This window comes from Dendrobates tinctorius, unplaced genomic scaffold, assembly GCF_039654945.1.
Source record: "Dendrobates tinctorius isolate UK_male_01 unplaced genomic scaffold, ASM3965494v1 ptg000040l, whole genome shotgun sequence".
In the NCBI taxonomy this organism is placed as follows: Eukaryota; Metazoa; Chordata; class Amphibia; order Anura; family Dendrobatidae; genus Dendrobates; species Dendrobates tinctorius.
Window position 1 is genome coordinate 27,768,824 of NW_027361708.1, and position 72,089 is coordinate 27,840,912.

A 72,089-nucleotide genomic window follows, 5' to 3' on the forward strand; every position below is an offset into this window, starting at 1 on the left:
TTCATTATAGAAACTTAAAAAAGTACTAAAATAATGAGAAGCGGTTTGAAGTTTTTTTGACATCTATTTTAAAGGTAACCTGTCGGTCTGTCATCTGTCAGTCAATGCCAAGGCGTACTTATTTTGCCGCCTTCAGCTCTGCGGGCAGCAACTGTTGCCGCAACGGCGGGCTTATATGACTGAAATCAGGTGACTTCCAGAAGAAATAAAATTCATTTTCTCCTGGCTGCTGCACTTTCAGTACAAGGACGGACAGCTATGTAATGCTATAAGCCTGCAGATTAACCCTATATTTGCAGGTTAATAGTGTTATTGGACATGACAGGTTCCTTTTAAGCTTTGGTTGAAATTGTATAGAGGATGGAGAATAGAGATAAAGATATGATCCATTATAGGGTTTTGTAGGATAAACTATGTGATACAATATACTGCAATAATGTGCATTAAAATATACATATTATTTCTGTGTTTTATGACTTCAGTACAGAGGAGAGATCCAATTAGGACTCATTTGTAATGTATATTATACAGAATCTCCATTATTTACAATAATAACCAGTTTAGGTTGAAAAACAAATCACAACATTTTGTATGGAATAAATAGTTTGGGACAAGAGTATTGCAGGTAGACAAGTCTAAGGCCGGGGTCACACTGGCAAGGAATACGGCCGAGTGAGAGGTGCTAAAAGCACGCATTAGACACGGACCAATGATTCTCTATGGGGTCACTCGCACCAGCCGTATATTTCTCATCCGTATTCTACGGTCCATGCCAATCGCAGCATGCTGCGATTGTCAGCGTACTACTACCGTAGTACGCCAATGCAAGTCTATGGGTGCGCAAAAAATACGCATTACACACGGACCACACATGTGACTTGCGAGAAATACGCACCAGGTGTCTTTTAGCAAAGCCGGCAATTCAGTGCGCGATACAGTAAACTCACACTGACAGGTTTAATAAAGAAACGAAAGAATAGATATAGACACATAGAATACATATATGTATATATATATATATATATATATATATATATACATTCTATGTGTCGATATCTATTCTTTGGTTTGTGTTATAAAACCTGTCATAGGGCTCCATTATATGTCCATTTTGCAAGCCTGCGAGAAAATCTCACCATACGGATGCCATACGGATTACATACGGGTGCTTACATGCGCAAAATACGCAACCGCACCTTGATTACGGATGACATACGGAGCACTGTTTAGGGGACATTCATCCTTATTACGCATGTAAAATACTGACCGTATTTTGCGTCGGTTAGTGTGACCCCAGCCTTAGGAAGCTAGATTGAAGGCTGATTTTCACTGTCTGAAAATGATTCAGAGTCTAACAATAATGATCTATTAATCACGATAATTATGTCACGTGAATGGGTTGAGCAACATATCGATGCATCCAAAAATGCTTGTTTATTATGTATGAAATAATTAAGCAGGTGAAAATAATCTCGCTCATCTATCAAAATTTGTGTAATGTAAATGGAGATTGTTCACTTGCTCAAAAATGGGCAAAAAGGAATAGTAATTAAAATTGTGAATAAATATTGTTTTTAACGATTGGCAAATCTTGTTCCCAGGCAAATGAAGGCATTAACAATGACTTTGTGTTCATGCCATATTATTCACCATTATTATTGGAAATGCTACTGTTCATATAAAACCGTAAAATTGATTATCGAACATTTTATCACTTATGGAATCTGATTGTTGTAGAATCCTACACCTCAGATCATCTGTCTGTGTGAATAGTCCATAGTTCTCAAAGTTATGATGTGAAGATTGCTATTCAACCATTTATTTAAGATTCTAGTCCAGTATAAGCACCTGTCGGATATCAGTTATGTGAGTTACAATCGCATCGTATAAATGATTATCTGCACACGTAAAAGATCCATGAAAAAAAATCACATAATCTGAAATTGTGAAATACATAAATTTGTTCCAATGCTAAAGTATATACTTTAATCTGATTATTTCCCTTAACAAATAAAAATATGTGTCACGCTGCTGCTATGCAGGTAGATGCAAGCTCAGATGGCAATAGAGTGGAGAGAGGACTGCACACAGCAAGAGGAGAAATGCAGCGCAGCAGTGAGGCAACCACCAGGTGGCAGCGGAATCATCAAACAGGCTGGGTTGATATTAGTCTGTAGCGCAATACCAAAGGAATAAACGTAAATAAGCAAAATGGGTCAGGAGCAGACATGCCAAAGACAAGAGACAAGCAGCAGGTCAGATTCCAAGCCAAGTCAAATACCAAGGAGTCAAAACATGAAAGGGGAACACAGAGTCGGGACGGGAAGAGGGGAAAAAACAGACACGGGTACAGTCAGCAAAAGCAGCAAGGCAAATCAGGGCAAGCAGAGCCAGCTACACATGCCGCAGGCAAAACCTATACCTGACACTGCCTGCAGGATGCAGTGGGGAGAAATAGCTGGCCAGAAGCCAGAACAAGGCAGTGAAAAGTTAACCTTTGACATGATCAGACCAGGAAAGAGAGACAGGATACAAAACGCAACCTGGGTCATGACAGTATGGAAATTTTCAATTTCCTAATCTCATGCACATAGAATATTAGCAGCTAATATGGTGTAGTTAATGATAATTATGTAATGCTTAGAAATGAATTAGATACAGAGGAAACATTAAGTTTAGGAGCAAAGATATGTTTTGTCATCATACTGTATGTGTAAAACTTGTTTATTTCTTTTTTTCAAGTTTATATACTTATCTACACTTCATGTATGTACTGGACCATTTGTAGGAATACTCTGTTTTCTTTATATATGTATGTTTTTCATTTTTTATCTTTACATTAATAAAATATGTTACACTTTATGAGATCCCCTTGCACTCTTGCTCCTTGTGTTGGTTGTGCTATTTATCCTAGAGTGTGTCTCTGGAAAGTTTTTCTTTATCATTTTTTTGTAAATGAACTTTTTTATATATAGATGATACATTGACCATTTTTGTTTTACATGTTATATAAACAATAACATTACACATTTTTTATATTTGTTTTTGCGTGGTTATTCTGTTTTAACGCTGAGTTCACACGTAGCTTTTTTTCGCGTTTCTGCAGCTGTTTAAACACGCAATTTTGCTGCAAAAACGGGAAAAATTAGCATCCCATGCATTCCTATGGGATTCCGCAATGCTGTGCTAATGCTGTGTTTTTTTCCGCGGCGGAATCACTTCGCGGTAAAAAAACGCAGCATGCTCATTAATTTAGCGGAATTGCGGCAATCTCGCACCCATAGGAATGCATTGTTCTGCTTACTTTCCACATGTGGCTGTGCACACCATGCGAAAAGTAAGCAGAACATTTGCGGATGGTACCCACGGTCCGGAGGAGAGGAGACCGTCCTCCGGGCTGTGGGTACCATATCCCTGTAAAAAATAGAATTAAAATAAAAAATATTGTTATTCTTACCTTCCGGCATCCCACGCAGCCTTCCTGCCATTCTCCACACTCCCAGTGCACAGCGTCATCGTGAATGACCGTGAGATGTCACGATCCCGCGAGAATGGACGCCATCGCGATCATTCTCGCAAAAGATTACTTTTAATATTTATTTTTTATTATTTTTTACATCTTATCTTTTACTACTGATGCTGCATAGGCAGCATCAGTAGTAAAAAGTTGGTCACACTCGTCAAACACTATGTTTGACGAGTGTGACCAACCTGTCAATCAGTTCTCCAAGCGATGCTACAGATCGCTTGGAAAGCGCTAGCATTCTGCAAGCTAATTACACTTGCAAAACGCTAATTTTTCTGTGGGAAAATTGCGGGAATTTAAAATGCTATTTTCCCACGGAATGGAATCCGGAATTCTTGTGGTAATTTCCGCGATAGTTCCGCTACGCGTGAACGTAGCCTCATAGTTTCCATATTTGAAACATCCACTAGCTATTTATATGAGTAATTTATTATTATTTGTAAGTTTATATTCAAGTAAAGAAGTGTAAGACAATAATTGACATTTGTTATTTATCTTAAGAAAAAAGCATATTCAGAGTGCAGAAGCAGAACATTAATTAGAAAAAGAAAATTATTTACGGTGGGTATCAAATACACAAGAGCAAAGGTTGTTCATGAACATGTTTATAATGAACTGGGTGTTTTAAAATCATGGGCAAATTAACAAACTATAGAGACTTGATAAAACAATAGGAGGACTAATTGGAAAATTGTTATGGAGATCACATAGTCTCATTAGATGCAAACTAATTTGTTTGGCACAAAGTAACTTTCTTATCTTTCTTTTTTGATGAAATTTTTTTAAAAAACCTTCAATACATTTTCTTCTTTTTAGATGCTAAACAAGATAGCAGAACAAAAGATGTTTATAAAAGCTAAGGAGCATTTTTCAGTATAAAATTATATAATTAGCATGAATATTAACTAAACTTTAAAGTGGAGTGATTATTTTGATTTGGTGTGTAATGTAATGCTACCCTACCAGCTCAATAAACTCTTGAATTAATCATTTTCTGTTCAAAGGTGTACTTATACATCTCTAAACTGACTAATTGTTGGCACATGTAGTTTTTAATTCTGCCAAATGATTTCAGGCATATAAGACATTATATTTAGTACTAATTTTTATAGACATTGTCAGAGGATGGTGCTCATAGGATTCTCTGAGGGGCGTGTCTTTAGGCTCCTCTGCATTAATAGGCAATGAGCAACCCCCCTTAATAAAGACAATAAAAATTTGCAGACTAAAAATACTCATATCTCTGGAACTGTTCTATGGATTATAAAATAATAATAGTAATAATAATAGAATACTCAGAGAAATGACATGAATAAAGTATGAGCAAAAGCTAGCCACATTTGACCTCGTGATGGATTTTCTTCATCTTGTGAATGATCATATTGCATGGAGCTACAGTAACCTTACCTGGCAATATGATTCTCCAGGTCAGTACAGTTACGCAGATAGCAAATATGTTTTTGTTTTTTTTAATTAAGTAGTGAAAAAATTCTGAAATTTGTAAAAAAAAAAAACAAGTTTGCTTTTTTCATTATTTTCTGAGACCAGTAACGTTTTCATTTTTTGGGATATGGGACTGTGTTTTAGGGACTATTTTTTGCACCCTGAGCAAATATTTTTATGGATACCATTTTGAGGACAATGCCATGTTTTGATCACCTCTTATTTCATTTTATTGCAATGTTGTGGTGGTCAAAAAAACATAGCTTTTTGTGTTTCAATGTTTTTTGTTACGCCATTGGCTGATTGGATTAGTTTTTTCATCGGAATTTTACAAATTTTGCGATAATAAACATGTGTATTTTTATGTTTTTTATTGTTTTATTTTTAGAGGGGAAAAAGGGAGTGATTTTAACTTTTGTATTATTTTTTAATTTTTTATATTTTAAAGCTTTCTTTTGTAACTTTTTACTGTGTCTGTTAGTCTCCATAAGGGACTTGAAGCTGCAATCATCCGATCGCTTACATCAGCATAGCTATGTACAGTGAAGAAAATAAATATTTGATACATTGCCGATTTTCACGTTTTCCCTCCTACAGTAAATGAGGAGGTCTGTAATTTTTATCGTAGATACACTTGAACTTTGAGACATAATCTAAAAATGAAAAACAGAAAATCACATTGTATCATTTTTAAATAAATAAACTGCATTTTATTACATAAAATAAGTATTTGATCACCTACCAACCAGCAACAGACCTGTTAGTTTTTCTTTAAGAAGCCTTCCTACACAGCAATCATGAACTGTATTGATTGCACCTGTTTGAACTCGCTATCTGTATATAAGACACTTGTCCACACACTCAATCACACTCTAACCTCTCCCCCATGGAAAAAAATAAAGAGCTGTCTAAGGACACCAAGGACAAAATTGGTGATCTGCACAAGGCTGGGATGAGCTATATGAAAATAGGTAATTAGTATGATGAGAACCCAACAATTGTTGAAGCAATTATTAAAAAATGTAAGAAACACAAGATTACTGTCAATCTTCCTCGGTCTGGCGCTCCATGTAGGATCTCATGTGGTAAGGATGATTCTGAGGAAAATCAGAAATCAGCCCAGAACGACAGGTGAGGACCTGATCAATGGCATGAAAAGAGCTGAAACCACAGTCTCAGGCACTACCATTAGTAACATACTACGCCACGCCATCATGGATTAAAATCCTGCAGGATACACAAGGTCATCCTGCTCATGCCAACACATGTCCATGCACATTTGAAGTTCACTACTGACCATCTGGATGATCCATAGGAGGAGGAGGCATGGGAGAAGGTTGTGTGGTCAGATGAGACCAAAATAGAACTACACTTGCTGTTTTTGGAGGAAGAAGAAGGTTGAGTACAACCCAAGAACACCATCCCAACCATGAGGCATGGTGGGGGAAACAGCATACTTTTTGGGTGCATTTCTGCATAGGCGACAGGGTGACTGCACCGTATTGAAGGGAGGGTAGATAGGGTCATATATCATGAGATTTTGTCTAACAACTTCCTTCCTTCAGTAAGGGCAGTGATGATGGGTCATGGCTGGGACCTCCAGCATGACAAGGACCAGAATCACACAGCCATGGCAACTAAGAAGTGGCTCCGTAAGAAGGGGGCAGGTCATTATGAATACTTAATCAGAGCACCGCATGAAGACCCCCCACAGACGTGTACCCGAAGTACGAGCATATAATTAACTCGAAACTAAAAATAAAGATTACACAACAACCACAATACAGATTTAATCAACCAAGGTATCATTTTAATCAATATGACGGCACTGACCTGACAGTGTATGTTGGTTACTCTGCACAATTCTGCTGACAGGTTCTCTTTAAAGAGCTTGAAGGTATTTGATACAGTGCAAGGAAACCTCAACCTGTTGCATACATCTTTTTAGAGCAATTGGTGTGCTTGGAATTTGAATCAATTTTTTAAATTCAGCAAAGCTGATGAATTTGCATAGATTTGTTCATCTCCATTATTTACATTACTTTATGATTCAATCCTTTTAAAATAGAAGAAAAAAATATTTTGTAAGTAGTTTCCGTGTATGCCACACTCATCAAACAATTGCTATGTCTTTCAGATGTTCTTTGGATGAATCATCTCATTATACATTTAAATATGACCTTTACAGGGTAGTTTTTTAATACAACAATTATAGGACACGTAACATCATAAAAGGTACAAATACAGCATTACATGATTGTATAATAACCTCAAGAGTCTCAAGTCCTAAATTATTTATAGTTTTTCCTATGCTGTCTGTATTAGAGGTTGAAAAATACATTCACGCTACAAGTCCATGAAAATATTAATCCTTCATAATTAGTTTAACTTTGATTTGATATCAATACATGCATGGTGACATATATTGATGTGAAGTCTCTTTTCTATTAATGATATTTCTAATATGATTCATCCTTTTTGTCATAGCATGTACTTTGAGCACTTTTACACATGACAGGTAATCCTACATTATAAATGCAGGAGTTATAGTAGAAATGACAGGGTCAAGAGTGAAGATGACCAATTAATATCACAGAATACTTCAAAAGACTTTGACATTTCTTGAAGGGTATGTAACTTTTTCAGCAATTAGAAGACTGAACCTAGTAAGAGCACAATAAAAAGCCAGGTGGCACCAATGCTCATAGTAATGGTTTTTTTAAGTTAAGATCTACTAAATGTTAATAGGTGATACTGAAATTTTATCATTATAGGGAGAGAAAGTTTAACTGCAAATACAGTACAATTGTATTTTTAATAGCCGATCCATATAGTATAAATAATGGAGTTATGTCAAAGATGTTAAGGGCTCAGTGGGTTTGGTGGGTTCTTTAAGCTGTAGGTCTGGGTGGGCAGACTGGAGTCGATAATGCAGTGGGTCTTGACAGATGGCCTATGAATTAGGAGGACAAGGAGAGCAGGGTATATAGGATAGTAGACAAACAAGCAAAGTGGGTAGGACTAGATAAAGCTGAACATGTTGTACAGATATGCAATTGAACAGTAACTGTATAGGAAAGAGATATCTTCCAGCAAGGAAGCAGTTAATCATAGGAATGCAGACATGTTTATTTAATCTGATATTTTCCAACAAAGATGCAGTTAATCATAGGAAAAACAAAGGAGAACATGCACGCTGGAATTTTCTTGAAGGATATTGATGCATGCAAACTAAGACTTGAAACATTGAAATGGTTAGCCATGGGATAGCAATGAATCTTGGGGAAACTTGAGACTTGCTTGAAGAGATGTGTCACCTTGATTGCAGAGACCAGAAGTAAACAGCCCAGAGAACTGTTGCAAGAAGTTTGAAACTTTCTTGCTGAGTGATAAATGTGATCAACGCCTAATAAGTTGGCCAGATCTTGGAAATAATGCTCATTGTAACACTGAAGTCAGGAGTAGCAGTAGAAATTATACACACAAGAAATGATACACTCCTTGCTGGAGATTAGCCAAATTAAGTAGAAATGAAATAATCTTCTGACAAACTTGAAGAAACTGAGGACAATGCATCTGGTCACTGCCTAAGCTGCCTCAAATGGTCTAGGGTAATAATGTCAGTGGTGTTTGCTTGGTTACCAGAGAAGTCCAGCATGGATGGCTGCAAAGATAGATGGCCATAGGAGAAGAGAACGTGACCCAATGCTGTAGCTAGAATTTGAGAGTAAGACAATACCTTAATGTCTCTTGTTTTAATTTCTGCATTTGTGTTTATATTCTTATTTTTACAGAATATGTGAAAATAATTGGAAGATAATTGGATTTAAAAACAAAGTCTAAAAAAGCATAAATGTTTCTTCCTAGAGATGGTTGAATCTTTTGAAATTTGAATTTGCCAGACTTGATAATTTTTTTCCCAAAAATCTGATTTCTCCTTCCTAATATCCTTGCCATAGTCAAAGGAGGACAGTTGTGGATTACTTTTGGTGGTGCTATTGCAGAGATGGCTGTGCTTCTGCAAGTGGCTGCCACAATGTTAGCTGCGCTATGTTTTTTTTTACACTACCAAACCCATTGCCACTTTTTCTTTTACTGTATGTTCTGCAACACTAAAAATAAAAATAGTTTTTGGCTGTTTTTAATCCAATTATTTAACATGTTCAAAAAGCAAAATGGGGCAGAAAGTCGCAGTATTTGTATTTCAGGTACATTTGTCAAATTAGGCTGGTAAAACAGGTGTTCAAAAACAGACATGCACAGCTAAATGTCTCCATTGTTTACATCGTTCCTATTTTTTTTTAACAAATTTCAACGTTTCCACACAGGAAAGATGTATATCTTTGTACCGTGTTAGCCAGTAGATAGAAAAATATTCAGGATTGAGAGTCCTCAGTAGTTGATACCTTTTAATGGCTAACTGAAAAGATGGTAATACATTGCAAGCTTTCGAGACTACTCAGGTCTCTTCATCAGGCTAGACTAATACAAAATCTGAACGTTTCCACAGATTTTCTTCTTTAGGGAGGAAGATGACTAGAATTTTAATGCCACCTATTGGATGTATCAGGTAGCAATCCATTGTCGACCATTTAATGAGCCTTGTTACATGACTGAGGAAAAAAGCCTTAAGTCATGTGGCAAGGCTTGTTAAAAGGTCGACATTGACGTTTAGGATTGCTACTTCCTAAAGGTGGCAATAGAGTTCTAGTCCTCTTCCTCTCTGAAGAGACAATTTGCATATTACCCAGAGAAGCATTGCTGCTTAAAAGTCTCCTCATCTCGGCATGCTTAACATGTCAGTCTCTGCAAGGAGAAACGTTACTCCTTGGAACCTTTTCACCAAAATGATAAAATATAAATTTCTAGGTAGGCACATGTCCAAAAAGCCAGCACTTGAAGGAAAGCACTGTATTGATGTGACATATACAGATGTAAAATTTGACTGTTAAAACAGGTATATTAAAAAAAAACATTTTGCAACATGCATGCACACTTTGTGAGTTAAGTTTGGAAGAAATGTGAGGGTATATTTTATACCACACACAGGGGATACTGGTGTAGGCGCAGAAAACAAGCTTCTAATAAGGAGGATATAACAGTATTACCTGACAGCACGGGTAGATCAGTGGTGAAAGCTACTAACCAATGAATCCAAGGTCTACAGGGAATCACGTAGGTGGGGTCTTAGAATGCGCACAAATATTGTAGGCAACTACATACTCCCGAATATTCTGGTATGGTACAAACCACCAAAAACGATGAGTAAGAAGCCCTGGGTGGTTTTATTACCAGGATGTCTAGCCAAGACTGAATCATGATGCCCACTTAAAAGTTTAAGGTGGAGATTACCTGGAATAAACTGTTTACCTGAAGGACAGACAGCAGCAGCAGTGTTCTCCTAAGCTACAATGACCTCCCTCTCCAGATCAGAACATAAAGTTGCAATATCTACCCCTTTCTGTAACATAGGAACCAGTTCACAATTATCTCCTACCCCAGGAAAACAATGACAAAAAGCATCCGTCTTAGGCCTCTTTCACACATCAGGTTTTCGCCTTCAGGCGCGATCCGGCGCTTTTGACAGAAACCGGATCCGGCGAAATGCAATGCCGGATCCGGTTTCCCCCCCATTGACTTGCATTTGCGCCGGATCGCGCCGGATGGCCATGCGTTTCATCCGGTTTTCGCCAGATCCGGCAATGTGTCGCAATGTGTCGCGATCCGGCGTCTGGAAAAAACGTCTACTGTAACGTTTTTTGTCTCCGGCGAAAAAGCCGTACCCGCCGGATCCGGCGCGTCCGGCTTTTTCACACAATGAAAGCCTATGAGCGCCGCAATGCGCCGGATCCGGCGAAAGCCGGATCCGGTGGCCGGATCCGGTTTTTTTGGTCTGAGCATGCTCAGTAGCTCTGCCCACAGGAGATATATAAAAGCAAGACAATGGGACCCTCAGCCACACCCAACATGCCACCCAAGCCAAGAACCAGGAGCAGGAGAAGGCAGCAGACATCTGCAGCAGCAGCACCATCAGCACCACCCCAAATGGAGCAGCATGCTGAACGGGAGGGGAGTCCAGAAGCAGATGAGAGATGGTAATTATCAAATCCCCCATTCCTCCAAACTAGGGCCATGGAATATCAAGATATTCATTGGCCCTTTGTTTCTCTTTATTCAACAGCCGCCAAAGAGATGCAGCAGCAGCAGCAGCAGCAGCAGAAATGGCATCACTGGCAGCAGCAATACCCACAGCCATGGAGTCTGGCCATCAACAGGACAGCACATCTTCTTCTGGGAGCCCTCCCTCGCATCGTCAGCGTTTGACGGTAAGTTTTTATTTCCAAAATCCATCATCTCTGTAATATATGTCTATTCATTGCCTTTTATTTCAAAACAGGAATCACAAGATGAAGAGGAGCTCCCAGAAGAAGGAGGAAGGGGTGGACAGACGCTTGGAGTGGGCTCACAATTCGTAAGTTTTTTGCATCAAACGCAGAAACACAACATCACACTACACACAACACATAGAAAACAATGTTCTGCAGACCACACACAGCAAACAAATGCCTACATCCAAACTCATAACATTTTTTGTTTTCTTCTCTAGTCTTCCCAATCTGGTGCTCGGCCAAGAGGTCCTCGCAGTGCCTCCCAGGGTCGTCGGCGACAGCAACGCGGCGGTCACCAGCGTGTAAGTATAAATATTTTTGCTTTGTTTTTTTGCACTTTTTATTTCATTTCTTTTGTGGAGGCTAATTATGTTATTTTTGTCTTTTTCTTTAACAGCCTTCACAGCGTGCTCCCGACTCTGACGGTGAGGATGGAGGGATTGATGTGGACCGCCTCATCGATCTCGTCAGAGAAAGGGAGCCGCTCTGGAATATGGCTGACCGCCACCACGCTGACCTGATCATTACCCGACGACTCTGGGAGGAAATCTGTTCTCTCCTTGTGGGCCGCTGGGAGGACCTCGAAGCTCGGGACCAGATTAAAGAGCGTAAGTATATACAGTAACGGTTGCTTGATGTAAACCAGTGTTTCCCGAACTCCAGTCCTCGTGGTCCCCACGGATCATGTGTTCAGGATTTCTATTTACTATTGAAATCCTGAAAACATGACCCCTGGGGACCATGAGGACTGGAGTTTGTGAAACACTGATGTTGTATACTAACCACTCCTTTCTCGTTTCAGGGAACAGAATTGTGAATCGGTGGCGGTCTGTGAGGGATCGTTTCAAGAAGGAGTTCAATAAAGAGATGCGGGCCCCGAGTGGATCTGGAGGACGCAGGAGCAAGTACAAGTACGCACAAGCCCTGTCGTTCCTCCGGGAAACAATGCTCACCAGAAGGTAAATATTACACACCACATGTGAAAAAAATGTTAGATGTAACTTTTTTTTTTCAGCCAGGGCCATACCATGTCAGTATTTTAATTGTTTTTTTTTCTCTTTATTCCACAGCACGGTGAGCAGCACTCGGGAGCCTGCACGATTGGACCCTTCTGAGGCGATCCCTGAGGAGACCGGCACCGAGGGACACTTCGACCTCCCCGGTACATCTGCACCTTCCCTGCCTTCCCACACATTCGACCCATCTGTCCCATCCACCAGCACAGGAGCATCGTGGCCGCCTACATTACATGAAGCTGCTGGTGAGGAGATCGCTTTCCCTTTACCCCACCCTTCTGCCCCTGCCACCTCTAGTACCTGCGGGTACTGGGCGGCAGCGGCAGAGGGGTCAGGAAAAGAGTTATGCGCAAGAGTTATTGCATCTGAATGCATCTTTCCAGAACTGTCTAAAAGTCTTGTCAGAGCAAATCTCCGCAGGCTTTCAGCAGATCAACTCCAGCATTCTGGAGGTGAAGACACTTCTGCAAACCATGCATTCAGAAGCAAGATCTTCGCCCAACCACACCTTTTTCAGGTCTGTTGTGGAGCGCATGGCAACACTATCTCCTACCCAGCAGATGCATGTAATACATTCGTGCCACGGTGCTCTACAGCAGGTTACCTCCCAACCTCCACCTCCCACCACTGTAGTTCCTCCACCTGCACCCCCTCCAGCCACTTTCCATCCTCCCCCTCCTATTACATCTGCACCCCCTCCAGCCACTTTTCATCCTCCCCCTCCTACTACATACCAGCAACCTGCCCAGTACCAGCAACCTCCCCAGTACCAGCAACCTCCCCAGTACCAGTCATCTCCCCACTTCCAGCAACCTGCCCCGTACCAAACTCCTTCCCCGTACCAAACTCCTTCCCCGTACCAAACTCCTTCCCCATACAACTTTCCATCAACATCATCTGCTCCTACAGTCCCTGCCCAACCCTCCACTCCACCACCCACCACCTCTTCTGCTTCCCACATGTCCACCCATTCTGTAGCTTTTTCCACACCTTCACCTCTAACTGTTCCTTCCCCACCAAGATCCCAGTCCTCTCTCCACACACCCAGTGTCGAAGTGTCCCGCAGCCCCTCCAGCAGTATTTCCACCCCACAGTACACAGAATTGTAATGTGTGTTTTTTGTAATAAAAATGCCCATTGGGTTTAAAACCTTTCTAAAAAAGTTTTTTTGCACTTTAAAAACATTTTACAAAAAAAAAAAAAATTTAAATAAAAGTTAAATTATCGTTTCACAATGGTTGTCTGTCATTTCTTTCTGCGGCGAACTATGTTTTAAAAAAAGGTTAAATACAGGGTATTTCAAAGGTAAAAAGGTATTCAAAACCAGGTATAACTGTGGGTAAATTTTAGCTTTTTGCCACAGTTGTGTTCCTGGTTGTGTTTGAAGCAAAGTATTTCACTTAAAAAGTTGTGTTTATTGTTGGTGATTTCCTACCAATGTACACAACTTTTGTTAAAAGGTGAAATACTTTGCATAAAACACAACCAGGTACACACCTGTGGCCTAAAGGTAAAAATAGTAAGACCATGACAAGATAGCCAACTTTGGTTGGCAAAGGTATATACTGTTGGTCCAGAAGGTACACAAGTTTAGGGCAAAAATCTCTCACACTCTGTCATCCCAGTGTACTCTGCCTTGAGGTGACATAAAGTATAGTGGAAAATTGTCCCTGAAACCGTCACAGAACTTCTAGTGGTAATATTTCCAATGACAACATCCATCTTCGCCAGTAACTTGCTCTTCTCTCCAACCTGCACTTTCTTCTCTACAACCTGTCAAAGAAGGGCTGTAGGAACATGCTATATCTAGTTTTCCAGTAGCCAATCCCGTTCGGAAGGCCACAAGGGTCAATTTTAAAAACCGGATCCGGCGTAATCCGTCGAAAAACGGGTAGAAAAACGGATGAACCGGATGAGACGGATCCGGTTTTGTCTGTCAAGAACAAGACGGATCCGGCAGAAAACCGGATCCGGCACTTCAGGTTTTACAAAACATTTGCCGGATCCGGCATTCCGGCACGACGCCGGATCGCGCCTGACGCCGAAAACCTGATGTGTGAAAGTAGCCTTAATGTTCTTATATCCCGGCCTATACTTCACAAAAAACTTGAATTTGGTGAAGAACAATGACCATCTTGCATGCCTAGGTATCAAGCGCAGATTACAAATATAAAAGATTTTTATCTTTCAATATATTTTTATTAAACAATTAAAACAGTTTTCGTAGCATCTGAGAATATTATATGATAAACTTTTGGAAGAGACAAATAAAGAAGTGACCAATCCCCTTCTTCTTCGCAAATATTATGTTAGCATTTATATGATAAACCAACTATATTCATGCCTTAATATACAACTTGCTCATGTTTCGTCGATGAAAAGGGGAGAAGAGATTAGAATCATTGACAAACATAATAAACGAAAGTAGAAAGAAGAGAGGGAAAGCAGGAAACAAAAAAAAGAAAAAAAGAGGAAATAGTATATCAGAGGCTCAACACCCCCCACAGTTCTTGCTAAAGATTTTGAGAATGTGTATCTTGTGTTAACCATATCTGGAAGTATTGTGACTCTTCAAATTGAATCCATGGATGCCACATTGCAAGCCATCCAGTACTTAACCTGTCGTTGAACGCCCTAATCTTCTCCATTTGCTGCAGAACATTCATCACCTCCACCCAATCTATCCATTTTGGCGAGATCGGGGATCTCCAGAGCCTAGGTATAATTTGACGCATCGCTATCATAAAATATGGGAATGAATCTTTCTTGATTTTGGACATGAAACTCGGGAAAATGGACAGTAAAGCTATCTCCGGAGATGCCTTGATCTGGGTTTTAGTAATATGGCTATATAACAAAAATATTTTGTTCCATAGAGATCTGATCCCCTGGTAGCTCCACCATATATGTAGCATCGACCCAGTTGCATTGCTGCATCTCCAACACAAATCTGAGACTGTCGGATAGATCCTATGTAGTTTAACGGGCGTTGTATACCATTGTGTCAATATTTTATAGATCAGTTCCTGGACTCTCAAAAAAATGCCCACAGGACCAGGGAAGAAATATCAAAAGTGCAATCATATAATCCCTTTAAAAATATGAAACTTTAATAAATTGAGGTAAAAAAACACCCCCCAGTGCAATAACGCAATTAACAAACTCTATACAATAATAGCCTACGATAGCCCTACAATAGCATGCTATCCCTTCCTGATAGTGGAGGTTGGCACCCTAAAAGATACGATTTGGCGCCCCCACTCCACGGCAGCTGTCCCAGACTCGCCCTAAATGACCCTTATAAACTACAGGTGGGAAAACAATAAGCAAATAAAAGAGATGAAAGATAGTGCTTAATATAATACACAGGCTATTAATGTACAATACATAAAAGTCAGGCTATTACATGTAAACATAGAGAAACCTCTTGTATAACCAATAGATAGTAGCAAGTCTTGTCTTCCATAAGTTACCAGTAGATAGTGGCAATCTTGTCTTTTTGGGTGTTAATAGACTACAGAAAACATAGATTCCTTATGCATTATCAAATAAAGCCAAAAAAAAACACTCTGCAGTAAAATCAGACAAGCACAGACAAGAGGTAAAGAATAGCGTGGTTCAATAAAGGAACATCAGAATTATATCCATATTGGTTCCCATAGAAGGCAATGGATGATACCTATTGCCAAAACAAAAAAAAAATTATAGAAACAGCTGGGGGTTAACCCAAACTTAGCTTCCAGCCTCGATGTGTTTCCCCATCCACACGGTTCATCAGGAGGCACAATAAGGAACCAGCCAATTCATGGATGTGAGGTGTCCAGATAGAGAGTCAAGAGTTTCTTAATTGTGTTATTGTACTAGGGGGGTGTTTTTTACCTCAATTTATTAAAGTTTCATATTTTTAAAGGGATTATATGATTGCACAGTTCCTGGACTCTGCAAGACACCGAAAACCTATGTGTAAGAGCAAATGATTTAGTCCTCGCTTCAGCTGTGATTTCTTTATTCAAGTCTCTCTGCCACTGGATCGTACACTTGAGAGACCTGTCCCCAATCCCCCAGACACTATTAGGCCATATATCAATGATATAGCATGTGCTGGTGCCTGTGGCTGAAAACATAACTGTTCAAAAGAGGTGGACATGTGGAGCAACACCCCCAGAGCCAGGGACCTAATGTAACTGAAGTTGAACGTATTGTAGCCAATATCCTGGAGCTCGTCCCCTGTCTCCTAAGATGTCTTCCAAGGACTTGATACCAATCTGACTAGTCACATCCTTAATATGCGGTATAGATCCATGAATGATAGGAGGGATTATAGAAGCTAATCCCTGTTACACAGTGGGGGAAATATAAAGGATATTTATGATCGGTGACTACCTTGACCAGATGTACTGCCCCCTTTAAAAAAAGTCACCACTCTTCAAAAGCCCACATTATTGCCAAGATTTTCCTATTACCAATGTCATAGTTTTGCTCAGACGATTATTCTTTGGAAAGTGTGCACACGGATGTCATTTACTTGTATTTGCACCTGTGACAATACAGCCCCATCCCCATCATCCTCTACAATGAATAGCTGAGTGATGTTAGGCTGTATATGAATTGGCACATAATCAAAGCATTTCTTTATGTATCAAATGCCTCACAGGCTGGACTGGACAATTTGGAAAAGTCTGGCTGGCCCTTTCCTGGTCATTTCCATCAGAAGTTTGGCCACTACCGAAAAGTTTTGGATGAAGTTATGGTAGTAATTGGCAAAACCTATTAACCTTCGTAAAGTTTTTAAGTCTTCAGGATGATTCTGATCCAGCACTATCAATACTTTCTACCGATCCATGCGAAAATCAGTTTACGATAAGTAATAACCAAGAAAAGGTATCTCCTGAACCGAGAACATACATTTCTCTGGTTTGACAAATAATGTATTGTCTTTGAGTAGCTGTAAGACCTGCCTGACATGTACTTGATGTGACTCGAGGTCAAGCGAGTGAAAAAATCAAAATGTCATCAAGATAGACTACCACAAATCTAACAGCCAGGTGACCTAAAATGTAACTTTCAAAGTACTGAAAGACGGCGGGAGCATTAGTCAACCCAAATGGTATCACAAGGTTTTCATAGTGTCCCTCAGATGTGTTAAAGGCTGTCTTCCACTCATCTCCCTCCTTAATTTGAATGATATTATATGCCCCCTGAGGTCCAGTTTAAAAAAACATTTTGCCCCAACGATCGGGTTAAAGAGGTTCGGAATGAGATGCAGAGGATATGGAACCTGGACCGTGATCCAATTTAGTTTGTGGAAATCTAAGAAGGGGCACAAGCCCCCATCCTTTTTCTTAACACAGAATAACCCACTACAACGGGAGATAAGGAAGGTCTGATTTGAACCTTTGCCAGACTTTTTGTGATATTGTCTTTCATGGCCTGCCTCTCAGGACCAGAAAAATTATATAACCTGCTCTTAGGCAGCATAGCACAAGCAAAAAGATTAACAGCGTAATCATAAGGATGATGAGGAGTCAGGCAGGTATTTTGGCAGAGACTGGGTATCCACTCTTGCCAACCATGTGCCCAAGCAGTGTCCTTGACATTACTCGGTACCCCTTACCACCACCTGAATCTGCAATTCTGCTAATGGATAGTGCAGCATAAGCCAAGGTAGTCCAAGAACCACAGGTGAGGGTAAGCCCTCTAACACATGATAATCAATTAATTCTCAGTGCATGGCCCCTACCTGCAGATGTATCACTTGAACCACCTGAGTAAAATACCCCTGGCTCAAAGGTGCAGAGTCAATGGCAATTATGGGTTTTGGTCTAGACAGTTTTTGTAGCTTGAGACCCTGGTCCTGGATTTACTTGGATTCAATCAGATTAAACCCTACACCACTGTAAAAAAAGGCTGAAATAACCACTTTAATTACGCTGAACTGTGGGAGGACTGAGGACTAATAAAATGAGTCATACCCCCAATTTCATGGGTTCCTCAGTTGACTCAGCCCTAGGTTCCCTTGGGGTATCTCTTTATGTCTTTGTTGAAGATAGCAGTCCATACATATAGCTAGAGACATGGCTGCCTCCAGAGAAACTGGGGTCTCATAAAGGGCAAAGGCATCCTATACTCTCACATAAGGTCCCTGACAGAACAGACTACAGAGCGAGGGATCATTCCACTTTGTATCCGTGGGTCACCTACAGAGCTCAGAGCAATACTCCTTCGCTGGCCGGTCTCCCTGCTGAAGCTGATATAGTTTAGATTCGTAGCAGTTTAGAAGCTTTGTCGAACATATTCCATGAACATCGGGACATATTTCCATTTTGAATCGAACTTTGAAAGGTTCACTCATCTCTTCTCAGAAACACTATGTTTGATGTACCCATATTTTTCGCTTTATAAGACACACCTGATTATAAGACGCATCCCCAAATTTAGTGACGAAAAAGAGAATTTTTTTATGTTAAATGGAGGTGTGTCTTATAATGCCAGTGTCCATCTTTCAAATCATATACATGTCCCTCATCATGGTATCTATATAACCCCCATCCTGGCACACTGCCCCCTTGTGCTGGCACATAGCCCCCCATCTCATCCTGGATATGGCCCCCCTGGTCACTATATGCTCCCCTGTTGGCACTCACATGGCCCCCTCTCTCTATATGTCCCCCTGCTGGCACGTACATGGCCCCCCTCTCTCAATATACTCCCTTGCTGGCATGCGCACAGCCCCCCATCCCTATATTCCCCCTGCTGGCATTCACATGGCCCCCCTGTCCCTATATAGCCCCTGCTGGCATGCACAAGGCCCCCCTGTCCCTATATTCCCCCTGCTGGCATTCACATGGCCCTTCGTCCCTATATTCCCCCCTGCTGTCAATCACATGATAAAATAACAAACACTTAACTCACCTTCCTGCTTCCAGCATCCCCGTGGCTCTTTCTGTGTCTATGCTGACATCCTCCTCCTGCAAGGGCACGTGTCAGCAGCTGCTCATTCTAGCAGTTCCTTGTAGCTTCAGGATCTTCTGTCACGTGACCAATAGGACCTGCGGTCACGTGACTCCCGCACCCTCGCAGGAGGAGGATGTCAGCACAGACACAGGAAGAGCCACGGGATGCTGGAAGCAGGAGTCATCATCGGAAGGTGAATATAGTGATGCGGCAGGGGGGAGTGAAGGCTCATGTAATATGCACTGCTCCCCTGTCTACCAACTAGGCGTGGCTTCAGTACCGAGGTGATGGACAGCAGGTGCAGTGAATATTACATGAGCCTAATGAGTGGGAGCACGTGACCACCCACTGTCTCTGCAGCCTGCAGCCAGCTCACCCCAGCCCCCTGACATCACGCCAGAGCGCCCTCCCCTACTCTGTAGCACAGCAGCACACAGATTCGGATTATAAGACGCACCCCCCAATTTCCCCCAAATTTTGGGGGATCAAAAGTGCATCTTATAATCCGAAAAATACGGTATCCTTTGGAAACTAATGATAAGTGGATCTTTTGAAAATTCAAATTTCCTGGCTTCTCTGAATTTTCCTCTAAAATTTTGTGATGAATAAAATTGCTCAATTCTTCCACACTACAGAAGAGCGAGACGACCATGCTAATAATAAGATCTTATACGCTACAGGAGGAAGAGAGGGGCACATTCTGATCATAAGAGCTTACACTCTACAGGAGAAAGAGACATAACCAGTTATACTGGAGATGGAAAATTACTCTGCCATTCAAACTGTGCTTCTCTGGAAACCACTGATCTGTCATAGCCCAGGTGCTGGCCATCACTCCACAAGGTTTCATAATCTGCTAGATGTCATAGCTGCAAGGCATTATAGGGAAGCCCAAATGGCTGTACAAAAAACAATAGCCTGCTCTTTGATGCCTTTTGAGTGAGGACAATGGTGCAGAATGTTTTTTTTTTTGCAAACTGTAAGTTGTATCTCAAAGAGTTTGAATTTGCATAAAACCATGAATTTCAGGAAATTCGACTCAAACTCTATCCTCTGTGGATCAATCCCATTATCTGTAGCTGGAAAATGTTTTTCTTACTCCTAGTTGTTGAGGAGTGTGACCCACATATTAGAATCTATTCCATAATGCATATATAGTTACATAAGAGGTGCACCAACTAAGAAAGGTATTAATTTGAAAGACTTTTCTCATGGGATTGGAACATTTTCCTGCATGATTTGATATGCTATAACAGCAGTTGCATAATTTTGGGCTAAATTTGAAACTCCACCAAATGAGTGGGAAGAAAGATGGAATTTGTAAGATGTCTACTTTTCTTGATCTAAGACTACTTGTTTTGTCTATTTGCTATGCATTCACGGTAAGTGATCCAATGTTTCTTTAAGACAATTCCAGAGATGAGTGGATAGATGCATGTGGGATTAATTTTGAATTGAATTTCCTGAAATCCAAGGATCAAAGGAAATTGAAACAATCTGTGTTTCGATTCAGCAAGAACAGCAAAAAACAACGGCCCATAATGCCTTGGAGCAATACGATCACAAGGTGTAGCTAAACCTGTCAGGGAGGCTATAACAGGCAGTATAAAGCATAGAAGCCAGCCAGTGAGAATCATAAACCAGGCATTGATCGCTGCTGATTTTCACTCACTTGTGGCTGATGCTCATTATTACATTGGTTATACCATCTGGCTGCCTGACTGTCTATTGTCTGTCTTCAACATTGTTTTACTGTCGGTGGCCCATGCTTAGATAGGCATATGTATAAAGTTATATGTGGAGCCTCAGCATATATATGAAGAAATATATTAAAAAATATATCCAGATGGTCCCACCTATAGTGCCCGATGTTGATCCTTGTATGGAGCTGATAAAAGTCCAAGTCCTGTTGATAGATAATGAATAGAGATGAGCGAATATTTCAATATTCGGCTCAGATTACAGCCACCTAATTTGTAATATTCGCCAATTAATTAATCGAATATTCGCCAGACATAACCGAACGCCATTCACCTCATTGGTAGAAAAAAACAAACGCAGGCATAACACCTTAGAACGGCCACAAATGCTGCCAAACCACATCAAATTAGGGGCAGAAACCAGGAAAGTGGCCTCAATTCACCCACAGTACAAATTATAGCATGGCACTGCAGCTATCAGCCAGGCATGAGGAATCGGGGTCTGGGACAGCATTTACAGCTTTGTATTGAACATCACAGTAAGACGAGGTGGGTGAAGGATCGGTGTAGGCCCCCTTTGCTGGGAGTCCTGATACCGCATGCAACACTTCTACCTGCTTTCATGCTGAGCCACACTCAGGTGGCACAAATATCAGTTTTGTAAACTACCATTGTCAGAAAAATGTTAAGGAGTCCAAGGAAATGGAGGCCTGACGGTCTCGGAGGCCTACTGCTACAGGCAACACACATGAAGGAGACCCAACCATGAGTGTTCACCTTTCCAAAAATTATTGGCCGACACCACCAAAGTGGCATCAATTTCACCACAGTAGAAATAGTGTAATAGGACTGACAGTTCTTCCATTACACCTAATCCAGCAGATGGACACCCTACAAGGAGTGTTCACATTTAAAGAGAATGAGGGCCTTACACCACATAACTGGCATCAATTTCACAACAGTAGAAATAGTATAATAGGGACTGACAGTTCTTCCACTACACCCAGTCCAGCAGATGGACACCCAACAAGGAGTGTTCACATTTCCAAATATTATTGGCAGACACCACCAAAGTGGCATCAATTTCCCCACAGTAGAAATTTTATAATAGGGACCGAAAGGTTTTTCACTACACTCAATCCAGCAAATGGACACCTTACAAGGAGTGGTCACATTTGAAAAAATGAGTGCCTTACACCACAGAAGTGGCTTCAATTTCACCACAGTAGAAATAGTATAATAGGGACCAACAGGTCTTCCACTACACCCAATCCAGAAGATTGACATCTAACCAGGAGTGTTCACATTTTAAAAAATGAGGGCATGGCACCACTGAATTGGAATAAGTGTCACGAGAATAGAAATAGTATAATTGGGATAATTCTATTACAGCTAAAACCTCCAAGGAATGTGAGGTGAGCTCAGGCCACTCAGCCATTTGGAAGACAAAAATGAGAAAGGGTCCAAACCCTCCCTGATAATATTGATATTTATTTATAGATACTCCTGCACCATCCTCTCCATTAATTCACCACGTGTAAGATTTGGACTCTGTTGTGCTGGTGCACGAATTGGTCTAAAAAAAGTGTCAAAGGAATCACAGAAATTGCTTCTTCCACTTCCACCACTGCTGCTGCTAATGTTTTGGTGTTGATGAATTGACGGGCCGGAGGTTGGAAGTCTGCAACTGTGATGCGAACTGCGTGCTTCACTGCTGTCTTGGGGAAAAGCTCTCTTAAGGTTGCATAAAAGTGTTTCAATACTCCTGAATTCTCAGGTCCCTTTCTAGGGCAGGAATCATCTGGCAAAATTGGGTTTTATAACATGGATCTAATAAGGTGGCAACCCAGTAGTCAGCATTATTCCTAATCATAAATATATGGGGATCATGTTGCAGATAGTGCAGCAAGAAGGCACTCATATGTTGGATTCTACCATGAGGTCCAAGCCCATGCTGTGTTGGTGGCTGAGTAACAATGAGACTCGTTTCCTCTGTCCCCTCCCACCAACCATGAACAACAGAGAGGGGAGGATCATCCTCTTCATTCGACACTTCCTTGCCCATCACCTCTTTCTCCTCCATTTGTTCCTCGGATCTTGCACCTTTGATAACAATTTGCCTGTTATCACCATCCCCCCTCAATCGCAGTAATCGACCCTCCTTTTGACAACTGCCTGTGTGACGACATTCTTGAACTTAGAGACAATGTTATTCCTTCTGCAGCCTCCTCTACTTCCTCCTCTTTTTCTGGGACCATCATATCCTCCCGCAGGCTATTCAAAGTCTACTCCAGCATATAGATGACTGGACAAGTGATGCTGATGTCGGCGTCGTCAGCGCTAACCATCTTAGTAGCCATTATAAAACTGTGCAGAAGGATGCAGAGGTCCTTAATCTGTACCCACTCTGTAAACATGATATGCACAACGTCCATACTGCTTTGGCCCAGGCTATACGACATTACATACTGTGTCACATTTCATTGCTGCTGCCACAGTTGCTGCACCATGTGCAGAGTGGAATTCCACCGTGTCCGCACATCGCATATCAACCTGTTAACTGGCATGGACAAAGACCTCTGTATCAATGCAAGTCAATAAGCAGAGGGGTGCTAACGAAGGAAATGAGCACACAGCTTTTGTGCTTTCTGGAGCAGCTCACACAGGCCAGGTTAGTGGATGAGAAAATTCTGTACCACCATGTTGAGGACGCGAGCTATGCAAGGCATGTGTGTGAGCTTGCCTCGCCATAGGGCCGCCATCAGGTTCGCACCATTATCGGACATGGCCTTCCCTGGATACAGGTTCAGTGGAGACAATCATTTATCAAATTGAGCCTGGAAAGCTGTCCACAACTCTTCAGCTGTATGACTGCCGTTTTCAAGGCATATCAATTTTAAGACTGCCTGATACTAGTGAGCCCTGGCTGCGCAGTACAGAGGTGGTAGTGGTTCACTCTGCACTGTTGGAATGCATGTCTCATGAAGGCTGAGGTTGAGGGCACAGGTGGAGGCCCTAGTGGAGATAGAGAAGGCAGAAGCAGTGGAGGAAGTGTTAAATATAGAGGTTTGTCCTGCAAACCTTGGGGATTCCAAGACTTGTGGAGCAGCACTTGTCCTCATAGCTACCAGAGTCACCCTGTGATGCGAGTCACTAAAGTAATTATTAGTACCAGAAGTGGAGAGAAAGACTACAATAACAGATGGTAATAATATATACGACTTACTGGATAAGTAAAGGGAGGTCAAACATTCCGAGGTCAGGTCCAGGAAACGTCAGTACAACAAGGGGTAATCAGAGACGCTATCCAGTTAACAAGTCGGGGTCAGGAAAACCAGAAAGACAAGACAGTTTACAGGGAGTAGGCACAAGAGAAGTCAGGACACTGGCAGAGTCTAAAGGCCCCTTTACATTTAGCGATGCACCAGCGATCCCGACAACGATACGACCCCGGTCAGGATCGCTGGTGCATCGCTAAATGGTCGCTAGTGAGCTGCCACACAGGCAGATCTCACAGCGATGCAGCAGCGATACAGCGGTCGTTACTTACCTTTCAGACGCAGCGATCCTGATGTCCTCCCGCCCGTGTCCACACATTGCTCGTCGGCGCCAGCAGGAAGCCCAGCAGGGAGCGGCCGACGAGAAATAGAGCTGTGAGATCTTGCGCGATCAACGACAGACAGCGGGGGAGCCGGTCGGAGGTAAGTATCACGCATAGCGATATCGCTAGCGATATCGCTGCTGCGTCACCAAATCGGTGATGCTTTAGCGATATTGCTAGCGATATCGCTATGTGTAAAACCCCCTTAAGTCCGGGAAGGGAATAAGGTCAGACTTGGTCAGGCTCAAAGCACAGAGGGATCAGTCTTACACAGGCAGCAGCAAGTGTAAGATTGACATTGGATGGAGGAGCTAGCATGCTTAAGTAGAGGACTAATCAAGGGAAGTGAACACAGATGATTGCAGGACAGACCCAGCAAAACCAAAATAGACTGACAGTCTCCACACAAAAGTAACAGGATAGCAGACAAGAACAGTGTGGAGATTGTAACAGTACCTCCTCTTCAAGTGGGGGCCACTGAACCCCCAGGTTTCCCATGAAACCTCCGATGAAAGGTCAGGACCAAATGATCAGCCCTTACAGAATGAGCTAGGAACCAGGACCATTCCTCAGGTTCTTACCCCTTCCAATGTACAGATATTGAATGGAATTCCGGACCATTCGGGAATCAATGATCCTTTGTACAACATATTCCAAGCAACCTTCAATAGACACTGGAGGAAGCGGGGCTGAGGAAGTCAGAGCAGGTGGAATAAACTCCTTCAATAATGACTTGTGGAACACATTAGGAATACAGAAAGTCTGAGGGAGTTTTAATTGGAAGGCAACTGGATTGACCACCTCCAGAATTTCATACAGACCGATGAATCTAGGACTCAACTTCAGCGAGGGCATCTTCAATCTAATATTCTTAGAGGATAGCCATAAATTACCTCCCATTTTGAAGGCGGCCCCTAATGAGCATTCCGCTTTTGCCGATGTTGAGCCACCCCAGTGTTCTTTTTAACCTCCTTCCAGACACCTCCCAGCTCTTGAATGGTGACATCCACCCCAGGATACCCAGAACTTTTCCTGGGGAACTCACCAAAATAAGGAGGAAATTTGTAATTACAGAAAAACGGTGAGGTCCCTGTGGACTGATTAACCCGACTGTTAAAGGCAAACTCAGCCAGCAGAATATAAATGATGACCAATTCTCCTGCTGATCGGTGACAAAACATCTTAAAATTTGCTCCAAAGACTGATTTTTCCTCTCTGTCTGACTATTATTTTCAGGGTGATAAGCAGAGGAAAAGGGCAAATCAATCCCCAATTTTCTGCAGAAAGCCCTCCAAAATCTAGAGAGGAATTGTACATTCCTATCTGATACAATATTTAGAGTAATCCTATGCAATCATACCAGATGAATAATGAACAGTTTGGAGAGCGTTTCAGCATTGGGTAACCCAGATAATAAGTCGAAGTGAGCTTGTTTGCTGAAGCAATCAACTACCACCCAAATAGCAGTCGTCCACCCAGACAGCGGTAAATCTGAAATGAAATCTATGGTCAAATGAGTCCATGGCCTGTCTGGAATTGGCAAAAGAGCCAATTTCCCGGTCGGCCGCCAATGCTGTACTTTATCGCGTGCGCAAGTTTCACAAGCTCACACAAAATCTCTAATATCCTTATGCATAGCAGGCCACCAAAAGAGACTAGCAACTGCCTTCTGAGTGGTAGTGACCCCAGGAAGACCACTCAACACAGAATCATGGAATACTTGCAAAAGGTGTAATCTGAAATACACAGGGACAAACAGCTTGCATTCAGGGGTATTGGAAGGAGCCAAGGACTGAGCAGTACGATTTCAGCTTCCAGCTCAGAGGAAACCATTGCCACAACAGTACCCTGAGGATGAATGGAGGAAGGAAGTTCTGGAGGAGACACAGAATCAAGACTACGAGACAGGGCATCTGCCCTCACATTCTTAGACCCTGGTCTGAACGTAATAGAAAAATTAAATTGTGAAAAGAATAAAGACCAGGAGAAAATTTTTTTAGAGAAGAAGGCACATGGTCACAGGTTAATTAAAGGCTCAGGACCTTGAGACAATACAGCCCCCATCCTGACCTCAGAAGCATCTATCTCCACAATGAATGGCCTCTGGAGGTCTGGTTGCACAAGAACAGGAGCAGACATAAAACATTTCTTCAAAATTTCAAAAGCCCCAACAGCTTCTGGCGACCAAACCTTTAGCTCCGACACTTTAAGAGTGATGTCTATAAGAGGCTTGACGATCTGAGAAAATCCTCTAATAAATTTTCTGTAATAATTAGCGAACCCTAAAAAGGGCTGCAGAGCCTTGAGGTCACTGGGTTGATCCCAATCAATGATGGCCTGAACTTTCCCAGGATCCATCTTAAACATGGAGGTTGACACAATGAAAACCAAAAATGATATTTCTTGAACAGAAAAGGTACATTTTTCAATTTTAGCGAACAATTATCTCTCAACATTTGCAGAACCAAATGGACATGTTTATAATGTGAATCCAGGTCAGGTGACAAAAGTAGAATATCTAATATATGCTTACCTTGTAATGTCTTCACATCCTGTTTTGTTCAGATGTGTCCGGATTCCAGAATTCTAAGCGGTGGAAGTTCACCGACCGCCATATTGGGGCACCCAAGTGATGGGTTTCTCAATATGGAAATGCCACACACACACATACTGTATACGCCATACGCACACACTGTATACACCGTACCAACACACACACACACTCTGTATATGCTGTATGCAACGTCTTGCACGGTACCACCAACTGAACACTGTCACGAACATGCCGCCGCCAGGATCAGCCGAATGATTCACATTCATGGAGCGCATGTGCAGTTTTAATGATAGAAATGTCTAAGTGGTGGAGTTCAACCTCTTAGCATTGTCATGGGTAGGAGGAAACAATCTTATACGTAACCACAACTGTGGAACCGTGGGCTGGCTGCAGTGCTGTGAGAGGGCGGAGTACGGTGAACCGTACAAACTGCTGGCTGGACCATGAGAGAGGTGCAGGCAGAGATGTTACTGTGGATTGAGAAACTTATGATGTGATCATCCTCTGAGATCAGTCAAAAACAGCAGGCATGTCCGCTTCCGTTACAGGAGAAGGTGGCCTCTCAGTCAGCATGACTCAAGCAGGTAAAGAAGCTGAGGTTCTGTGGTCAAAAACCTGCATCTCAATAGTTGGCATGGTAACAGAGGAGGAGGAAGAAGCAGCAAATGAGATTGATGAGGCTGCTGATGGTTGTTGAAGTCCGCTGGTCTGCATTTTTGTGCAGGGGGATTCCCACAGTAAAGCATGTTCTCACATGGACTATTCCAAAGCTGGCAGAATTATTGTTCTGCCATGTAGCTAACCAAAGGCTGCATTTTTTTTATGCCATGTAGTAAAGAAAAGGCTGCATATATATTTGTATGCCTTTGTTTTTTATTGTGCTATGTATTTTTTGTGGTTCTAAACAATCCATATACGCAAATATTAATTTTTTTTTGTTTCTCGGTTTCACAGATTCCTGGCTACTGGTGAGAGGCTCTCTTCACTGCACTTCCAGTACCGTATTGGAATATCAACCTTGTCTGGAATAGATGCGGACACCTGCCGGGCTTTGTGTGACGTTCTCTGTCCCGAATTTACGAATTTATGCCCCTGTCCACCATGGAAAGGTAGTTTGTAATTTCTGAAAGATTCTGGACAGTCTGCAATTTCCCTAACTGTTTGGGTGCCATTGATGGGAAACTAGTGTTTAGCATTCCGATACTGCAATATCGGGTATCGGCCGATATTCGCGGTATCGGAGTTCCAATACTGAGTTCCGATACTTTTAGAATATCGAATACCGGAATCGGAAGTTCCCATAATGCAATGAGCCAGTTTGATTTTATTCAGCCAATGAGGAACCCTAAGAAGTGTGGGCACATCCTGTTATGCATGTTAGGCATGTTAACTAATGGCATGGCTGTGATTGGCTGCTGAAATGATGTCATGATGCACTATAAAAGCCGCCGCCATTTTGGGTTCACTCTGCTGTGAATTTACTTAGGGACAGGACGCTGCTGTTCTGACTCTGAGGGACAGTTTGAGCTAGCGATTTGCTTTATTGTGCTTTACCCAGGCTACTTTAGCAACCGCGGTGTGAGAAACTTTCTTTTGCCTTGCAGCGCTGTTCACAGCTGTCTGCGAGGTCTCTGTGTGTGAGTGCAGCTCACGCTGTAGTGTGTTCTGCAGTCACCTCTGGTTGTATTCCGCTCAGCGTGCGTCACTGCCTCATACATTGTCCTTTTTTGCATTAGTGCTGCTCATTTTTCCTGATTTCTCCTATTAGTGTGGTTCCATCCGTATCCAGCTAGATTGCTTGAAAACACTATATAGGAGTAGATAGAGGATCTTTTCTGCAACCTTGCAGCGCTGTGCATGGCTGTCTGCGAGGCCTCTGTGTGTGAGTGCAGCTCATGCTGTAGTGTGTTCTGCAGCCTCCTCTTGTTGTAGTCCGCTCAGTGTGCGTCACTGCCTCATAGATTGTCTTTTTTTGCATTAGCGCAGCTCATTTTTCCTGATTTCTCCTATTAGTGTGGTTCTATCCGTATCCAGCTAGATTGCTTGAAAACACTATATAGGAGTAGAGATAGAGGAGCTTTTCTGCAGCCTTGCAGCGCTGTTCACGGCTGTCTGCGAGGTCTCTGTGTGTGAGTGCAGCTCATGCTGTAGTGTGTTCTGCACCACCTCCAGTTGTAGTCTGCTCAGCGTGCGTCACTGCCTCATACATTGTCCTTTTTTGCATTAGTGCTGCTCATTTTTCCAGATTTCTCCTATTAGTGTGGTTCCATCCGTATCCAGCTAGAATATTTGCAAACACTATATAGGAGTAGATAGAGGAGCCTTTCTGCTGGCTTGTGCCCTGCAGCCCCAGTCAGATTAGTATTAGCATTGTAGGTTACCTTCCTGCATTGTAATAGCTACAAAAAGTTTGTGATACTATTGGTTTAACATCTTTGGGCATATCCAGTGTCTTTTTGTGAAAAAAAAAAGTTAATAAAGTTCACCAAACACTCCACTTTACAGTTGTGTAGGCCACATTAGGTCATATTAAAGTCTAGTCCACACTTTATAAAATTAGTGTTTCTTATACCTGTTAGCAGCTGTTCAGGAATAAGCACACTAAGCCCTTAGTACTTTTCTGCCTATCTTTATCTGTCTACCAAGATGAAGAAGGCAGGGAGTAAGGCACATGGTCATGGGCGTGGAGTTTCTGCAGGGAGTGGACGTGGGGATTCTGTGCCTGCTGCGGGCACCAGTGACTCAGCATCCCCCAGTTTTACCAGGGAACAGTCCTTTATGCGCAGCTTTGTAGGAGCTCGCCATACCCGACTGCTGCGGGACGAAAAAATTGAAGCCATTGTCGCATGGATGGCAGCTAACACATCGACTTCAATTAGTTCCAGATCCTCTCAGGTCCAGAGCACTGAAGAGCACCCATCTGTCTCTTCACCACCTGCCAAATTGCCCAGGCAGTCAGAGAGCCCTGGACAGGAGCCATCTCTACTTCTGTTCTCTGAATCTGTTGACTTGGAAAGAGGGGGCCAGCCAAGCAGCATTCGCGAATTTGAAGAAGAGGCAGTATGCAGTGATGCGCAACAGCTTTGTCTCTCTGAATCTGAAGAGGCGGGTGGACCAGTGCCTATGGCAGCACACCTCAGTACGCATCTGATGATGAGACTCAGGTGCCACTTTCTGGTGCATACTGTGCTGTCGAGACTACCCAGGAGAAGCAGTCATTTGAAGAGGGTAGTGTAGATGATGAGGTCCTTGACCCATCATGGCATGAGGTACAGGAAGGTGGTGGGAGCAGCTCTGAGGAAGAGATTCCCCGAACGGCCAAAAAAGGAGGGAGAGGGAGGGGGCAGGCTCGATTGCCTGTAGCCTCCACTTCGGCACCCATTAGGAGCATGCCTCTTCCAAAACTGAAAATGGGCGCTCCCAAGATTTGCAGTGCCTGGTCCTTTTTTGATGAATCCTTAATGGAATAAAATTCTTGGACTTATGTGCACTGCTTGGCAAAGTATCACATCCAGGTTATATAAAGAGTTTAACCATTTATTTCCCAATGCGTTTCGAAGTACATCACACTTCTTCCTCAGGGAATGACATGAATGAACAAATGGAGCTATCTCCAGTTATATACATCCACTGTTTGAAAATTGGCGCCAATAGTGACATGTGATACAACGATAATGTCAAAGTTCATATGAATAAAACAGTATAAAAACATATTATTTAATCTTAAATTAATAAAATCAATTGTTCTTTTAATTATATTGCAGGAAAAAGGTTATAATAATGAGAAGATAAAAATATTTATATAAAAAAGAAATATGTCTTTCATTAGTCAACGATCAAAGGTTTGTTCAATATCAGAAACAATTGTAGGTATCAGGTTAAAGGCGCAGACCTACAAGGAAACCAACTCAGCAACTCCAGAGAAAATCAAGATCGCATCAGGAAGAAAAGAAGAAACTCTCATTTCCATATCGATACCTACACTTTTTCTTAAAAAAGAGGAATTAATCCCCTGTGGAAAAAGTGTGATGTACTTCGAAACGCGTTGGCAAATAAATGGTTAAACTCTTTATATAATAAATCATATAGCATACCCTAAAAATAATACTTTATTGATAAAAAACCCACCAGGGTCACACCACAAGTGAACACAAAAAAACAAGACAAAAAAGTGTCCAAAAATACAAAACACATAAAATTGTGGGGAATATCCTAGGAGTCCCTATTGATGTCTCCTGTTTTCACCTTCCTAACCGCGGAGGTTGGCACCCTAGGGGGAACGTTGTGGCGCCCCCGCTCAACGGTGGCTGTCCCTGGGGGCCCTATTGTACCCTGGCACCACTAGTGAAGTCCCTTCCCCGATACTAAGGGGTCCCCTATCGAATAACAGAGAGAATCCTACGATGAGGGGGACCCTAGAGCCCACAAAATATTGCACATATAATAGAACACATCAATAAAAGGCATATAGGGATACAGTTCCGAAAATCTTGATAATAAAGGATTGATATGCTATACATAGTCCCATCTAGACTCGTGGCTCCGACATATAGATACAACTGAGAGGATAGAGTGCATCGTGACTCATCAGCAGCAAACAATGTGTGTCAATCCACCCGATTGTAGCAGCATGAGGCGTCTGAGGCTATGGGACAGTCGATGGATTATACGATGAGTATTTTTACTCCTTTATCTGAGCTTTCCACTGATGAGATTTTTTTATCTGTTGTCTGACAATATGATGAGATCTGTGAAATAATGCTGTGGATATAGGCTCAATTTGTTCTTTTGACCTTGGCTATTTTTACATATCGTGACTTATATATATGAGGATGTGGTATCTTGGATTACATATATATATTTGTGAATCAATATACATGCTGCTACAATCGGGTGGATTGACACACATTGTTTGCTGCTGATGAGTCACGATGCACTCTATCCTCTCAGTTATATCTATATGTCGGAGCCACGAGTCTAGATGGGACTATGTAAAGCATATCAATCCTTTATTATCAAGATTTTCGGAACTGTATCCCTATATGCCTTTTATTGATGTGTTCTATTATATGTGCAATATTTTGGGGGCTCTAGGGTCCCCCTCATCGTAGGATTCTCTCTGTTATTCGATAGGGGTCCCCTTAGTATCGGGGAAGGGACTTCACTAGTGGTGCCAGGGTACAATAGGGCCCCCAGGGACAGCCACCGTTGAGCGGGGGCGCCACAACGTTCCCCCTAGGGTGCCAACCTCCGCGGTTAGGAAGGTGAAAACAGGAGACATCAATAGGGACTCCTAGGATATTCCCCACAATTTTATGTGTTTTGTATTTTTGGACACTTTTTTGTCTTGTTTTTTTGTGTTCACTTGTGGTGTGACCCTGGTGGGTTTTTTATCAATAAAGTATTATTTTTAGGGTATGCTATATGATTTATTATTTTGAGACCCTTGAGTATTTAAATTGATTTTTGTCATTAAACTCTTTATATAACCTGGATGTGATACTTTGTCAAGCAGCACACATAAGTCCAAGAATTTTATTCCATTAAGGATTTATACTGGCGGTCACAGAGTGGACCTTTGGACATGCAGCAAGCTGACAGTTGATCTATATGCCTTAATCTCTCCTGGAAAGGGTGAGTAAACGTCTTTTATTTCTTCCAATAGTTGCCCAGATAAGACCCTATTGCGCTCTTTCTCTCCTATAGTCTGTACATATTGGTCCTTTTTTGACACAGTTGTAGAAGACATTTGCTTTGTCAAATGCAAGCTGTGTAATCATAAAGTGAAAAGAGGGAAAAGTGTCAGCAACCTCAATACCACAAATATGTGGAAACATGTGCGGAAAAACCATGTGATGGAGTTACAAAGACACACTGAAGACCTAGGCCAACCTACAGCGCCACCTACCACCTCTTCAGCTCATGTTGTAGCCTCTTCCTCCAGCTCACACACAGCTGGTTCGACTTCCTCACAGGATCGCCATGGAAGAACCTCTGGCACTGTTGTACAGAGACACAGTGTCATTCCACCCACAGCACCACGTTCCCTGTCATCCTCACACTCCCAGGCCAGTCTACAGCCATCGGTATAACAGGCATGAGAGGAAAGGTGCCCATACTCGGCAAACCACCCCCAAGCACAGGCTCTGAATGCTGGCATTGCAAAACTACTGTCCCTTGAAATGCTTTCATTCAGGTTGGTGGAGACTGACACCTTCCATTACTTCATGGCATTGGCAGACCCACAATACAACGTGCCCAACCGCTTTTATTTCAGCAGGCAAGCCGTCCCTGCCCTGCAAAAACATGTGGAGGGAAAAATTAAACATGCGCTACTAAACGCCATCAGTAGCAAGGTCCACCTGACCACCGATGCGTGGACCAGTAACCATGGACAGGGACGATATCTTTATCTCACTACCCATTGGGTAAATGTTGTGGAGCCGGGTACAGATCTTGGGAGTGGCGCTGTACGTGTTCTGCCAACTCCAAGGATTGCAGGAATCCAGTCTGTACACATTGACTCCTACTCATACTCCAGTTCCTCTGAATCAGCGCTGCAGGAGCTGTCACAGTCTACCTCCACAATGACCCATGAACGCTTACCTGTTACGACCGATATGAGCACAGCCGTGGCCAAACGTCAACAGGCCGTATTGAAATTAATTTCTTTGGGGAATTGAAGTCACACAGCGCAGTAGCTCTGGAATGCCATCAAGCAGGAGAGCGACGTGTGGTTTGTGTCAGTGAATCTCCAGCCAGACATGGTAGTATGTGACAGTGGCCGAAATCTGGTGGCAGCTCTGGGCCTAGGCAACCTCACTCACATCCCATGTCTGGCACATGTGCTCAACTTGGTTGTGCAGTTTTTTGAGGGACTCTCCGGATCTTGATGCACTGCTGCACAAGGTCTGAATAGAGTGCGCTCACTTGCGGCGTTCCAGCATGGCAAGATCGCGCATTGCAGCTCTGCAGCGCCGATTCCACCTTCCGGAACATCGCATCATATGTGACCTACCCACCAGGTGGAATTCAACGTTACATATGTTGGAGAGGTTGTATGAGCAGCAGGCAGCAGTAATGGAGTACAAGCTGCATCAGGCGCAAACAAGTCGCACTGCACACCGTTCACACTTCACTACCACTGAGTGGGCCTCTATGAAGGACATCTGCCACGTTTTGCATGCCTTCGATGATTCCATGTGGATGGCGAGTGCAGATGATGCACTAGTCAGCATGACTATCCCCCTTATCTGCCTGCTTGAAAAAGCACTGCAAGCACTAAGGGAGGAGGTTGTGGAAGATGTGGAGGATGAGGAGTCACAAATGCCTTCTGCTTCTGGACAGTCTGTGCAACGTGGTTCCTCACAAAGGCCTAGGCAGGGGACACTTTGTGAGGAGGATGAGGAGGAGTCAATGGAGGAGGAAGACATCAGTCCAGAGGAGGGAGGTACACAATGCTCTAGTAGTCAGTATGTAGAGCGAGGGTGGGGTGATGCAGAGCAGGCAGAGATGACGCCTCAAGCAGGGGACAGCGTTTCTTGGCCAGTTTGCAGTCTGCAGCTCATGGTTGTTTCATGCTGCAGTGCCTGAGAAACGACTGCCGCATCGCCCACATTCTCAACACGGCTGATTATTGGGTGTACACCCTCCTAGATCCTCGCTACCGGGACAGCGTACAAAGGCTCATACCAACGTTGAACCGGGAGCGTAAACTGCGGGAGTACGAAGAGTCACTGGTGCAGTCCATAATGTTTTCCATTCCACCCGACAGCATTGTTGCTAGTGCTTTACAAAGCAGCTCTGTGCGTCGAGGCAGTGGAGGAAACTCTGCACAAAGAGGGAGCAGAGGCAGCGCCGCAGCACAAGGCAAGACCACTATGGCCCAAATGTGGCAAAGTTTTGTGTGTCCACCACAATTGTCTACACCATCAGCGACGCCTCGAGTCAGCAGGAGGCAACGCTTCCGTCAGATGGTGACAGACTACATGTCTTGTCCTCTCAGTGTTCTCCCACACAGCTCTTCCCTCTTCAAGTTTTGGGTCTCTAAGCTGGATACATGGCCAGAGCTTAGCCAGTATGCATTGGAGATGCTGGCTTGCCCTGCTGCTAGTGTATTATCGGAACGCGTCTTTAGTGCCACAGGTGGTGTACTAACAGACCATCGCATGCGACTATCCTCCGATAAGGTTGACCGGCTTACTTTTCTGAAAATGAACAAGGCCTGGATCTCGCAGGAATTTGCCAGTCCTCTTCCAGATTAAATAATTCGTTGGCAGCAGTATCCAGGTCTCCAGTTGTGTTCATGTTTCTACCACCTGAACTGTAATCCCTGGGCTCCATAACCGCCAGTTGCTGCTCAGAAGTGCCATCTGCACAGTCAACACTTGCTCCTGTGTTATTGGGGTTCAGTAACGTCAGCTGATCCCCTGCTGTGTGTCCAGCAATTTCTCCTGCTCCGACCACACTCACACTACTACAGATATTAAACTTGCTCCAATTAGGCCTCTGGCTGCACTCTGTTTCTCCTGTAATCCCTGGGCTCCAACACCGCCAGTTGCTGCTCAGAAGTGCCGTCTGTACAGTCAACACATGCTCCAGTGTTATTGGGGTTCAGTAACGTCAGCTGATCCCCTGCTGTGTGTCCGGCAATTTCGCCTGCTCTGTCCACCTTCACACTACTACAGATATTAAACTTGCTCCAATTAGGCCTCTGGCTACACTCTGTTTCTACTGTAATCCCTGGGCTCCAACACCGCCAGTTGCTGCTCAGAAGTGCTATCTTTACAGTCAACACATGCTCCAGTGTTATTGGGGTTCAGTAATGTCAGCTGATCCCCTGCTGTGTGTCCGGCAATTTCGCCTGCTCTGTCCACCTTCACACTAGTACAGATATTAAACTTGCTCCAATTAGGCCTCTGGCTACACTCTGTTTCTACTATAATCCCTGGGCTCCAACACCACCAGTTGCTGCTCAGAAGTGTCTTTGGCATGGGTACTCCCTCCTGCCCAGCCTGGTTCCAGCACGCCAGCTGTTTCCGGGTAGTGCCAACGTCACTTTGCCTCCAATATGTTGTCCTGTCATGTTGTGGTTGGGTTAGCCGACTCTATGGTGCCTGCAGTTTAGGTGCTTCCTATGTGGGCTGCGGGATCTGGCAATGAAGGCTGGTTCCGTAGTGCCAATAGGACAAGCTCACCCTGTAGGACTGTGGGTTTTGGTAACTCTGGCCGGCTCGCAGCCTTGCCACTTTTTTTTCATGTGTACCTTCTGCTGCCTATCTGAGTTCCAGCACCATTAGCTGGTTCTTTGGAAGTCAATCTTGAATATGTCCCCCTGGGTTCCAGTAACGTCAGCTGGTTCCAGGCAGAGCCTTTGGCTTAGGTGTCTCCTTCTCGGTATCCGAGTTCCACCAACGTCTGCTGGTCCTTGGTAGTGCTTTCTGGCACAGGTACCTCCTGCTTAGTAACCGGGTTCCAGTACCATCAGCTGGTCCTCGGTAGTTCCATTGGCTCTTGTACCTTCGGCTACCCATCCAGGTTCCAGTACCGTCAGCTGGTTCTCAGCAGTTCCTCAGCCTTCTTGTACCTTCTGCTACATTTCCAAGTTCAAACTTTTTCATGGTTTTTGGTAATCACTCTGGATCTCCCTGACGACGACCCTAAAGATGACAACCCTGATGACCACCCTGAAGAAGACGACGACCCCGAAAACGACGACCCTGGAGACGACGATCCTGAAGACCACCCCGAAGAAGACGACGACCCAGAAGACGACGACCCTGAAGACCACCCCAAAGAAGACCAAGAAGATGACCCTGAAGAAGATGACCAAGAGGACAAAGAACAAGAAGACAACCACTAAAATACAGAAAAACAAGAGACAGAACACCAAGAAGCAGAAGAGCAAGAAGCTGCAGAACAAAAAGCAGAACATTAAGCATAAGACTAAAAATCAGAACAAAATTTATTATCTAAATTATAAGCAGAAGAAGACTAAGCAGTGTATGGGGGTGAATCCGTTCCTCCTCGTGGTGCCCCTGGAAAATACCTGCTGCTGCAGGCAAAACTGAACGCAGACAAATCCTGTTGTAAATATTTTGTGACAGGCAGAACGGAAGGTGTAATCTTCAAACTTTTATACATAGCAACTACAGGAATGCCTGTCACAAATAAGAATATGATGAAGAAGAAGAATATGAAGAAGATGAAGAAGTAGAATATGAAGAAGACTAATAGTTGAATAAGAAGAATATGAAGAATGTATAAAAAAGAATAATAGGAAGAAGATGAAGAAGATGAATAAGGTGAAGAACAAGTTGATGAAAAAGATGCTGCTGCTGAGGATGATGAAGGAGAAAGTGTGGGAGAAGTAAAAAAGAAGGTGAAGAGCATGGAAGTAGTAAAACATAAATATCTGACAAAATATAAAAAAGCTTAACATAGTCAATATCTTTGTAACTCCGAACGAAATTAATTCCTGCTATTCGATTTGATTGGGCTAAACCTCTATGCCTTTAATGTCTCCTCCACCTCCCCCAATATGCTCTACATTATTCTTAGTTGTTTTCCTTCATGTAGAATTAACCTACAAGGAAAGTAAGGGTTTATTTTCATTACGATATTTGTGTCCCATTGACTTACATTGGTTTCCGGTATCGGAATAGGCGATATCCGATATTTTTGGGGTATCGGTCCGATCCAATCCGATCCGATATTTCCCGATATCGGAAGGTATCGCTCAACACTATAGGAAACACATCCATATTATAAAACCAAAAAGAATAGGCTCTGAGTGCTATAACTATAAAAAGTACTTTTCTACAGTACTCATGGCCATCTCGAATGCAGACTGTATGTTTATTGCAGTGGACATTGGGGCATTTGGCCGTGGGAATGACTCCAAGGCTTTTAAGAACTCTGACATAGGCCAGAGGTTGTATGGCAACGAGTTCAATTTCCCCAGGCCACGGCCTCTTCCCAACACCGAATGTCCACCTCAGCCCTTTGTAATGGTTGGGGATGAGGCATTCCAGATGTGCCAAAGCCTGCTCAAGCCCTACACCAGCCGGGACTTGGACCACACCAAAAGAATTTTTAATTACAGGCTGACCAGGGCCAGAATTGTTGAGTGTGCCTTTGGTATACTTGTCTCCAGATGGCGCATTCTCAGCATAGCCATTATTCTGAAATTGGAAACAGTGGATGAGGTGGTGAAGGTCTGTGTGGTTCTACATAATTTTGTCATGGTTAGAGAGCACCTGAACTTTGAACTCGATGATGCAGCTCCTAACACAATGCCTGAATTTACTCAGCCCTCTCTCAGGTCATCCGTTGAAGTTGGCCAAATGAGGGACCAATTTGCAGCCTCCTTCAACTCTGATGTGGTACGGGTGGAATGGCAATATTAAATAGTGTAAACCAAGTTTTCTTTTGTGTGTATGTTAATAAAAAATCTGTGTTGATACCTGTACCAAGTGCACTCTGTCTTCTTACACTTCAATACAATAATCAACTGGCCCAGTGTACCAGTGAATTAATGATGCTGTGTCTTGTGCATCATGAATTTACTAGTACTCCTGACCAGGTGACTATACATACACACAAGTTGTATGATCTTTATCATCTCTACACTTTGAGTTCAATTTGCTGTGACGGTGTAGATAATACAAATAATTTTTATGTCACCTGGCATGATGTTAACAATAGTGATTTGGGACTGCAGTTGCAACTCTCACTATTTATGACACCTAACGCTGTGACTATAAATATTATGTGTTGTATCATCACTGTGGCTTCAGTTTGAATGCAGACAGTAGACATAATAAAGTTTATACAACTAATACAATATCCAGGCCTGGTGTCATGCTGAAGTGAGGACATCAAAAGTAACGCATCCAGACTTCAGAAGGTTATCACACATGGGCAGGAGAATACACATAAGAGGTAAACTGCAGCATCGCTACAGTCTGATAGAAATATATGCAGACTGAAGCGACGCTGCAGGTTAAAACTCATGTGTATTCACTTGGCCAGGTGTGATAGTTATGATACAAGGGCAGGGTATTGTACATATGAAGTGTATTTTCCCTATCATCTCCTCAGTTTCTCAACACACTGAATAGAGGATGTGCTTCATTACAAGGTATATCTAGAATCACCTTGCCTTGTATCACAAAAGGTTAAATGATGTTGGTAAAAACACACCATAGTCAATTAACTTTTGATGATACCTGGCAAGGTAACAATAGATACACCTTGCACTTAACAACATCCTCTATTCAGTAGGTGTAATATTAGCTAACTCAAGAGACTGGTGTGGAAAATACAAGCCATATAGATTTGTTTTTGACTACACATATCTCCAAGAATGACACAAGATACGTGGCAGTAATGGAGCTATGTGGTGACAAAAACGCTAAGTGTACGGCACAGTGTGTGTACGGCACAGTGTGTGTAGGTGATGAAAGACACATTAATGAAACAGTTTTTTGTGAAAGCAGAATTGCACATTTATTTAAAAAAATATATTTTGAAAGACGTTTGGGGGATGAGTGGGATACTTTGGGGGTGTGGAGAGACGAGGAATGGCTGGAAGTTGAGGAAGGGGTTCTAGTTGAAGGGGCGACTAAAGTAGTGGGGGAAGGGAGATAAGGGATGGAAACGGAGGCAGGTTGAGAAACATTTGGAGGAGAGGGGGGACTGACAAACAAAGTCTTTTGTTTTTTGGTCTTCTTTGGGGCAAGAGTCACCTGCCTGGACCGGCTACCACCGTGTGACTGCCTTACATTGCTTCCCCGCCTGGAGATGGTGGACCGTGTCCGTGATGAGAAAAAGAGGGAATGTGGGTCACCCCTCTGCTGCTTGGTTGTGACAGTGGCGGTGCTCCTTGAAGGAGAATATGTGATGTTGGTGCTCCTAGATGGAGAAGTGTTCTCTGTGCTTCTTGTTGGAGAAGTGGTGGCGGTGCTCCTAGTAGGAGAAATTGTGGCGGTGCTCCTAGTAGGCGAAGTGGTGGCGGTGCTCCTATGATGTGGAGTGGTGGCGGTGCTCCTATGAGGTGAAGTGGTGGCAGTACTCCTGTTAGGAGTCAGGTTTCTGCTGTCGTTATGCAGGAATCCAGACCCTCACATTCTGCAGTCTCCTGCTGTTTATCTACTGCAGAGGAGATTGAAGAGGAGATTGTCTTGCAGCAAATCTCTCCAGAGCCTTCTGTCCATCTTCTGAGCATGCTCATGAGACGATCTCCCATTGGAGATCGGGAGTCATGTGCTCAGGTCCTGCTCCAGATCTCATTGGTTCATCTCGGAGATCTGAAGGCTTCCGGAAGGTCCCGGCTGCTATAAAAGGCGCGCATGGCTGTTCCGCCATGCGCTAGTATAGACTATACTTACTGCTGTGTGAATGACGATGAATGCATGATTCTGGTGAATGACTCATTTGAAACCCCTATCCTTTGATATTACGCTTGTGTGAGAGATTGAGTTTAGTACCAGCGCCAGTCCGCCTCTGCTTCATTGTCCACAGCTGCTAGCGTCCGACATTGCGCTTGCGCCTAGCATTGTCAAATAGCGGCAGTGTCCTACGCTGCGCTGCAGTAGCAGCCCATGTAAGCGTTTGCGGCTGCGACGCTACACACGGTAGGTCTAGAAGGACTTTGTGCTGCCATTCCTGTGACCTTATACCGTGTGTGAACCTACCCTGAGTACCTGTGACCTTAACAGGCTCAGCACTTTTGTTCATGTTCATAGGCATCTCTGTGATTTAACAGAGACAGCTCTGTGCACTAGGGTGATGGTTAACCCTGTGCACATTACCGCCATATTGCTTCTGCCACCACTCACTTAGCAGCGGTTATTTCACCTACTGCATGGTGGACCCCGAACAGCGAGCGCACTTTATTTATATTTTTATTTAGTGCGTTCCGTCGTTCCTAACAACTCCGATGATGAGGAGTGGTGGCGGTGCTCCTAGAAGGCGAAGTGGTGGCGGTGCTACAATGATGAGGAGTGGTGGCGGTGCTCCTATGAGGCGAAGTAGTGTCGGTGCTCCTATGATGAGGAGTGGTGGCGGTGCTCCCATGCTGATGCTGAGTGGTGGCGGTGCTCCTAGATGGAGATGTTGTGTCGGTGCTCCGACCAGGAGAATAGGTGGTGGTGGCCCAAGCTGGTTGTGCAGTGGCGGTGCGCCAAGATGTTGGAACGATGGCGGTAGTGGTGCTCCAGACAGGAGCAGCACTTGCCATGGTGGTGGCGGGGGTGGAGTGTCCAGCAGCACTCGGCATTGGTGTGGTGTAGTTGTGTCCGGCTTGGCTAGGAATGCAGGTGGCCGTGTTGTGGTATGCAGCAGAAGTCGGTACTGTGGTGAAGCGGGTCAGTGGTGACACTGGTGGGAATGACATCACTGAGTGCTGCACGTACTGATTCTGCTGCATAGCCTGTAAGAAAGCAGAGTTGCAGGCCTGTAACACATTCAGCTGTTGCTCAGGACTAAGGTGTTCCGCCATGCCCTGTACAATTTTACTAAATAAATGGTGCGCTGGTCTGTCGAGGTCAGCCTCCAGCCGATCAAGGCGCTGGTCGACAGAGTGGAAGCGGTGTTCCATGTGGGTAAAACCGCATTCCATGAGTGAAAAACCGCTTTCCACTCTGTCGGACAGCGACTTGATGCTGGCATGAAAGGCCTCGCTCAAGTGCATGAACTCGGACAAGACAGGCCTGTCCAAGGCCCTCTGCTGCTGGCGAGTAGTGCCTGCATAACCAGTGGCAGAGACCTGGGACAGGGGAACACCTGATGGACCAGCTTCCTGGTCACCAGCTGTCCGTGTTGCTGACCTGCAAGTTGCTTCCTGGCTGTCGGATGGCTGGGACGCGTCCGAGGTCGATCGATGAAGGACAGGTTGCAGGGTGCTGCTCCAGGTGCTGTGGAAAGAAAAGTAAAACATTACTATCATGCATTTACTAGAAGCATCAGCTGTGGAATAGAAAAGCACAGGTTATTAAAAAAAAATATAATAAAAAAAATAAAATACTTATGCTCTAGTGGCAAGGACCGGTCTCAGGAAAGCTAACTTGCGATGATAGCGGTACTTTGTTCTGGTCCTTGCTGCTGAACGACTGCGAACCTGTCCCTCAGCATGAACATCAGTGTTGAAGCGGTCCTTCATTGAGCACCAATGTGTGCGGACTTTGTTCACTGTGGAAAAAACAAAGAAAAAACGTTATACAATGCACTGATGGCAACATCTGTATCATCTCACACACCTGAGTGAACGTGGCAAACATTCAATGCGGCATCACAAAAGAATTCAATACACAATGCAGTCACTGTTGATCCTGAGGTCACAGGAGTGTTTACTGCAAGAATATATCTTGCAAGAAACACACCAGTATAAACAGCATTAAGAGTCAAAGCATGATCAATTGCCTTCATTGGCCAATTCTCTACCTGGCTTCTTCATTTTCTTTCAACTGACATCTCCACTGTCATCATGGGCGACTTCAACATCCCCACTGATACCCTTCAGTCAGCAGCCTCCAAACTCCTGTCCCTTACTTCATCCCTTGGACTTACTCAGTGGTCCTCCTCAGCCACCCACACCAACGGACACACATTAGACCTGGTCTTCACCTGCCTCTGCTCTCTTTCTAACTTCACCATCTCCCCTCTCCCTCTATCTGACCACCATCTACTCACTTATATCCTGCAAAACGCGCACCCCCGCAGAAACCTTGCACACCTAGACACCCACACGCTCTCTGAGTCTATTCTACCACTGGCATCCATATCCTCACTCCATGACACAGACACTGCTCTCTAGAATGCCACTCTTGCATCAGCTAGTGACGCGGTTGCCCCTCTTGTTCATGGCAGAATGAGATGTATCGACAGACAACCCTGGCACAATAACACCACTAAAAAGCTCCGGCAAGTGTCCAGGATTGCAGAGCGGCGCTGGAAGAAAGCAAATTCACAAGACGACTTCACCGCATTCAAACAGGCAAAACTTGCTTTTAAATCTGCCCTCACCTCTGCTAAACAGGCCTACTTCACAACCCTCATATCTTCCCTATCTTACAACCCCAAACAGTTATTCAAAACTTTTAACTCCCTCCTCCACCCACCACTGCCCCCTCCAACCTCCCTCATCTCTGCCGAGGACTTTGCCACACACTTCAAAAATAAGATTGACCAAACAAGGCAAGTCTTCATTGTTCAACCACCACAACCACTTTGTATACCAGACCAATGCCCAAATCCCATAACCTCACTCTCCAACATCACTGAAGAGGAGCTTAATTGTCTCTTCTCCAAATCGCACCTCACAACCTGTGCACTTGACCCCATTCCATCTCATCTCCTCCCCAACCTCACCAACACACTTATCCCATCCCTAACCCACCTCTTCAACCTATCACTAATGTCTGGTACCTTCCCTTCTTCTTTCAAACATGCCACAATCACGCCTATCCTTAAAAAGCCAACCCTCAACCCAACCGCTATGTCCAGCTATCGCCCAATACTGTTGCTCCCATTCGCTTCCAAACTCATGGAGCAGCACGTCCACGCTGAACTTTCCTCACACCTATCATCTAACCTGCTCTTTGACAATCTACAATCTGGTTTTCGCCCCCATCACTCCATTGAGACAGCCCTGACCAAAATAACTAACGACCTACTTACAGCCAAATCAAATGGACAATACTCTCTACTCCTGCTTCTCGACCTGTCCTCTGCATTCGACACAGTTGTCTCCTCCTTCGGCATCAAAGACCTCGCCCTATCCTGGGTCTCCTCATACCTTTCCAACCGCACATTCAGCGTCTCCCACACCAACACCAGCTCCTCATCCCACCCTCTCTCTGTTGGAGTCCCCCAAGGCTCTGTTTTAGGACCTCAACTCTTCTCAATCTGTACACTTGGTCTGGGGCAACTCATAAAGTCCCACGGATTCCAGTACCACCTTTAAGCTGATGACACTCAGATCTACCTCTCTGGCCCAGACGTCACCTCTCTGCTGTCCAGAATCCCAGAGTGTCTATCAGCCATATCCTCCTTCTTCTTCTCTCGCTTCCTCAAGCTCAATGTGGACAAATCTGAACTCATCATCTTTCCTCCATCTCACAGATCTTCCTTACCCGACCTAGCTATAACAATTAATGACATCACGCTTTCCCCAGTATTGGAAGTCCGCTGCCTCAGAGTGACTTTTGACTCTGCCCTGTCCTTCAAATCGCACAACCAAGCTCTTTCTACCTCCTGTCGCCTCCAGCTCAAAAATATTTCCAAAATCCATCCTTTCCTCAACCCTCAATCTACTAGAATGCTTGTGCACGCCCTCATTATCTCCCGCCTCAACTACTGAAACATCATTTTCTGTGGTCTCCCTGCTAACACCCTCGCACCTCTCCAGTCCATCCTTAACTTTGCTGCCTGACTAATTCATCTCTCTCCTCGCTACTCCTCCACTTCTCCCCTCTGCAAATCTCTTCACTGGCTCCCATTCCCTCAGCACATCCAGTTCAAATTACTAATACTGACCTAGAAGGCCATCTATAACCTGTCTCCCCGATATGTCTCTGAACTACTCTCCCGATACCTTCCCTCACGTAATCTCCGGTCCTCCCAAGACTTCCTTCTCTCCTCCACACTTATTTGCTCCTCATCCAACTGCCTCCAAGACTTCTCCCAAATTGCCCCTGTCCTCTGGAATTCTTTGCCCCAACAAGTCCGACTATCAACCACATTTGGATCCTTCAGATGGAACCTGAAAACCCACTTCTTTAAGAAAGCCTACAGCCTGCAATGACCATGCTACCTCCTTCTCTCTCACCACTACTGGTGATATCACCTCAACCAACACCAGAACTGCTGCAACCCATCAACCTACTTTCTCCTTCGCCACCATCCTGTAGCATGTAAGCCCGAAAGGGCAGGGTCCTCTCCCCTCTGTATCAGTCTGTCATTGTTAGCTTGTTTACTGTAAGTGATATCTGTAATTTGTATGTAACCCCTTCTCATGTACAGCACCATGGAATCAAAGGTGCTATATAAATAAATAATAATAATAATAATCAATACAGCAGTCCAATGCACAAATCAGTCACTGTTGATCCAGAGGACACTTGTGTGTTTACTGCAAGAATATATCTTGCAACAAACACACCAGTACCTTCAGGAGCAAGAATGACACCAGAATCAATACAGCAGTCCAATACACAAAGCAGTCACTGTTGATCCAGAGAGCACTGGTGTGTTTGAAGCAAGAATATATCTTGCAACAAACACACCAGTACCTTCAGGAGCAAGAATGACACCAGAATCAATACAGCAGTCCAATACACAAAGCAGTCACTGTTGATCCAGAGAGCACTGGTGTGTTTGAAGCAAGAATATATCTTGCAACAAACACACCAGTACCTTCAGGAGCAAGAATGACACCAGAATCAATACAGCAGTCCAATACAAAAAGCAGTCACCGTTGATCCAGAGAGCACTGGTGTGTTTGATGCAAGAATATATCTTGCAACAAACACACCAGTACCTTCAGGAGCAAGAGTGAAAACAGAATCAATACAGCAGTCCAATACACAAAGCAGTCACTGTTGATCCAGAGGACACTGGTGTGTTTGATACCAGAATATATCTTGCAACAAACACACCAGTACCTTCAGGAGCAAGAGTGAAAACAGAATCAATACAGCAGTCCAATGCACAAAGCAGTCACTGTTGATCCAGAGAGCACTGGTGTGTTTGATGAAAGAATATATCTTGCAACAAACACACCAGTACCTTCAGGAGCAAGAGTGAAAACAGAATCAATACAGCAGACCAATACACAAAGCAGTCACTGTTAATCCAGAGGACTCTGGTGTGTTTGATGCCAGAATATATCTTGCAACAAACACACCAGTACCTTCAGGAGCAAGAGTGAAAACAGAATCAATACAGCAGTCCAATACACAAAGCAGTCACTGTTGATCCAGAGGACACTGGTGTGTTTGATGCCAGAATATATCTTGCAACAAACACACCAGTACCTTCAGGAGCAAGAGTGAAAACAGAATCAATACAGCAGTCCAATGCACAAAGCAGTCACTGTTGATCCAGAGAGCACTGGTGTGTTTGATGCAAGAATATATTTTGCAACAAACACACCAGTACCTTCAGGAGCAAGAGTGAAAACAGAATCAACACAGAAGTCCAATACACAAAGCAGTCACTGTTGATCCAGAGAGCACTGGTGTGTTTGATGAAAGAATATATCTTGCAACAAACACACCAGTACCTTCAGGAGCAAGAGTGAAAACAGAATCAATACAGCAGTCCAATACACAAAGCAGTCACTGTTGATCCAGAAAGCACTGGAGTGTTTGAAGATGAGAATATCTTGCATGAAACACACCAGTATCAACAGCATCAGGAGTGAAAACATGATCAATACAGCATTACAATCTACAATGCAGTCACTGTTGTTCCTGAGGACACTGTTATGTTCCCTGATAGAATATATCTATCAGGAAGCACAAAAGTATCCTCAGGAACAAGAGTCATTGCAGCATCAATCAGCAGGGAAATACTTACTAAACGCCTTTTTTTGAAGCTGCAGAGGCGCTGTCCCAGCCCTCCATCAACGCTGCGGCCACCTCATTGCATAGCTGCTGGGTCACCACAATGTCTTTGTACTGCTAGTCACGGCTGTCCGACAACGGGACACGTTCCTGGACAAGCCGTATCAGGTGCTCATTGTCGAGTTAGATGTCTTCATCCCATTGTGGAATCTAGAAAATAAAAAATTATAATCTTGGAAATTGATGAGAATCACATTGAAAAAAAAGGAAACAGGAAAGAAGAAAGATATAGATGAAAAACAGGACAGAAAAAAAGGAATAGAATTTTTTTTTTTTTTTTTAAAAGGGACCTTAAAAGACTGGATACTTACATTGCATCTCCTCGCCGTGACTTGGATAGGCTGCTCCCGCTGTTCCGCCCCACTTGCCGGTTCCGATGCTGAGGTCTGTAAAAGAACACAAATTACCCATTTGTAGAGGCAGCTATACTTACACAAAGGCATCAAAATCCTCACCTCTCGGTCAGCTTGGGCCAGTTCTTCTTCGGATGGCGAATGTTCGGATCCAGAAGACATGCTGGAATAAAAAAAACAAAAACCATTAGTACATAATATATTTTTAAGGGCAGGCACACATATATAGATTTTATAATACTCACATTTTAGCTGCTGAAGCTGTATTCAAAACTTGAGTCTTGTCTCTTGCTGGGTGGGTGTATTGTCTCTTGCAGGGCTTATCATCTCTTGCAGACTGTCTGTAGAGTGTGGTCTGGCACTACAGACCCCTTATTTTATGTACACTCCTCCAAAACAATGTTGCTTGTTTAGGAGGTGGATTAAACAAGTGTCTAGACATTGTTTACTCTGAAATCGTGCGTGCCCACAAAGCGCTGATATGCGCACTTCACAGCGCACGTCAGCAACCCCATAGACTCTAATGCTAATTTTTTGTGCATTGCGTGCGCACACGCGCGCATGCGATTTTTTAACGATGTTGGGCGGAACAAAAAATGCAACATGTAGCGTCCGGCGCATCTGGTCGCACACCTGGAAAATGTGCAGCGCACGAAAACACTGAGGCACGCGTGCAATCGCTAGACACTGCGCCCGCCATTTTAAAGATAGGGGACAATTGCGGTTCATACAGGTCGCTTACTGTATGACGTTAATAATAAAAGACTTTTTTGTGGCCTATGGATCAAGCCTCTGTAACACACAAGATGCTACAAATTATTTTTAAAGTCAGGTCCCTTAGTGTATGAGGTTAATTACAGAAGACTTTTTTGTGGCCTATGGATCAGGCCTCTATAAGACACGAGATGCTACAAACTATTTTTAAAGTCAGGTAGGTCCCTTACTGTATGCCGTTAGTAACAGAAGAATTTTTTGTGGCCTCTGGATCAGGCCTCCACAGCTTAATTTCAACCTAACCAAATGACAAAGTGTGATATGATGGGTTGTCTAACTTTTGCAATTGAAAAATTATACATTTTTTTAATGTGCCCTAGGTCTGCAGACTGGTTTATATCACAGCCATAAAAATACAACGTGGGATACAGCAGGCTGTTTCACATTTAGCTACAGAAAAAATGATGACTTTTTTTAATGTGCCTTAGGTCTGCAGACAGTTTTAAATCACCGCAGCACTAAATGACAAGGTGGGATACAGCAGGCTGTTTAATATTTATTTTACTAGCTACCTGTGAATTAGAATGCTATACTTGTGCATGGATCACAATAGAAGCAGTCCACAACACCTGCCCTGCTGGCTTTGTTTCTGGACCTCAGTAAAGGCCAAAAAAGTGCTGAAGGTAAATTTAACAGCCACACTGGACACTAGATACCTACAGTATCTGACTGAAATACAACCATCTATCTAAGTAGCTGAAATGTGGATACAGCAGGCTTTTTCACATTTAACTAGTGAAAAAATATTATTTAAAATGCTATAATTGTGAATGGAAGCAATGTGCAACACACTTGTAGGACATGTGCCCTGCTGGCTTTGTCTGTGACCCTCAGTAACGACCCAAAAAATAAAAAAAATCCAGAAGGTAATTTTTACAGCCACACTGGACACTATCTAGCTACACTATCTGACTGATAAACAACTGCCTAACCTGCGCTGTTACGGTGTCAAAATGATGCCAAAACAAAATGTCCACTATTTATATGGAGAGGGAAATGTGATTTCAGTGGCCAATAACACAAGCCCTTATCATTGTTTCCTGCGCCCTGATTGGCTAGCCGCAATGTGCACACATAAAGTTAGGAAAAAAAAGAATACTGCTGTGCTCTGCTTACAAGAACGTCGTGCCTCTGAGCTCTGAAAACCCACTCCCCCTCATCAAACACTTGTCAAGCGCTCATGATACACCAGCACCATTATCGTTACTAAAGTGCTGAAAATATTTTTGTGGCTGCGCAAATATTTTCCCGCACTTTTACCAAATGTTACCAATTTTTACAGATTTTATAAAATTTTGCTCATGTTTCCTATCACGAATCCATATGTGCCACACTCGTGTCGAATTTATATTTGGCGATCGTTTTCCAAACAAATTTGCTCATCAGTAATAATGTCCAATCTGGTGATTCTGGTAAGGTAAAGTTAGGAGTGTTCTCATAGAATCATAGAATGGTAGAGTTGGAAGGGACCTCCTGGGCCATCTGGTCCAACCCCCTGCTCAAAGCAGGATTCGCTAAATCATCCCAGACAGATGTCTGTCCAGCCTCTGTTTGAAGACTTCCATTGAAGTAGAACTCACCACTTCTCGTGGCAGCCTGTTCCACTCTTTGATCACTCTAACTGTCAAAAAGTTTTTTCTAATATCTAATCTGTGTCTAGTGTTCTCAGTCAAGATGTGGATGCAAATAAACAAAATGTCCCTTAGGAGATTAATAAGGGGTTCTTGTCCAGACACAGACATCCTGTGTGCAACAGTGGGCACGTGATCCTGGAGATGTGTGACATCAGTTCTCTGAAGGTACAGTGACAAGATAATCCAAAAAGCATGTTGAAGAATGCTGTTCCTCATTCTCAGTTTATGGTTTACTTTGGCAACAGTTCAACCTGTACAGGGCATACACCTGCCCATTGGAGGAGCACACTACTGGAACCTGGTAGTGCAATTAATAAGATTTATGCTAAGATGACAAATGACACTTTCATTGTGTAAAATAACTTACAAGAAACTGACTAACTTTATTAAATAAGAATATACATTATATATGGAGAAAGCTTACAGTATATAAAAAAGTTTTAAAAGGCAATGTTATAGGGACTGTGGCTTTTCATCTTGTTTGCCTGAGCATGTGGTGAGTATTAACATATAAAGTTTAAAAATAAAACAGGATGTTTTAAATGGATAATGATAGAGTTCAATTTTGTCAATTAATTCCATCAGGGCTAACTCTTTTATGTAAAAATCCATCTCAATTCAATCCTGGACGTTTGACTTAGTCACCTCCTGTTTTCCCTTTGGGGACAATTTGTATTCCAAATAATATTGTTCTTTTGCAAGAATGTTTTTGTTCGATAGTGTTAAGAAAAAGCTTTTTAGACTTTATTAATAATGTTGGCGTTCTTTATTTCTTTTGGTAAGAGTCCTTTTAGTTTCTCCATCATATATTTTCATATATCTTGTTATATGGGTGCTGCCTAATATTGTATTTTGTATGACACCTTTTGTATAAAATGATATGGAGTCCGTTAATTTCAAAGAATCAGAGCCATCTGAGTTTGAAAATTCTTGTAGGTGTTTTGTCCTTTCTAGTTAATTTATAGTAAGAACTCTTTCTGCTGGCTTGAAACCTTTGTTTTTTGGATAAAAATGTGAAATAGAATTTGTGTTTCTTTAAGAATTTCCCTTAATTAATTTTAATTTGATTTTGTTTAGTGGCGGGTGTCACAAAAATTTGACAATATTTATGCTCAACTAAACACTAATTTAGTGTCGACTGGATTGTGCTCACCAGTCACTTTATTCTATCCAAGAATTGATCAATGTTTGAAGATGATTTTTATGATTATTATGGTATTGGGGGGTAAAAGAACAACCCTTCTTACACTTCTTACTAGCCAAGAAGAGATCAATCAAGTTCCCATTATCATCCAATACTTAACATGCTTCACAATAGCATGCTCTAACATCCTTAGAAAGGATAAAATAATTGATAATTACTTCCCAGTTGGAAATATTGATTTAGCATAAGCCATTAAAAATGTTAAATGTAGGTATACTGCACCATGGTATGTAAGACATTAGATGTCAAAAACATGCATTTACATATGTTTGTGTGGGGCCTTTTTTGCATTTTCTAAAAACTTTTTCTTCAAGAGAGAAAGCTAGTTTGCAAATGTTTTTTAAGTGGAGCAGAACAGTTGAATGTCAAAAGAAGCATTAATTAGGTCTTGGCTGCTAGATTAATTTTGTGTGTCAATTGGCTTGAAGTGCTGTTTAGAAAACAATTATGCAACAAAGAATGGTGATGACACCCATTCATCACTAGCTTACCTTGTCTAATTGTTTTCCAAAATCATGGTTCATCTTGTAAAACATGTCCAAAACAGCTTCACTGTCTGGTATGTGAATGATTTCAATATTTACACCGCCATCTAAGTAGAAGTCTGTTCTACATGATGAGAGACGTTACGGCTATGTGACATTCAAGATGGATATTGTTCTATTTTTAAGATAATGAAAATGGATTACTTTGCAATTAGGAAGACATACATGTTGATGGATCATCCATCTACTCTGTATAAGGAATATTTTTAAGTCTTGTTTCGCTAGTTAGAGCACACTATGAATCAAATGGGTATGATTAATTGCTAATTTATGATATATCCATTAAAAGTCGGAAAAGAAAAAAGTGTGCATAAATATATATTTATATAATGTAATGCTTAACCCTCTATTTGCAGTAGAGTTATATTTAATGTTTCTATTAATCTTAGTCATGGGTTGCCTTTGTTATCCTATAGTAATTACTTTTCATAGGAAACTTTAAAATATTAAGTTCCTTGAAATGGGAAATACATTTATTTTGTGATGTTGTTTAGGTTGGAGACTACAGTTTACTTGCTCTATGAATGCATTCATTCAATTATAAATTATTACAATGCATTCCTACTTCCTTAATGAGTCTTCCAGAGGCCACAAAGGGTTTATACTCAAATAAAACAAGTCATTTAGCCATACCTGTCCCCGTGCCAAAGCTTAAAGTTAATAAACTGCAATTTCAAACCAAACCTGATTACATAGGTAGCATTATATGGGAAAAAAATAATAGAGTTCTGAATAAAACAAAAAAGAGGTTGTCCCATAAAAATCAGGTGACAAATGTATGACTACTGGCAGTCGAGTCCAGAAAAATAAGGCTTCAGTAAGAATGTGTCAAGACCTCTATTAACCATTTACTAATTGTCTAAAAAAGATATAGAGGATGTCAGGAGCAGTGTTCAAACATCTGACCACCAATGAGAAGACGCCACATCAAGGACATGCTCAGTATGGTTATCTCTGGACTTAGATTCTAGAGGGCAAGGATGCACATGAATATTGCTAGTAACCATAGACTTGGCTGGAGGACAAGCAGTAATCAAGCATATACCATGAGCCTGAGCAAGATGCTGGGACTGATGTCTATGCTGAGCAGCAATCCCAGCGGCCGCAATGCTTGGAATTAGAGTTGAGCGACTTTAGTCGGATCGGGTTTCATGAAACAAAATTCGATTCAGATGAAACTGGTCCGACTAGGGCAAAAAAAGTCAGAGTTTCATCCGAAACCCAACCCCAATGCAAGTCAATGGGGAATAAAAGTCGGCATTGAGCTGACTTGCATTGGGGTCGGGTTTCGGATGAAACTCCTACTTTTTTTGCCCTAGTCGGAACAGTTTAATCTGAAACGAATTTTGTTTTATGAAACCTGATCTGACTAAAGTCGCTCAACTCTACTTGGAATCTATACTACACAGCGGGAGAATCCCAGCACCTAACATTATGCTTTCCAAAAGCTTTAAAAAAGCTTTAAAAAAGTTTACTTACAGTGTCATATCCTTGCACTTAGATTGAAAATTGATTATATAGGGTTTATCAGGGCTATATTTAGGGTAAGCCATCGCAGAGTGGAGGCGCCATTTCTCGTATCTATCCTAGGGTGCCAACCCTCACTGTTAGGTAGGGTAGAGCTTTTCACCTTTGATTAGTATCACATGATGAGCCGAGGGGTTTTTAAACCCACTGAAGCAGTGAGAAGCCATCTCTGACAAAGAAATATGTTTCTATTCCGAAACGCATAGGATAGTGGCTCTCACTGCACCCCGCACTGCTCCCGGGTAGCGTCATGTGACCAGCCAGGTAATGTGCTTGTGACGTCTCGCAGGTCCAGCAAGTTTGTGAAAGCACCCGCTCTGTTACCGGCGTCTATGCTCGCAGTCCCTAGCATTGTGTGCGCTGTTTCCGGCCAGAATAGCGCTTCTCATTATATATAATAAAATCATTATCTGAATAAGGAACCACCATCCAAACCGAAGAACAACGGACCACCAACTATACGCTAAGTGGCATTACTTTCCGCAAGCTTTTGGAAATGCGCATCTCCTTGCTGGATTATAGCTGAAGGTACTGTGGACTAAATAGCAATGTGGTCGCAATCATACTGCTAGATTACTCACAACTAGATACCCAAAAAAATTTTTGTAATGCACTTGCCCTTCTTTTTTCTTTTCTATATTTTAATATATTTTTATCTATTTTATGTGACTTTACACTTGAAGATTTGGAATTACTCCTCTGTGCCATGCTGTTAGTGCTTATCTCCTACCCATAATTTATTGATCTCTGAAAAAGGTATTTATTTTTATATATAGAGTCCTTATTAAGATTTTGCATATTAATCGGCTCATTTTTACACTTTTTGTTCAGCACAGGTATAAAAGCTAATATTTTTTCTAGGTATATCTCGTAGTGGTTGAGATTATTACCTGCGGCAGACTTAAGGTGGTGGAACTAGTGCCGCTATTTACTTATGTATTTTGGGAATTACTAAGTGTCCACCGACTGTGTTCTAGAGAAATAATTTTTTGATGGCAAATTAATGTTTCACACTGTAAAAATGTCATCCAGAACATTTCTATCATAGGCTATACTCGTTGCCCTGTGGCTGATGTTGTGATGTCTGTGATCTAAAGACAGAGAAATGTTGAAAGGAAATAGATCATGTTAATAGTGATCTAAATACTGAGATGTGTACAGAGTAATGCTGGGTGGACTTAGATTGTGGTTTTCTATCAAATTCATCTGCATTTTAAAATTTTTATGTAATGCTGGTAATTAAGCAAAAGGTACTCTAATGTTGACAGGGCACAGTGCCATACCACGACTATCTATTTGCTCTTCCTGTACAACCCTATAATTTTTTAATAATTGATATTTATTTGAACTCCTCATTGGTAGGGGGGACACAAAATAAATGATACGTGATCTCTGCTGAGAGCACAAACATCCCTTTGCAAACAATAATGTGGCTTTCGCATCACGGATCACGTTCACCCTGGTTTTCTAGTGGTGGTGTCTGAAGAGATGTGGAGGATGTGTGGTATCCCACTAAGAAGCCATTTCTATGAGATACCATATATTGTACGTTTTCATAAAAATGCTCCCCATTTTTATGTGGACTGGGCATTTTCAATACATTGTGACACCTGATGACAGGCAGCACAAAAAGGGTTATTCTTCTCCTCCCAGGCTTGATCACGTGACCCAGCTCAGTTTTAATATACATAAAGTATCAGGCCTCCATTGATTTTTTTGGGTTGTGTCTTAGCCAAGTTTTTCACACAATTTTTCTGGCCCAAAAATAACAAAATACAGGCAAGATATTTGATAGTGGCCTGTCTCCATCAGACGCCACATCTATCTGTGTGCTACAAATTGTGACATTTGAGTCCTCCATTAAACTGTTTTTCCTGTCTCTTACCAAAGTTATTGACACCAGTTTGACACCAGACTTGAAGCAGGGCAAGGTGATATCGCATGTAGTGCTGCTCAAATATTTGAGCAGCAACGGTCACATGAAGGCGACGGTGGAAACGTGTCACAAGAGATAGACGATGATGAGACACAATTGCCAGAAAGTCAGGAGGAGCATCAGGGTGTGGAAGTGGAAGATGAGGAGGTGGATGATAATATTATTATTAGTCATTTTTATAGCGCCATTTATTCCATGGTACTTTACATGTAAAAAAGGGGCAGACATAGACAAGTACACTAATTATGAGCAATATAAGGCATATCCAAGTACAGGAGAGAGGACTCACAGTCTACAGGTGATGGGTAGAGCTGGTCATGCAGTGCAGTAGACTGAGGACTACTGCAGGTTGTAGGCTTGTCGAAAGATATTGTTTGTCAGGTTCATTTTGAACGTGTACGTGGTAGGCGGTAGTCTGATGTGTTGTGGTAGAAAGGCACAGAATAAGGGTGAAGCATGGGAAAAGTCTTGTATGAGGTTGGGGGGAAGAAGAGATAAGAGTGGAGTAGAGAAGAAGATGTTGAATGGATCGAAGGTTGCATGTATGAAAGTCCAGGGAGATCGTATCACAGATTTATGGAGGATACAGGTTGTGGATGACTTTGTATGTCATAGTTTTAGGGTTTAGAGAGGAGAGGCTAGGGAATAACTGGGAGACAGATGGATTAGTAGGGCAGCATAGTTTAGAATAGATTGGAGTGGTGCAAGAGTGCTATGGGGGAGGCCAGAGAGTAGAAGTTTGCAATAATCGAGTAGGGAGATGATGGGGGCGTGCATAACCTTTGTGCAGTTTCTTGGTCAAGGAAGGTAAGGATCCGGGAAATGTTTTCGTGTTGGAGTCGGAAGGAGGAGACAAGGGCTTGGATATGTGGCTTGAAAGAGTGGGCAGAGTCGAGAATCACCCCGAGGCACCGATCATGCGGGACTGGGGAAAGTTATCAGCCAATAACATTGATGATAGTTCTGGTGGAGGGGTACAGTGAGATGGTTGAAAGATGATGAATTCTGTTTTGTCCATGTTCACTTTCAGAAAGCGAGCAGAAAATAAGGATGAAAGAGCTGACTGACATTGTGTGATTTTGGTCAGTAAGGAGGTGATGTCAGGTCGAGACAGGTAGATCTGCATGTCATCAGCATAGAGATGATATTGCAAACTGTGGGATTCTATGAGCTGTCCCAGGCCAAAGATGGAGATGGAGAAGAACATGTTTTATGGTTGGGAGAAGGCAGCCTGGATGGAATGCTTCTTTCAGCTGTCTCCAAACGTACACTCGGCCGGAGGTCAGAAATAGGGTAAACGATGATTCGTCTGAGAATATCACATGTTTCCACTGCTTGAGGGACCAATTCTGGAGGTTTCTACACCACTCTAAATGCTTGGAAACATTTGTCATTGAGAGCAGCGGTTTTCGAATTGCAGCTCTTCCGTGGAATCCAGATTTTAAACTTGCTCCAATTAGGCCTCTGTCTCCACTCTGTAGTATTTTCCCTGGGTTCCAGCACCGCCAGCTGTTTCCCGGCATTGTCTTTGGCACAAGTACTCGCTCCTGCCCAGCCTGGTTCCAGCACACCAGCTGTTTCCGGGTAGTGTCAACGTCACTTTGCCACCAATACGTTGTCCTGTCGTGTTGCGGTCGGGTTAGCCGAGTCTACAGTGCTGCAGTTTATAGGCTTCCTATGTGGGCTGCGGGATCTGGCAACAAAGCCTGGTTCCGTAGTGCCAATAGGACAAGCACCCCCTGTAGGACTGTGGGTTTTGGGAACTGCGGCCGGCTCACGGCCTTCCAACTTTGTTTTTCATGGGTACCTTCTGCTACCCATACAGGTTCCAGCACCGTCAGCTGGTTCTCGGCAGTGCCTTTGGCTTAGGTGCCTTCTTCTCGGTATCCGAGTTCCAGCAACGTCTGCTGGTCCTTGGTAGTGCTTTCTAGCACAGGTACCTCCTGCTTAGTAACCGGGGTCCAGCACCGTCAGCTGGTCCTCGGTAGTGCCATTGGCTCTTGTTCCTTCTGCTGCCCATCCGGGTTCCAGTACCATCAGCTGGTTCTCGGTAGTTCCTCAGCCTTCTTGTACCTTCTGCTACATTTCCAAGTTCAAGCTTTTGGAAATGGTTTTTGGTTATCACTCTGGATCTCCCTGACGACGACCCTGAAGACGACGACCCTGAAGACCACCCCGAAGAAGACGACGACCACGAAAACGATGACCCTGAAGACGACCCGGAAGACCACCCCGAAGAAGACCAAAAAGATGACCCTGAAGATGACCAAGAGGACAAAGAACATGAAGACAACCACTAAGATACAGAACAACAAGAGACAGAAGACCAAGAAGCAGAAGAATAAAAAGCAGAACAAAAATCAGAAGAACATTAAGCATAAGACTAAAAATCAGAGCAAAAGATATTATCTAAATTATAAGCAGAAGACTAAGCAGTGTATGGGGGGTGAGTCCGTTCCTCCTCGTGTTGCCCCTGGAAAATGCCTGCTGCTGCAGGCCAAACTGATCGTGGACTTATCCTGCTGTAAATCTTTTGTGACAGGCAGAACGGAAGGTGTAATCTTTAAACTTTTATAGATAGCAACTACAGGAATGCCTGTCACAAATAAGAATATGATGAAGAAGAAGAATAGGAAGAAGATGAAGAAGTAGAATATGAAGTAGAATAATTGTTGAATAAGAAGAATATGAAGAATGTAAAAAAAAGAATAATAGGAAGAAGGTGAAGAAGAAGAAGATGAATAAGGTGAAGAAGAAGTTGATGAAAAAGATGCTGCTGCTGCTGCTGCTGAGGATCATGAAGGAAAAAGTGTGGGAGAAGTAAAAAAGAAGGTGAAGAGCATGGAAGTAGTGAAACATACATATCTGACAAAATATAAAAAAGGTTAACATAGTCAATATCTTTGTAACTCCGAACGTCTTTAAAAAAAATGTATTCCTGCTATTCCATTTGATTGGGCTAAACCTCTATGCCTTTAGTGTCTCCTCCACCTCCCCCAATACATTCTACATTATTCTTAGTTGTTTTTCTTCATGTAGAATTAACCTACAAGGAAAGAAAGGGTTTATTTTAATTCCGATATTTCTGTCCCATTGACTTGCCTTGGTTTCCTGTATCAAAATCGGGGATATCCGATACTTTTTGGGTATCGGTCCGATCCAATCCGATCCGATATTTCACGATATCGGATGGTATCTCTCAACACTACCAATGATCCCTTTAATAGAAGCCTGGGGTCAGAATCAGAGCACTGAGGGATTTGCCCTAACTTCCATATTGGTGATCCCTTTAAGAGAGGCCTGGGGACAGTACCAAAGCTCTGAATGGATTTGCCCTCACTTCCATAATGGGGATCCCTTTAAGAGGGGCCTTGGGTCAGAACCAGAGTGCTGAGTGGATTTGCCCTATCTTCCATACCGGGGATCCTATTAAGAGAGCCTGGGATCAGAACCAGAGCACTGAGTGGATTTGCCCTGACTTGCATACCAATGATCCCTTTAATAGAACCTTGGGTTCAGAATCAGAGGGCTGAGGGATTTGCCCTAACTTCCATACAGGAGATCCCTTTAAGAGAGCCTGGGGTCTGTACCAGAGCATTTGAAGACAATTGTCCTGACTTCCATACCGGAGATCCCTTTAAGAGAGGCCTGGGATCAAAACCGAAGCGCTGGATGGATTTGCTCTGACTTCCATACCAATGATCCCTTTAAGAGGGAAGATGTGCCTATAGGACGAAGGATGTGTGATGGGGATATGGGCAGGGAGGGGGGATTCATTTCTGTCATGCTCTCTGCTCCTTTCTGGGGGGCAGACAATGGCTGGGAGCTTATATTCCCGGGGATACTTGATTTCTCCCACAATGTCAGTGTCTGCTGAGGTGTTGTCAAGTGGGAAAACTTGCTCATAGCAACCAATCTCAACTCAGCTTCTTTTAACCAGCTCTGGTGAAATGAGAGATGCTTCATGATTGGTTGCAAGGAAAACTGTTGCTCATAGCAACCAATCACAGCTCAGCTTCTTTTGAACAGCTCTGGTGAAATGAAAGATGCTTTGTGATTGGTTGGTGATACACACACAAATTCAGTTTTATATATAGAGATGTGTTTTGGAACAACATGAAAAAAATAGAAAAAAATAGAAAAAAATGGCAAATTAGACATAATTTCACACAAAACCACAAAAATAGGTTGAACAAAATTGTTGTCACCCTCAACTTAATTGCACACCCTTTGGAATAAATAACTGCAATCAATCGCTTCCAATAACTTTCAACAAGCTTCCTACAACTTTCAACTGAAATATTGGACCACTATTCTTTTGAAATCTGGTCCAGGTCTTTCATATTTGAAGGGTGCCTTCTCCTAACAACAATTTAAAGATCTCTCCTCAGGAGTCAAAGTCATTTTGATCCGTACTCATTGCTGGCCACTTCAGACATCTCCAGTGGTTTATTTCCATGTATTTATGGGTGCTTCTTGAAATATGTTTGGGGTTATTGTTCCTCTGTGAGACCTATGATCTAGGACTCAAACCCAGCTTTCTCACACTGGGTACTGATTTGCGACCCAAAATCCTTTGATAATAATCAGATTTCATGATGTTTTGCGCACAGTCAAAGGTCCCAGTGCCAGAGGCAGCAAAACAACCCCAAAACATCTTTGAACCTCCATCATATTTGACTGTAGATACTGTGTTTTTTCTTTGTAGGTCTCATTTCAATTTTGGTAAACAATAGAATTATGTGCTTTACCAAAAAGCTTTATTTTGGTCTCATCTATCCACAAGACAATTTCCCAGATTAATTTTTACTTACTCATATACATTTTGGCAAACTGCAATCTAGAATTTTTTATGTTTCTGTGTCAGCAGTTGGATCCTCCTGGGTCTCCTGCCTCAGCATTTCATTTTATTCAAGTGTTGATGGATAAGTTGCTCTGACACTTATGCACCCTGAGCCTGCAGGATAGCTTGAATTTCTTTGCAACTTGATTGGGGCTGATTATGCACAATCGTGATTATCCTGCGTTGCAACCTTTCATCAATTTTTCTTTGCCGTCCACATCCAGGGAGATGAGCTACATTGCCATGAATTGTAGGTTTCATGATTATGTTATGCAGTGTGGACAAAGGAACATCAAGATCTCTGGAGATGGACTTGTAACCTTGAGATTGTTGATATTTTTCAACAATTTTGGTTCTCACATCTTCAGACAGTTCTCTTCTCTTCTTTATGCTTTCCTTTTGCTACGGCACACACAGACACACAATGCAAAGACTGGGTGAACTTCTCCCCTTTCTATCAGGTTTCAGGTGGGATTTTCATACTGTCCATACTTGCTACTTGCCACACATGAGTTTGAATGAGCATCAAAAGCGTGATACAAAGTTGTTTACCCACAATTTTAAAAAGGTGCAAATTTTGTCCTGCCCATTTTTGGGGTTTTATGTGAAGTTACAGTATGTCCAATTTGCCATTGTTCTCTGCTTTTGTGTTGTTACAATATACACAAAGGAAATAAACATGTGTATAACAAAATATGTAATTGCAATAATTTTCTAGGAGAAATACTTTAGATTCTGAAGCAATTTCATTGGTGACAAACAGGCATGACTATGTATTATTATTATTATTATGCATTTATATAGCGCCATTTATTCCATGGCACTTTACATGTGAAAAGGGGAAATATAGGCAAGTATAGTAAACATGTGTAAGACAAGGGACACACAAGTACATAAGGAGAGGGGACCCTGCCCGCGAGGGCTCACAGTCTACAGGGGTGGGTGAGGATACAGTAGGAGAGGGTAGAGCAGGTCTTGCTGTGGTTCAGTAGACCGAGGATCATTGCAGGATGTAGGCTTGTCGGAACAGGTGGGTCTTCAGGTTCTTCTTGAAGGTTTCCGTTGATGGTGAGAGTCTGATGTGTTGCGGCAGGGAGTTCCAGAGTATGGGGGAAGCACGGGAGAAGTCTTGTATACGGTTGTGGGAAGAAGAGATAGGGGGGAGTAGAGAAGGAGATCTTGAGGTGATCGAAGGTTGCGTGCGGGTAGGTATCTAGAGACCATGTCACAGATGTATTGAGGAGACAGGTTGTGGATGGCTTTGTATGTCATGGTTAGGGTTTTGAATTGGAGCCTCTGGGCGATAGGAAGACAGTGAAGGGCCTGGCATAGGAGGGAGGCTGGGGAAAAGCGGGGAGACAGGTAGATTAGTTGGGCAGCAGAGTGTAGGATGGACTGGAGCGGAGCCAGAGTGCTAGAGGGGAGGCCAGAGAGTAGGAGGTTGCAGTAGTCAAGGCGGGAGATGATAAGAGCATGCACTAGTGTTTTTGTGGTTTCATGGTTGAGGAATGAGCGGATCCGGGAAATATTTTTGAGTTTGAGGCGGCAGGAGGAGGCGAGGGCTTGGATATGTGGTTTGAAAGAGAGTGCAGAGTCGAGGATCACCCCAAGGCACCGAGTGTACGGGACTGGGGAAAGAGAGGGGTAGAGTGAGATGGGGGAAAGATGATGAATAGGGATGGGCGAATCTACTCGTTAGGACTCGTTACTCTGCGAGTAGTAGGGGACTCGCAGGAGTCGGTACTCTGCGAGTTTCCAAGCGATTACTCGCACAGTAACGAGTCCAATACAAATCAATGGCAATCCTAGTTTTTTCAGAGTTTAATTCAAGCAATCCTAGTTTCTTAGCGATTTTGTGTCCCCCTGCTGACACAAAATCGCTAAGAAACTAGAATTGCTTGTATTAAACTCTGAAAAAAAAAAAATAGGAGTCTTAGCGATTTTGTGTCCCCCTGCTGACTAGTGTTGAGCTTTCCAATTGGCTGCCGAAATGACGTCATCATGATGCGCTGTCTGTGCGCATCATGATGCGCCGTCAGTTCGGGCCTTCGGGGGGGGCTGTGCCGACTGTCCGGGGGTCTGTACCGGCCTGCCGGTGGTCTGTGCAGGCTCCGGTGGTCTGTGCCGGCCTGCCGGGGGGCTGTGCTGGCCTGCCGGGGGGCCGTGCCGGCCTGCCGGTGGTCTATGCAGGCTCCGGTGGTCTGTGCCGGCCTGCCGGGGGGCTGTGCCGGCCTGCCGGTGGTCTATGCAGGCTCCGGTGGTCTGTGCCGGCCTGCCGGGGGGCTGTGCCGGCCTGCCGGGGGGCTGTGCAGGCTCCGGGGGGCTGTGCCGGCCTGCCGGGGGGCTGTACAGGCTCCGGGGGTCTGTGCAGGCATCATCCGATGGGACTACAAGTCCCATCGGGCGATGCCTGCTACCATGACAGTGATTGACACATTAGCCAATGATGGGACAGTAGTAGTCCCATCATCCGGCTAATGTGTTGAATGTAAAAAAAAAAAAAAAAAAATACATGCTACATACATACAACATGCATACTACATATATACTACATGCAACATACATACTACATACTACATGCATGCAACATACATACTACATTCATACTACATATACTACATGTAACATACATACTACATATATACTACATGCTACATACATACTACATACATACTACATACATACTACATATACTACATGTAACATACATACTACATATATACTACATGCTACATACATACTACATACATACTACATACATACTACATATACTACATGTAACATACATACTACATATATACTACATGCTACATACATACTACATACATACTACATACATACTACATACATACTACATGTAACATACATACTACATATATACTACATACTACATACATACTACATACATACTACATATACTACATGTAACATACATACTACATATATACTACATGCTACATACATACTACATACATACTACATACATACTACATATACTACATGTAACATACATACTACATATATACTACATGCTACATACATACTACATACATACTACATACATACTACATATACTACATGTAACATACATACTACATATATACTACATGCTACATACATGCAACATACATGCTACATACTACATGCATACTACATACATACAACATATATACTACATATATACTATATATACTACATGTAACATACATACTACATATATACTACATGCAACATACATACTACATATATACTACATGCAACATACATACTACATACATGCATACTACATGCATGCAACATATATACTGCATATATACTACATGCATGCAACATACATATATACTACATACAATACATACATATAGACATACAGTACATATAACCTAGAGTACATACTTACCGTCACTTGTCACTTTGATCCCCGAAGCCATGGTCACCTGAGGGTTAAATATCAAAATAAAAAAACACCAATATACTTACCCCGATCCGCAGAAGTCCACGAGGGTCCCACGTCAATCTTGCGTGGAGAACAGCAGCATCAGCTGATGCTACCGTTCTCTACCAGCTCCAGGAATACAATGACGGAAGGTAGGTATCCTTCCGCACTGTATTCCTCCACCACTGTAAAAAAAAAGTCCCTAGTCTCACTTTATGCCATTGCTGCATGGGAAATTCCCACGCAGCAATGGCATAAAATGAGACTAGGGACTTTTTTTTTTTTTTTAAAGTGGTGGAGGAATACAGTGCGGAAGGATACCTACCTTCTGTCATTGTATTCCTGGAGCTGGTAGAGAACGGTAGCATCAGCTGATGCTGCTGTTCTCCACGCAAGATGGACGTGGGACCCTCGTGGACTTCTGCGGATCAGGGTAAGTATATTGGTGTTTTTTTATTTTGATATTTAACCCTCAGGTGACAATGGCTTCGGGGATCAAAGTGATACGTGACGGTAAGTATGTACTCTATGTTATATGTACTGTATGTCTATATGTATGTATTGTATGTAGTATATATGTATGTTGTATGCATGTAGTATATATGCAGTATATATGTAGTATGCATCTTGCATGCATGTGGTATGTATGTAGCATGTATGTAGTATGTATGTTGAATGTATGTAGTATGTTGCATGTATGTAGCATGTAGAGTGTATGTATGTTACATGTAGTATATGTAGTATATATGTTGTATGTAGTATGTATGTAGTATGCATGTAGTATGCAGCATGTATGTAGTATGTATGTTGCATGTATGTAGCATGTAGTATATATGTAGTATGTATGTTACATGTAGTATATATAGTATATATGTAGTATGCATGTTGCATGCATGTAGTATATATGTTGCATGTTGCATGCATGTAGTATGTATGTAGTATGTAGCATGTATGTAGTATGTATGTTGCATGTAGTATATATGTAGTATGTATGTTACATGTATGTTACATGTAGTATATGTAGTATGTATGTAGCATGTAGTATATATGTAGTATGTATGTTACATGTAGTATGTATGTAGTATGTATGTAGTATGTATGTAGCATGTAGTATATATGTAGTATGTATGTTACATGTAGTATATGTAGTATGAATGTAGTATGTATGTTGCATGCATGTAGTATGTAGTATGTATGTTGCATGTAGTATATATGTAGTATGCATGTTGTATGTATGTAGCATGTATGTAGCATGTAATTTTTTATTTATTTTTTTTATCTTTTTTTTTTTACATTCAACACATTAGCCGGATGATGGGACTACAACTGTCCCATCATTGGCTAATGTGTCAATCACTGTCATGGTAGCAGGCATCGCCCGATGGGACTTGTAGTCCCATCGGACGATGCCTGCACAGACCACCGGAGCCTGCACAGACCACTGGAGCCTGCACAACCCCCCGGCAGGCCGGCACAGCCCCCCGGCAGGCCGGCAGAGACCACCGGAGCCTGCACAGACCACCGGAGCCTGCACAGCCCCCCGGCAGGCCGGCACAGACCATCGGAGCCTGCACAGCCCCCCGGCAGGCCGGCACAGACCACCGGAGCCTGCACAGACCACCGGCAGGCCGGCACAGACCACCGGCAGGCCGGTACAGACCCCCGGACAGTCGGCACAGCCCCCTCGAAGGCCCGAACTGACGGCGCATCATGATGCGCACAGACAGCGCATCATTATGATGTCATTTCGGCAGCCAATCGGAAAGCTCAACACTAGTCAGCAGGGGGACACAAAATCGCTGAGACTCCTATTTTTTTTTTTTTTCAGAGTTTAATACAAGCAATTCTAGTTTCTTAGCGATTTTGTGTCAGCAGGGGGACACAAAATCGCTAAGAAACTAGAATTGCTTGTAGTAATATCTCTCTCTCTCTCTCCCCAGCACAGGAATCGCTGCAATACTCGCATCCCCATTCATTAACATTGGACTCGCTAGACTCGCAACGAGTAGCGAGTTTCCGTCTTGGACTCGTTACAGTCTAGCGATTCCGAGTATTTCAGGATTCGCCCATCCCTAATGATGAATTCTGTTTTGTCCATGTTCAGTTTGAGAAAGCGAGCAGAGAAGAAGGCTGAGATAGCAGACAGACATTGTGGGATTTCAGTCAGTAAGGAGGCGAGGTCGGGTCCAGATAGGTAGATCTGCGTGTCATCAGCATAGAGGTGATACTGCAAACCGTGGGATTCTATGAGCTGTCCCAAGCCGAAGGTATAGATGGAGAAGAGTAGGGGTCCTAGGACTGAGCCTTGGGGAACACCGACAGACAGGGGCCGAGGTGAGGAGGTGGTGTGTGAGAGGGAGACACTAAATGTTCAGTCCGTTAGGTATGATGAGATCCCGGATAGGGCCAGGTCTGTGATGCCAAGAGATGAGAGAGTCTGTAGCAGGAGGGAATGGTCTACGGTGTCGAAGGCAGAGGACAGGTCCAGGAGGAGGACAGAGTAGTGTAGCTTGCTCTTGGCGGTTAGTAAGTCATTAGTGACTTTAGTTAGGGCAGTTTCAGTTGAGTGATGGGGTCGGAAGCCAGATTGTAACCGGTCAAAGAGGGAACAGGAGGAGAGGTGGGAGGACAGTTCAAGATATACATGCTGTTCCAGTAGTTTTGAGGCGTAAGGGAGAAGAGATATTGGACGATAGTTAGTCACAAAGGATTGGTCAAGGGAGGGCTTTTTGAGGATGGGTGTTATTAAGGCATGTTTGAAGGATGAGGGAAAGACACCATTTGTAAGTGAAAGGTTGAAAAGGTGTGTTAGAGATGGGATGAGGACTGTGGCCAAGTTAGGGATGAGGTGAGATGGGAGTGGGTCGAGGGCACAAGTGGTGAGGTGTGATCTTGACAGAAGGGGGGAGAGCTGATCTTCTGTCATGGTGGAGAAGCTGGCTTTTGCAGAACAGGGCTGAGCGGCTAAGAGGGGCATTGAGGGTTGCGGGCCAAAGTTTTGTCTGATCGTGTCGATCTTCTGCTTAAAGAAGGAGGCAAAGTCTTCAGCAGAAATGAGAGGAGGGGGAGGAGGTGCTGTGGGACGGAGTAGAGAATTGAAAGTGCTGAAGAGCTGTTTAGGGTTGTGAGACAGGGAGGATATGAGAGATGCAAAGTAAGTTTGTTTTGCGGCAGAGAGCGTGGACTTAAAGCTGGCAAGGGACTGCTTGTATGCGTTGAAGTGCTCAGTAGAATGGGTTCTTTTCCATCTCCGCTCAGCAGCCCTGGAAACCCATCTCAGTTCTTTGGTCAGGCTGGTGAGCCAGGGCTGCTTGTTGATTGTTCGAGTTTTACTCTTCGTGAGGGGGGCAGCTGAATCAAGCGTTGCTGTTATTGTGGTGTTATAAAAGGTGGCAGCAGCATCTGTGTCATGAAGGGAAGCTATGTCTGTAAGAGGGAGAAGGGATTCAGAGAGTGATTGTAAATTGAGGTGTTTGAGATTCCTGCGAAGGTGAGCGAGTTTATGGAGCGGGGGGTTGCGCAGTAGGAGAGGAGAGGGAGGAGAATGTCAGTAGGTTGTGGTCAGACAGGGGGAGGGGTGAGTTATTGAGATTAGTGAGGGAACAGAGTCGGGTGAAGATAAGGTACAGTGTGTGACCATCTTTGTGAGTGGCCGCAGAGGACCATTGAGTGAGGCCGAGGGAAGCCGTGAGTGACAGAAGTTTAGAGGCAGCCGGGGTGGAAGTGTCAATGGGGATGTTGAAGTCGCCCATGATGATGGTGGGGATGTCAGCAGAAAGGAAATGGAGTAGCCAGGTGGTGAAGTGGTCGAGTTAGGTGGAGATGGCTAGTTCTGGGGGGCAGTAGATGACAGCCAGTTGGAGGTTGGAGGGGGAATAGATGCAGACGGAGTGCACCTCGAATGAGGGAAGAGTAGCGGAGGGTGGCAAAGGAATTGGGGTAAAGGAGCAGGTATCAGACAGGAGCAAGCCAACTCCTCCACCACGTTTGTTGCTGGGGTGTTTCATTGGTGACAAACAGGCATGACTATGTATCATGTTTGCCAGTGCCATATACTGCAAAATAGCCCCACACCAAGATGTTCCCATCTCCAAATTTCATTGCTGGTGTGGTGTTTTTGGAATGATATGCAGTGCTTTTTGGCCTCCAAATATGGCATTTATTATGGAATCCAAAGAGTTCAACATGGTCTAATCTGAGCATTTCACAGGCTTGTCTACATATTGTGAAGCAAACCTTAAATTCCCTTGATTAAGGCCCCAACAGTGCTCACTAGATCCTTCAGGAGTTTAGAAATTCCTCTGTAACTAATGCTGACAATATATTTTCCTAAGAGTACAGTGGCCTCCATAATCCTTAAATGGAAGAAGATTGGGACCACCAGAACTCTTCCTAGACCTGGCTGTCCAGCCAAATTGAGCAATTGAGGGAGAAGAGCCTTGGTGAGAGAGGTAAAGAAGAACCCCAAGATCACTGCGGCTGAGCTCCACACATGCAGTAGGGGGATGGGAGAAAGTTCCACAAAGTCAACTACCAGTCCAGCCCTACACCAGTCAGGCCTTTATGGCAGAGTGGCCCGACGGAAGCCTCTCCTCAGTGACAGACATATGAAAGCCCTCAAAATGTTTGCTAAAAAAACACATGAATGACTCCCAGACAATGAGAAACAAGATTCTCTGGTCTGATGAGATGAAGAGAGAACTTTTTGGTGATAATTCTAAGTGGTATGTGTGGAGAAAACCAGGCACTGCTCATCACCTGCCCAACACAATTCCAACAGTGAAACCTGGTGGTGGCAGCATCATGCTATGGGAGTCCTTTTCACCTGCAGGGACAGTACAACTGGTTACAATTGAAGGAAACATGAATGCGGCCAAGTACAGAGATATCCTGGATGAAAACCTCTTCCAGAGTGCTCTGGACCTCAGATTGGCCGAAGGTTCACCTTCTAACAAGACAATGACCCTAAGCACACAGCTAAAATAACAAAGGAGTAGCTTCAGAACAACTCTGTGACCATTGTTGACTGGCCCAGCCAGTGCCCTGACCTAATCCCAATTGAGCATCACTGGAGATACCTGAAAATGGCTGTCCACCAATGTTCATCATCCAACCTGACGGAACTGGAGAGGATCTGCAAGGAAGAATGGCAGAGTATCCCAAAATCCAGGTTTGAAAAACTTGTTGCATCATTCCCAAGAAGAGTCATGGCTATACTAGCTCAAAAGGGTGCTCCTACTCATTACTGAGCAAAGGGTCTAAATACTTATGACCAGTTTTTCTAGGGCCATCATACTATATATATGGGGGAACTGGGACCATCATACTATTTATATGGGGAAAACTGGGGCCATCATATTATATATATGGTGCAGGGTGGACCATCATGCTATATATGTGGGTAGCAGTGGGGACCCTCAGTAATCCTAGTAATGACACAATTTTATAAATATTGGGGTCAGTGTTGCACGCCTCAGGTGCTCGCAGAGTGGGGAGTTTTTGTATGTTGGGAACAGATGGAGATGTTGCTGGAAATGTGAGAAGTCAAATGTGTTCTTGTTGTAATTTGTGCAGACGAGTCGTGACTGGTAATAGCGGTCTGGGCCAGATGGAAAAGACAGGAAAAGTGAACAACCCGAATCAAAAAGAACGTCATCTGTAGGTTACTATATAAAACTGTACTGTAATCACGTGTATGTTCTGCGGGACTGGTATCTACCAATATACGGTTACTGTATGGTGGTAATATTGTTATTTTTAGTAGCATTTGTGTTTTTTTTTCCTTTTTTTATTTAATAACAGCTTAATGTTCTTCAGTCATTATGCAGTAGAAGGTGTATGGTGGTATCATTGGCACTATATTATGTATTCCCTGTGTAGTGGTGATAGTAGTGGACATTGTGTAGCTGTATTTTACAGTAGTATGTTAATAATATTGTTCTTTGCATTGCGTGTTTTTGGTTAGCAACTGTGGTATACTGTAATTATAGATGTATATATGCTATTTTAAATGGCTTAGGGGGTATGTGGGAAGAAATGCACATTGGGGTTTGGGCCTCTGATCTTATAGGACGCTAGCAACGTCCCTGAATTATAGTATGTGGTGTGTGAGTGTAGTAAGAGCTGTGTATACGTGGGGTGTATATAGCATATGGCGTGTGTGTATATAGTATGTGATGTGTGTGTAGTATGGGGTGTGGGGTGTGTGTACGTGGTGTGTATGTAGTATATGTCGTGCGTGTGTGTATATAGTATGTGGTGTGTGTGTGTATATAATATGTGGCTTGTGTGTGTATATAGTATGAGGTGTGTGTAGTATGAGGTGTGTGTATGTGGTGCTTATATATCATGTATATGTAGGTGTATATAGCATGTGGTGAGTATATAGTATGTGATGTGTATATAGTATGTGGCTTGTGTGTATATAGTATGTGGTTTGTGTGTGTATATATATTATGTAGCTTGTGTGTGTATATAGTATGCGGTGTGTGTATATAGTATGTGGCTTGTGTATATAGTATGTGGTGTATATATAGTATGTGGCTTGTGTGTGTATATAGTATGTGGCTTGTGTCTATATAGTATGTGGCTTGTGTGTATACAGTATGTGGCTTGTGTGTATATAGTGTGTGGCTTGTGTGTGTATATAGTGTGTGGCTTGTGTGTATATAGTGTGTGGCTTGTGTGTGTATATAGTATGTGGTTTGTGTGTGTATATAGTATGTGGTTTGTGTGTGTATAGTATGTGGTATGTGTAAATAGTATGTGGCTTGTGTATATAGGATGTGGTGTTTGTGTATAGTATGTGGTGTGTGTATATAGTATGTGGCTTGTGTATATAGTATGTGGTGTGTGTATATAGTTTGTGGTGTGTGTATATAGTATGTGGCTTGTGTATATAGTATGTGGTGTGTATATATAGTATGTGACTTGTGTGTGTATATAGTATGTGACTTGTGTCTATATAGTATGTGGCTTGTGTGTATACAGTTTGTGGCTTGTGTGTATATAGTGTGTGGCTTGTGTGTGTATATAGTGTGTGGCTTGTGTGTGTATATAGTGTGTGGCTTGTGTGTGTATGTAGTGTGTGGCTTGTGTGTATATAGTATGTGGTTTGTGTGTGTGTATAGTATGTGGTATGTGTAAATAGTATGTGGCTTGTGTATATAGGATGTGGTGTTTGTGTATAGTATGTGGTGTGTGTATATAGTATATGGCTTGTGTGTATATAGTATGTAGCTTGTGTATATAGTATGTGGTGTGTATATATAGTATGCGGTGTGTGTGTGTATATATATTGTGTAGCTTGTGTGTGTATATAGTATGCGGTGTGTATATAGTATGCGGTGTGTGTATATAGTATGTGGCTTGTGTATATAGTATGTGGTTTGTGTGTGTATATATATTATGTAGCTTGTGTGTGTATATAGTATGCGGTGTGTATATTGTATGCGGTGTGTGTATATAGTATGTGGCTTGTGTATATAGTATGTGGTGTGTATATATAGTATGTGGCTTGTGTGTGTATATAGTATGTGGCTTGTGTCTATATAGTATGTGGCTTGTGTGTATACAGTATGTGGCTTGTGTGTATATAGTGTGTGGCTTGTGTGTGTATATAGTGTGTGGCTTGTGTGTGTATATAGTGTGTGGCTTGTGTGTGTATATAGTATGTGGTTTGTGTGTGTATATAGTATGTGGTTTGTGTGTGTGTATAGTATGTGGTATGTGTAAATAGTATGTGGCTTGTGTATATAGGATGTGGTGTTTGTGTATAGTATGTGGTGTGTGTGTGTATAGTATGTGGCTTGTGTATATAGTATGTGGTGTGTGTATTTAGTTTGTGGTGTGTGTATATAGTATGTGGCTTGTGTATATAGTATGTGGTGTGTATATATAGTATGTGGCTTGTGTGTGTATATAGTATGTGGCTTGTGTCTATATAGTATGTGGCTTGTGTGTATACAGTATGTGGCTTGTGTGTATATAGTGTGTGGCTTGTGTGTGTATATAGTGTGTGGCTTGTGTGTGTATATAGTGTGTGGCTTGTGTGTGTATATAGTGTGTGGCTTGTGTGTGTATATAGTGTGTGGCTTGTGTGTCTATATAGTATGTGGTTTGTGTGTGTGTATAGTATGTGGTATGTGTAAATAGTATGTGGTGTGTGTATATAGGATGTGGTGTTTGTGTATAGTATGTGGTGTGTGTATATAGTATATGGCTTGTGTGTGTATATAGTATGTGGCTTGTGTATATAGTTTGTGGTGTGTGTATAGAGTATGTGGTGTGTGTATATAGTATGCGGTGTGTATATAGAAACCACTGGAGCCATAGGCGGAGGAGGACATGACTTGGGGATGGGTGGACCTTTACTCCTGCAGCTTTTTTGGTATAGTGGTGTAGATTTTAAGCAAGAGTGATGTTGCTTTCAGAGTAAGAAGCACAGTATGTCTGTGCCTGGGGGGTTACTGTGAGGAGGGGGGGGCTCATATAGAACAGGATATCTGTCTCTCTCCCTCTTTCTTGCACAGGATGAACAGGAGGAAGCATGTCTGCAGTTTCAGGGAGTATAATACTGGGGCTATCACCTCACATTACAGATGATAGGAGCACATTCACCTCAGACATCATGTACCAGTGTAGTATCAGCTCCTACATTATGTATGGCAGGGGTCCCCAACCGCCGGTCCGCGGCCCAGCACCGGGCCGCTGCAGTGCCCTTGCCGGTCCGCGGACACAAAGGGAGCCAGGGGCGGTCAGTGGCGTAGCGGGGACTGGGGCGGCCAGGGAGCGATCCAAGCAGCTCCGCTGCCTGCAAGAGGGAATAGCAGGAGCGGAGCTGCAAGGACCCGTCCAGCTTCCTGCCCGCCGCCCGCGCTTCCTGTCTCTGACTGACACAGAGAGGAGCACGGCCGCTGCTGTGTCAGAGCGAGGAAGCGCGGGCGGCGGGCAGGTGAGAGGAGAGAGGTGGTGTGTGTGTATGTCTGTCTGTCTGTGTGTGTGTGTGTGTGTTTGTGTAGCCTGGC